This window comes from Camellia sinensis, chromosome 14 (assembly GCF_055761805.1).
Source record: "Camellia sinensis isolate YWXY chromosome 14, ASM5576180v1, whole genome shotgun sequence".
NCBI lineage: Eukaryota > Viridiplantae > Streptophyta > Magnoliopsida > Ericales > Theaceae > Camellia > Camellia sinensis.
The window spans coordinates 25250867-25322955 of record NC_138974.1 but is presented as its reverse complement, the minus strand read 5'-3'; the positions used below and the strand labels follow the sequence as shown (position 1 = coordinate 25322955).

Below are 72089 nucleotides of genomic sequence, written 5' to 3'. Positions count from 1 at the left end.
CGGGTCGGGCCTCGGGGTCAAGAGGGATCTGATGTTGTACAATCTCAGGATCGATTCCAGGCATGTCTTCGTAGGACCACACGAAAACATCTTTGAAATCTTTTAATAAAGCGACTAAGCACTCACACTCCTCCAAAGACAACATGGAGCTGCGTGTAAAGGGCCTTTTGGGCTGTTCGTTCTCATGGTCTTTCAGCCCCTGCTTCATCGCATCCTCAATTTGGACCCCTATTTCGTAGAACTCAACAAATGTAGACAAAGGCAAGACTATCATCTTTTGTAATAACCTCCATTGCAAATTACAGACCACCATTCGGATCTGATCCTTCTCAGATGGCCTAATAGTCATCATAGAGGCCTTGGCCCTCCATCGGGTCACAAAATCCGAGAAGCCCTCCTTCATCTCCTGGCGAGTTGCTTCGAGATCACGAGTAGTGACCTCGGTCTGAGTATTATAGGAGTACTGTGCTATGAAGGCCTTGACCATTTCCTCTCAATTTCTCTTCACAGAGTTTTCAAGCTTGGCATACCAAATGGCCGCTATACTCGACAGGGTTTGGCCAAAAAGCGACAACTTCTACAATCTAGTGACTGTAGGAACCCCATTTTTTACGGCCCTTTAAGAATTGGATGTTCTTGCAAGTACATCCGATGATGAGTTTGTTTGATTGCTAAACGCTCGAAGTCTCTAGCAAAATGCCATAGTAAAGACGTCCCCCGAACGCCCCGGGAGGGTGAGTCCCATTCTGTTCATTTGGGGTCACTACAGCTCAGGACTCTCAAATTGTCACGGTTCTAAGTCTAAACCAAAGAGTCCAAATCCGGCTAATCATTTTGACAAAACAGATTTTGAAAGAAGTGCCAAACATGGACTGCTTTGCCAGATACAGAGTCGCCACCTAAATATTTTATTTTGGGAAATTTAGGAAACCCTGACTCGTTTGCCTAAGGCCACGTGTCCGTCATCACCAAAGTTGCCTCGGCTCGGGAACTTGGGTACGATTGGGGAAGGTCACTTCGTGAGCACCCCCGCTCGCCCAATCAAAGATCGGCCTCTACTAACCATAATATCAAGCTTTGAAAACATTAGGCTCCGTTTGGTGGAGTTTTCAAAATCTAGTTCCACACTCACTTTTGAGTATGATGCTTGTTTACGGTTTTTAAATCATAATTCAATACTCATTTCTCAAAATTCAATTCAAAACATAATCATTACTTTTCAAAACTCATAACCAAACACATAATTCAAAACTCTTTTCAAAACTCCATTCAAATCAATATTTTAAAAATATTTTAATTTTGTTAAGATTTTAAATATTTTAATATTTAAATATGTTACGATTTTTTAAATTTTTAAATTTTTTAAGTATTTTTAAATATTTTAATTTTTAAATATAACGATTTTAATTTTTTTAATTTTAAAATATTTTATAAAAATAAATTCAAACTCTATTTTATAAAAATATTTTTAAATATTTTAATTTTTTTGTTATGTATTTGATTACGATTTAAGTATAGAGTTGTGAAAGTAGTATGGAGTTTCGAGTTATGTGTTTGGTTATGAGTTTTAAAAATAATTTTTTAATTGAGTTTTGTTTTATGTGTTTGGTTGCGATTTGAGTGTAGAGTTGTTTTTAAATTTTTACGATTTAAAATTTTTGAATATTTATTTTAATTTTTTACTTATTAAACTTTTTAGATTATTTAAATTATTTAAATATTTATGATTTAAATTTTTTGAATATTTATTTTGAAAAAAAAATATTTCCTTTGTAGTATTTTCAATTAAAAAATTGATTACTGTTATTTTTTGTTAATAATAAATTTTTTTAATTGAATTTTAAAAAGAGTTTGGTTATGAGTGTTGATCAAAATTTTCAATAATGTGAAAGTAATGTGTTTTGTTATGAGTTATAGCAATTTGAATTAAGTTTTGAAAACTCTTTTCAAAACTCATAACCAAACAAATTTTATTACTTCACATGTCAAATCAAACTTTCAAAACTCAATTCTACACTCAATTCAAAACTCAATTCCACACTCAATTCAACACTTTATTCAAAAACAATAACCAAACAAATTTTCAACACTCAAATCATAATTCTAAAACACACAAACTCAAAATACAACTCATATTCTCAAATCATAGTTACAAAGCTCTACCAAACGGAGCCTTATGTGTTCTTATTCCGGTTATTAGCCTAGTTTTACTATGTGATGCGCACAGCATACAAGTATAGACTGGATCGTCTGAATTGGAACAAAACATTTCATGTTTGTTTTTGAAAGATGGTTTGCTACTCGCAAATAGGCTTAAAGATGCAGATTTTGCCACCCTTAGGTGGGCGTAAGAAAAGATGGTTTTGCCACTATCTAGTGGGCTTAAAACTCACAGTTGATGATTTGTTCCAATCCAAATAACCCAACCTTCACCCACAGGCATTCAGGCAGTTATATCACCTAAGCAAATAGCCTCATGGTAAGCATGCTATTCATGGCAGTCACTCACATGCATGCAAGGATGCTAAAGCATAAAACTCACCGAGTACTCCAAGCCAAAACAAAAGCTGATTAGAAATCCATGTATGATCCTATTTATACAGAAATGCCTAATGTAACACATGCAAAAATGCAACTATAGCAAGCTCGGCTATTCTAAACATGGCATATGAAATGCTACAGCTAACATGTATTCAACTTGGAATTGAAAATACAATGCAGTTAGTATGATGCGCCGAGCCCGGTGCGTGCAAGACAGATGAATGCAAACATGCTATCATACTGTATGCTAATTGAAACATGCCCTAATCTAACCATCATAAGCAGGTAAATAAAAGGGAGAAAGACGTGGGGTTGGAAGACATACATCACACACACCCACACTTATTACAATTATGCCCTCGCACAGAGGGTCCGAATAAATAGTACAGTCCAAATAATATAGTCCAAATAATACAGTCCAAATATATACAAATTCCTAATTAATTTACAAATTAACTAAGAAAATAATAAACTGGCATGCAAGCCAGGGACTGCCTTGACTCTTCTTCAGATGATGGATGATACATGTCTGGGCTGCCTTGCGCGGAAATCCACTGGGATGCCCCAATTAGCCTCTGTTTTACAATTATTCTTGGAAAGCGTACCAAGCTCCGAAAGGTTGCTAATTCTTGATTTGCTGCAACAGAGAGCAGGAAAGGGGCATAGCAATATATTTTCACAAATGTATGCATGCCTCGATCCTCGTGCCACCAATCACGCATCTCGATGCATGATGGCCGAGGAGTCGAATTGTGCAACTCAATATAGAATGAATGCATATGAAAATAAAACCAAAACCTAACTCCATCATGGATAATCCGGAGTGTCGGTGACTGGGAATTGAGACACGTTCCGTCACTCGGAGTACGAAAGGTACCTCGTTTCCCGTGCTCGGGCTAACTCCTATCCCAAGCACAATGCAACATGCATGATATGCATGAAATGCAACTAAGATACAACCTAGCATACACAATGCTATGAAATGGCATACACGATGCACGAGATAACATGGCATACACAATGCGCTAACATACAACCTAGCATACGCAATGCTATGAAATAAAATGGCATACACAATGCACAATGGACTTACACCAACGCAAGTGGACCTCAGCCACACTCACATAGGAGGCCATTAGATGAAAATGAGACAACTCGGAATGCGTGCACACATGCACGCAAACCGAGGACCGATCCTAAGGCACAAAATGCCACTCTAACAAGACATGGAAAAGCATGGAATATGGCATACTAGCATGAAAATTTCAGTACTAAAATATGACCCGAAACAGTCCCGAATCAATGGAAACATGGCTCCCGATGCATGAAATGAAACCGAAATACAAAACTAGGCCTATGCATTGGCCTATAGCTATACAAAACATGCATTATTTGAACATGGAATGTAAAGACAGAGTCAACACAGCCCAAAATAAGCACATTTACAGTTCTAAGCAAGGTCAAACAATAAACACAAATAGGGCAAAACTAGCATGCAAAAATGGCCCTAAATGTGAGATAAAGAAGCAAGTCATGGCTGCTGGCTTCAAACCCAAGAGGGCCCTTCAACAAAGTTGAAGAGGGGCCCAAAACATGATATTTTTCAGTTGGTGGCCAGACCCAAGACAGTGTACAAGAATGCTCAAAATGCTATGAAAAATAAGGCCAAAAAGAGAGTTATAACACAAAGTATAAAAAGGATGCCTCAAAAAATGAAAGACCCTTAAACAAACATGAAAAATAGCTCAAAATAAGCCTAGTTCCAGTTAGGGTCGGAGCCCAAAACAGCAAGCAAGTATGGCTAAGAAAGCATGCAAAATATGGACCAAAAAGGGGGAAATGGAGCTTACCCTTGTAGACCAATCTTTTGGCAACTCTTGGCTTGAGTTTGATGGCTCTTTAGCTTTGGAGAACAACCTCAAGCTGCTGGAATGAAGGATGGAAGGGTGGGGCTATGGGTTGGTGAAGAAATGGTGAAGGGTTTGAGAGGTTTAGTGCTTGGAAGTATAGAGAGAGAGAGATACAACAAGGGAGCTCAAAGGGAAATTTTGTAACCCTTAAAACCAGAGCTGGAGGCTGGTTTATATAGGGAAAAAGGGGGGGGGGAAATGGGGGGAAAAAATAGAGGGAAATGAATCAAGTTTCCCCCCAAAAGGGCCAAACCCTCGGACATGGGTGAAGTGTAAAACAAAATACATGGCTAGAATGTATTTGGGACAAGGATCATGGCCGGCTAGTTTAAATGGGCAAAAAAGATCATCCACCAGAAAAATGTGGCCGGTCGGCTACTTTTTCTGACTTTTTTGGCCGGCCTGCTACATTTTCTGGCATTTCTGGCCGGCCTGCTACTTTTTAGGGAAAAAATTGGGCTGCCGAGAAGAAATGTGGCCGGTGGGTGATTGGGAAGTCCAATGGTGGCCATTCAAGTGTTCAAATTGAAGCCCCAGAAGTTATCTTTCCAATGGAGTGAACCTTGCATTAAAATTATTCTTGTGGAAAAAGTTATGCCTGTTTCCGTGAAGCCGCGCAGATTTGGTCCCAGCCGGAGTGATGCCCTACTTCAATCAACCATATCTCCCCTATCTGGAATTGGATTTAGGAGATTCTTGAGTGAAAAATGAGGCCCCAGGAGTAAGCTTTCCAACGGTGGTGGTCTCATAGCTTGATTCCAAGTATGTGAATGAATAGGCCCGATTCGGCGAGGGCTGTTCAATTCTCTCTTAACGATTCATGCCCATTTTCTTCCCCAACTAGACTTCTTCCCTCTTCTCCTCTTTTCTTCAACTTCAAACCCCTAAGTAAGGTATTTTGAAAGATTTTTCAAAGATTTCATCTCTCCTTCATTCAATTCCACTTTGTCCTTGCTCGGTTTACCGAAAAGCGCAACTTTTAACAAAATGCGAGCGTCAGAACATCGTAGGAACTTTATTTCAAAAATGTTTTTGAGAGAGAGGGTTTTAAGACTAAAATATTTTGATCAAGATTGTTTTGGTCCAGAACAGGGGTATGAAGTTGAGATCTGACTCTCTCTTTGCCGAAGAAATTGCACCTTTCCCCTGCATACCTTTCTCCACCCAGTAAACTATCAGTCACGTCCAAGTCTTAAAGGTAGTCAAAAATGGGGTGTCTACAGTTGCCCCTCTTTGACAGAACTCGGAAGTCAAGAAGTGACGGGAGTGAATGTCAAAGCCCAGAGACGACCCATTTTTGACAAGGCCGAAGACTTGGACAAACAAACAAAATACAAATAAATAAATGGTTGCGCTCGCAGGCTGCCTACGCATCCCTTTGCAAGGAATCAAACCAGCGTAGTTCAGGGGCAGGATGCAAAATGATATGCAAAAATATTTTGATAATTGGACTTATACGCCACGCGAAGCCGGTTTGAAAATTGGACTTACACGCTACGCGAAGCCGGTTTGATAATTGGGCTAATACGCTACGCGAAGTCGGTTTGATAATTGGACTTATACGCTACGCGAAGCCGGTTTGATAATTGGACTTATACGCTACGCGAAGCCGGATTAAAAATTGAGGATTCATGCAATGCACCGTAATGTAGTGGCTAAAATGCAATGTAATAGCTAAGAGGTAAAGGTACCTTATAGGGGCAATTGGCAATGACTTACCTCGGCAATGTCCTACCTCAAGCTGATGTGGGAATCTTCCTCTTCTTCTCAGTTGAACCACAGGTACTACTTTTCTCCCTGACTATGGTTGCAGCTTTCCCTATTCTCCAACAGGGTGACAGACTAGGTTGGATCAGTATCCAGAATTGAGGCGCATACAGATGCTATCTCAATCTATGGGGCTGCCATACAGATTTCAAGCCGAGGATATACCCCTGGGTATTTAAACCAGACTTTAGTCTCGGAAATCCCGAACCTTTGTGTTCTAGGCATGAGCCATTCGAACTCTAGTTTCCACCGTCTCAGTTGGTCTCCTAGGAACTCACCGCAAACATAGGCAGGTGGCTATACCAGACCACGGGAAGTCGTTCGGGCACGACAAACACCAAAGGAATTACACCTTTATAGGATTTAAGGTCTCCTAGACCGGGGAGTGTACAAGACAGTGCGAATAAAGATGCAGGATTTAAGGTCTCCTTAGACCAGAGGATTTAAGGTCTCCTAGACCAGACAGTAAAATAGATACGATGTAATAGATGTGATGCAATAGATGCAAAGGGTGAACACACGCCAACCACGCTGGACTCGCGAGTGGAGAAAGAACAAAGAAAATCAATCAGGAGCGCGCTCCATGCAACCTAACATAAATTCCAAACACGCTGAAATCGTGTGAGGAAAGGGACACTCAAACCACGCTGAAATTGTGAGAAGAGGTCTGAAAACAACCGCTCAAGTGCGCGCACAACGCAACCTGAGATAAATTCCAAACACGCTAAAATCATGTGAGGAAAAGAATACTCTAAGCACGCCGAAATTGTGAGAAGAGGTCTGAAAACAACCGCTCAAGTGCGCGCACAACGTAACCTGAGATAAATTCCAAACACGCTGAAATCGTGTGAGGAAAAGAACACTCTAACTGCGCCGAAATCGTGAGAAGAGGTCTGAAAACAACCGCTCAAGTGCGCGCACAACGCAACCTGAGATAAAATCCAAACACGCTGAAATCGTGTAAGGAACGGGACACTCAAACCACGCTGAAATCGTGAGGGGAGGTCCAAACAACAACCGCCCAGGTGCGCGCACAACGCAACCTGAGATAAATTCCAAACACGCTAAAATCGTGTGAGGAAAAGAACACTCTAACCACGCCGAAATTGTGAGAAGAGGTCTGAAAACAACCGCTCAAGTGCGCGCACAACGCAACCTGAGATAAATTCCAAACACGCTGAAATCGTGTGAGGAAAAGAACACTCTAACCACACCGAAATCGTGAGAAGAGGTCTGAAAACAACTGCTCAAGTGCGCGCACAACGCAACCTGAGATAAAATCCAAACACGCTGAAATCGTGTAAGGAACGGGACACTCAAACCACACTGAAATCGTGAGGGGAGGTCCAAACAACAACCGCCCAGGTGCGCGCACAACGCAACCTGAGATAAATTCCAAACACGCTGAAATCGTGTGAGGAATGGGACACTCAAACTATGCTGAAATCGTGAGAGGAGGTCCAAATAACAACCGCCCAGGTGTGCACACAACGCAACCTAAGATAAATTCCAAACACACTGAAATCATGTGGGGAAAGGGACACTCAAACCACGCTGAAATCGTGAGAGGAGGTCCAAACAACAACCACCCAAGTGTGCGCACAACGCAACCTGAGATAAAATCCAAACACGCTGAAATCGCGTAAGGAACGGGACACTCAAACCACGCTGAAATCGTGAGAGGAGGTCCAGACAACAACCGCCCAGGTGCACACACAATGCAACCTGAGATAAATTCCAAACACGCTGAAATCGCATAAGGAACGGGACACTCAAACCACGCTGAAATCGTGAGAAGAGGTCCGAAAACAACCGCCCAGGTGCATACACAACGCAACCTGAGATGGATTCCAAACACGCTGGAATCGCGTAAGGAATGGGACACTCAAACCACACTGAAATCGTGAGAGGAGGCCCAAAAACAACCGCCCAGGTGCGTACACAACGCAACCTGAGATAAATTCCAAACACGCTGAAATCGTGTGAGGAAAAGAACATTCTAATCACGTTGAAATCGTGAGAAGAGGTCTGAAAACAACCACTCAGGTGCGTACACAACGCAACCTAGGATAAATTCCAAACACGCTGAAATCGCGTAAGGAATGGGACGCTCAAACCACGCTGAAATCGTGAGAGGAGGCCCAAGGACAACCGCCCAAGTACATACACAACGCAACCTAGGATAATTCCAAACACGCTGAAATCGCGTAAGGAATGGGACGCTCAAACCACGCTGAAATCGTGAGAGGAGGCCCAAGAACAACCGCCCAGGTGCGTACACAACGCAACCTGAGATAAATTCCAAACACGCTGAAATCGTGTGAGGAAAAGAACATTCTAATCACGCTGAAATCGTGAGAAGAGGTCTGAAAACAACCGCTCAGGTGCTTACACAACGCAACCTAGGATAAATTCCAAACACGCTGAAATCGCGTAAGGAATGGGACGCTCAAACCACGCTGAAATCGTGAGAGGAGGCCCAAGAACAACCGCCCAGGTACCTACACAATGCAACCTAGGATAAATTCCAAACACGCTGAAATCGCGTAAGGAATAGGACGCACAAACCACGCTGAAATCGTGAGAGGAGGCCCAAGAACAACCGCCCAAGTGCGTACACAACGCAACCTGAGAAAAATTCCAAACGCGCTGAAATCGCGTAAGGAACGGGACACTCAAACCACGCTGAAATCGTGAGAGGAGGCCCAAAAACAACCGCCCAGGTGCGTACACAACGCAACCTAGGATAAATTCCAAACACGCTGAAATCGTGTAAGCAATGGGACACTCAAACCACGCTGAAATCGTGAGAGGAGGCCCAAAAACAACTGCCCAGGTGCGTACACAACGCAACCTGAGATAAATTCCAAACACGCTGAAATCGTGTGAGGAAAAGAACATTCTAATTACGCTGAAATCGTGAGAAGAGGCCCAAAACAACCGCCCAGGTGCGTACACAACGCAACCTGAGATAAATTCCAAACACGCTGAAATCGTGTGAGGAAAAGAATACTCTAACCACGCTAAAATCGTGAGAAGAGGTCCTAAAACAACCGCTCAAGTGCGCGCACAACGCAACCCGAGAAAGTCCCGGAGGACAACGATCCCAAACACTGCTTAGCGTAAAAGGATAAAAAAAGAAGATAACACAAGATGCAAATAAATGGAAGTATGGTGTGTATGACAATACAAGTGGAAAAGTGCATAACAATACAGGTGGAAGGGTGCATAACTTTGAAGCAGGCTTGATCTTGCGCTTGAGGTAGAGGCACACTCATACTTCGGAGCATTGACAAGGCTTTGAAAAGGTACATCCAGAATACAATCACGAAATTTGCTGAAGGTGAAACACGCTCAGATGCTTCCATTTTCCCTCTTTTCTTTTGCTTTACAGTCCGGAACCCATGTAGCTTCAGATAGGTCCTGGTTTTACTGTTCTCACGTGCCCTAGGTTGAACCCTGTGACTTTATGAAAGAACCAATCTTGTTTTGCACAAATGTGGAGAACGGCATGGCACTCGGAGCACAAAACGATTTTATTTTTGGAATTGAGAGATGAGTTTTCGACCAGGTATTGAGCCTACGACTGAACACAGCAAAACGACTCAACAAGGAAATAAAAGGCACACAACCTAGACACGTCAAGTAACACTCGAAACGACTCAAAACAAGAATTGAGATAAAATAAAAAGACACGACACTCAGACGTGCATAGGGAGCCTGTTTCACCGGGTAGTGTTTCCCACCCTTTCTCATTTATGGTTCTCACATCACTCGACCCTCAAGCTCTGTTTTTTTCTAAAAAAAAGCCCTTTTCTCACTTTTCCTCTCATCGCACATCTCTCTATTCTTCAATCTCTCATTTTTCATCCCTCCCCTGGGTGGTTGATGGATAAACAGCAAATTGTGGGCTCGTACCCCTAGCATTCTGCTAGATTCTCTTTCTTCCGCTCACAGCTAGTGAATTCCTCCCACGGAAGGGTTGCGCTACAACTGGGTGTGTAGCAAATCTGCAGCTAACATCAGTTGATGATGCTTTGCTGGGGAGTTTGGACGTGATAAGATCTGTCCAGATGATGGAGTGGAATATCTTGCCCCATTCTAGTTCGTGCTTCGCACTTTGCTTGATACCTCGTTGCTTGGAGGATATGAGAGCTTTCTGCCCTTTGTTGTGCCTTTTTCTGGCGAATACGGTGCCCTTTCCGACAAGTAGAGTGCCCTTTCTGGCAAGTATTTTGACAAAGGGGAAAAGACAGAACACCTGACTCAACTGTGCCCCTAGTTCATCATTTTGACCATTTTTTGTTTTTTGCTTTCTACTAAAACAGTTTTGACCAACATGAGAGTTAGATTAACGCGCTTGTTCGATTTTCTGATTTAAAATCATGCAAGTTAGGCTATGAGCACTGAGAGTTTTCCTTTTTTGGGTCCAAGAAATGGTCCAGTTTTGAAAAATGGAGTACTTTTCGAGAAGATTAGTCAACCTCAGTAAAAATTCTCAAAAACTATTTTTGCAAACGACCACTGCTTAACAAGCACGGAACCTACTATTGAGATGCACAACCTCGGATCCATAGCAATGGAAAATTGCCCCTTGTCTGAAGGACACTGCATGGCAACGGAAAGTTGCCCCTTGTTTGAAATGACACTGCGGCATTTTGAATGGCAACGGAAAGTTGCCCCTTGTTTGGATAGCACTGCAGCGCATTATAGTCAGTCCTCAGAGCGATGAACACAACCAAACTCTCAGATACAGAGAAGACAAAGATGACCAGAACCATCGCATGGACACAGTCGATTTGGAAGTGTTTACGGCTGGACTTCAGAATGAAGTTGCCTACGTATCCCAAACATGGGAATCAAGTCTTACGTAGTTCGGGGTTAAGGTACACTCGGGTATTAACCCCTCCTTTTTAGGCTCTAACTTTTGCCAAGGCGGCCGTTGCGAGTTTTTGACCTTGCAAGCTTTGTTCTTCTTTCTTTCTCTTTTCAATTCTTTTCTTCTTTTTTTTTTTTGATATTCTTTTTTTTTTTTTTTTTTTGCATTTTTTCTTTCTTTTTTTTTTCTTTTCTTTTCTTTTTCTTCTTTTTTTCTTTTTTGTTCTTTTTCTTCTTTTTCTTGCTCTAACTTTTGCCTGGGTCGCCCTTCCGGGTTTTCGGCCCAGCGAGCCTCTCAAGGGTAAAAGTGTAGCTTGGTCCATGCCAAATGGTTATAGGGTTTCGAAGCCATCCATATCCAAGAGAGTGGCTGTTGATTTGCAAGAGGACTCATCTTCAGCTCTTCGAGCATGTCTGATATCTTTGCCCCTAGTTCGAGGGGTACTTCTGTTCTAGCTTTGCAAGCTTCTTCTGATCTTCTGATCTTTTTGATCTGACTTTCCTGGCCTCTTGTTCGAGGGCTGCTTCAGATCCGGCCACACAGGCCTCACATCGTAGTTGACCGTTGAACCTTCTGAATTCAAGTTCAAGGTTTGGAAGTGAAGGGGTTGAGTCTCGAGGCTGAGAGCGATCCTAGGCTGCACAATCTCAAGAGCGATTCCACACAGGTCTTCGCAGGACCGCGCAAAACATTTTGTTTTTGAAAGTTTTTAAGAAAGCGACAAATCGCTCGCGCTAAAGATAGTGTGAAACCAGTCTGGATCAAGCCAGGGTCCTTCTCAGTACTCACGCTAACAAGCATGATTTCATTCATTAAGGGCTTAGCACGCCTCTCTTTCTCTCAAATGATCAAAGTTTGGAAATCCCAAGGAATTCCTTCCTCTTCGTTTTCATCGCAGTGCTCAAAAAAGTTTTGAAAAACTTAGGTCGATACAATGATTTCAAGGCACAGAAAAGACAGAGTTCTTTAGTCAAATACTGCTGTCTCATTCAGAACTTCCGGCATAACTGGCACAAGGCAGAAGCAAATGCGAGAGCGTGAAGATCACCGCTGTTTTATTCAAAAAAACTATTGGCACAACTGGCTCCCTGGCAGAAACAGACTCAAAACAAAATGAAAAGACAAACATAAAACAAAATGGTGACGCCCGAGGTAACACCCCCCGGAATCACCCGACTCCTATACAACAGGACTGACTCGATACAACAAGACAGACCCAAAACAAAAGAGACTGACTCAAAACAAAAAGACAGACTCAAAACAAAACAACAAAACTGACCCAATACCCAAGTCAGAAAGCACAAAAACTGGTATTTGCACATTGCTCAGAACAGTGCGTGCCATTCCCACGTTTGGAGTTAATCGAGCGCCGCCCGCAGGTGGTTCATCCCCCGATCACATGGTCATATTATCCCCCAAGTTCACCGATCCAGTGCCGATAGACTTTGCAGAGCTTGGCGCGGCAATGACCCCGTTGTCAATCAGATCTTGCACTTCGTGGTGAAGACGAGAGCAATTGTCAGTACCATGACCAGTTTGTTGATGGAAGGCACAGTATTGGGCAGCATTATGCGTAGTCGGAAGAGGATTCGGGAGAGGCCGAGGCTCAAGGGGTTTGAGATGGCCTTGTCTTATAAGGATTTGGAAAGCTTTGGACAAAGGCATGTGGAGGGCATGGAAGACCCTTTGACCTCGGGGTTGGTACTTCAAAGTTTGTGGATTTTTACTGGACTCACAGCAAAGGGCTTGGCAGGTGCTGGCCTGGTTTGTTGATCTCTTCTGAGTGCAGGATTATAGCTGAAAGGAACGTTTCTGATACAACGACCCTTCTCCCAGCTTGCCCCTTGATTCAAACTGCCCCCAACTTGAGTGGAAAAAATATCATCCATAATTTTTGCAACCACTGTAAGCACTTGCTATTTGTTTAGTCCTTCGGCCTTCAAAGCCTCAACAGCCAACAGAAGATGTTCATGGGGACCAATGCCTGCGCCTACCTTGTTCTCACCGTCTGCTTCCACTTTGCCAAGGGATTGGCATTCCTCAAATACAGCCCGTTCCAAGACTGGGGAGCCTTTTGACATGAACTCCCTGGTATGTGATGTGGTTGATGACGGAGCCGATGTCCCGGAGGCCAAATCTGTCACAGTTCTTTGAAGATCTTCGATCATCCTCTTCAGCTCAGAAGTAGTGGGCTCACGGGTTTGAGATGATTGGGGTCCAGGTGCATCCATCATGCATAAGGCTATGCTTTCTGGAATAAACACCTCAGGCTTGGGTAGATGGGCTGGGGTGATGTATATGATGGGGTCGAAGGTGGATGGTAGTGTATGGATGAGGTTGAGATGGGGAGGTGATGAATCAGTACTAACCTGAGGTCCTTTTGGTGGAGCTAGGGTCTCTTCGTCAATAAGATCCTGAATCTTATGACGGAGGCGGATGCAACGGTTCGTATCATGACCATGTTGTTGATGATAGGCACAGTATTTAGCTGGGTCATATCTTGGTGGAAGAGGATTTGGAAGGGGTTGGGGTTCTAGGAGTTCTAGGTGTCCTTCTTCTTGTAGCTTTTTCAAAGCTTGGGAGAGACTCATGTAAAGAGGATGGAATTTTCGGGCTTGGGGCCGAGTTGAAGTGGTTAGTTCTTGGTCATTGAGGGAAGTGATGATAGTGTCTACTTCTGAGCATTTCGCAGCTGTGCTACCATCAGTAGTAGCATTGGAACTGCGAGCAACATTTCTCTTTGAAGGCTCATTATCTTCTGCAAAGATCCCTTGTCTGATGGCATCCTCGATTTGAACCCCCATTTCATGAAGGGCTGGAAAGGTAAACAGAGGTAGAACGACCATCTTTTGCAGCAACTTGCCATGCAGATTCCGAACAATCATCCTGATCTGATCTTTGTCGGAAGGCTTTATAGTCATCATTGAGGCCTTTGCTCTCCATCTTGTCACGAACTCTGAGAAACCCTCCTTTGGCTCTTGGCGGGTGACTTCGAGATCACGAGTCGTGACCTCGATCTGTGTGTTATAGGAGTATTGAGCAATAAAGGCCTCAGCCAGCCCTTCCCAGTTCTGTTTCACAGAGTTCTCCAATTTTGCATACCATATTGCAGCTATCCCAGACAGGGTTCGGCCGAATAGTGACAATTTCTGGGCTGTGGTCAAACCCATTGGCCTCAAGATATCAGAAAACAGTTGGAGGTGCACCATTGGGTCTTCAGAGCCATCAAATCGATCGATATGCGGCATTTTAAACCGCTCCGGCAAGGTCACCACTGAGTCGGTATAACCATCCTCTATATCAGGAATAGAGCGGGCCCCCTGAGACTTTTTGAACAATTTCTCAAGCTTGCTCACTTTCAATGCTGTGGGGTCCGTCTCAAACTCAAAGGGGGAGTCTGGTAGGTTGGTGGGTGTTTTAGACAGCTGGGGTACCACCGGGGGCGGAGCTGGCCCACTTGGAATGTCCGTATCATCCTGGACGTGGGTTGCCTCCCCGAGTATGGGAACTCTTGGTGGGGGAGGAGCCTGGTGTGAAGTAGATACTCCAGTTTGCTGCTCTAACCTGGCAATTGTCTCTGCCTGTTGGGCTATGACCACAGACTGTTGCTTGGTGAATTCCGCTTGACGGACAGCATCTTGCTGCATGGCTTTCATACTATCCTGGAGTTGGCGCACCATCTCTTCCAGACCCGACATATTGCCCTGATCTGACTGAGCAACTGGTATACCTGTGTCTGCAGTAGGCTCAGAAATCTCAACCTGGCTGTTCAAAGACCACTGAGCTGGTAGCTGCTGTACTAGTGGTCTGTGCCTGACCGACCTTTTCACCCTGCCTCTGGTAAAGGAACACTGATTGCCCTTGAACTGAATCTCTGACCCAACAAAGTCTATCAACACAAGTTCGGTGTACCCGGGGAATATTGGGGCTTTCTGAAGCTATGGTTCCAAGATTGCCTAGCAAAAGAGAAAACAGACAGCATCTCAGCCTGATTTCACCTGAACAGACATGAGCATAGTTGAATGAGTGTGCTCTCTATTGAATTCTGCCCAAAATTCTGCCGGAAAACTGATACCCTCAGGTAAAACTGATTCTTCCAAATACTGATGCCCGCAGGCCTGATGACCAAACTTGTAGACTGATACATGCATTCCTGTAGAGACGCACTCCAAAAGCACATAACAAGCAAGTGAGAGCCAAAACAACCCTATGTTGGGATAGGGTTTCCCTGTCCTATTTTGCCAGGAGCTAGGGTTTCACTACGCACGCAGCGGTTTCAAACAACCTATATCGGGTAAGCAACCTGTCCTAGTTTGGAATGGTCACTATGGATTCCAAATATGCACTAGGTCGAATGGTCAAAAGGGTGCCCCGGTAAAATCGGGGTTTGTGTTCCCATGCTGGCAGAGCCCACAACCGGTCAGCCTTATGGTCATGCTTTGACAAGACAAGCCTCCGGCAAACCGTTCAGGAATAGCAGATGGCAAACACGGTGTCCTAGGCGCACCAATGCAAATGCAATGCAAAGAAACACACAAGTGTAGTCAAAACGAGATATCATGAGTTCGAGTCAAGTTCTCTAATTCCCCAGCAGAGTCGCTAGAAACTGTAGACGTCCCCCGAACGCCCCGGGCGGGTGAGTCCCGTTCAGTTCATTTGGGGTCACTACAGCTCAGGACTCTCAAATTGTCACGGTTCTAAGTCTGAACCAAAGAGTCCAAATCCGACAAATCATTTTGAGAAAACAGATTTTGAAAGAAGTGTCAAACATGGACTGCTTTTCCAGATACAGAGTCGCCATCTAAATATTTTATTTTGGGAAATTTAGGAAACCCTGACTCGTTTGCCTAAGGCCACGTGTCCGTCATCACCAAAGTTGCCTCGGCTCGGGAACTTGGGTACGATTGGGGAAGGTCACTTCGTGAGCACCCCCGCTCGCCCGATCAAAGATCGGCCTCTACTAACCATGATATCAAGCTTTGAAAACATTATCCGTTCTTATTCCAGTTATTAGCCTAGTTTTACTATGTGATGCGCACAGCATACAAGTATAGACTGGATCGTCTGAATTGGAACAAAACATTTCATGTTTGTTTTTGAAAGATGGTTTGCTACTCGTAAGTAGGCTTAAAGATGCAGATTTTGCCACCCTCAGGTGGGCTTAAGAAAAGATGGTTTTGCCACTATCTAGTGGGCTTGAAACTCACAGTTGATGATTTGTTCCAATCCAAATAACCCAACCTTCACCCACAGGCATTCAGGCAGTTATATCACCTAAGCAAATAGCCTCATGGTAAGCATGCTATTCATGGCAGTCACTCACACGCATGCAAGGATGCTAAAGCATGAAACTCACCGAGTACTCCAAGCCAAAACAAAAGCTGATTAGAAATCCATGCATGATCCTAATTATACAGAAATGCCTAATGCAACACATGCAAAAATGCAACTATAGCAAGCTCGGCTATTCTAAACATGGCATATGAAATGCTACAGCTAACATGTATTCAACTTGGAATTGAAAATACAATGCAGTTAGTATGATGCGCCGAGCCCGGTGCGTGCAAGACAGATGAATGCAAACATGCTATCATACTGTATGCTAATTGAAATAAGCAGGTAAATAAAAGGGAGAAAGACGTGGGGTTGGAAGACATACATCACACACACCCACACTTATTACAATTATGCCCTCGCACAGAGGGTCCGAATAAATAGTACAGTCCAAATATATACAAATTCCTAATTAATTTACAAATTAACTAAGAAAATAATAAACTGGCATGCAAGCCAGGGACTGCCTTGACTCTTCTTCAGATGATGGATGATGCATGTCTGGGCTGCCTTGTGCGGAAATCCACTGGGATGTCCCAATTAGCCTCTGTTTTACAATTATTCTTGGAAAGCGCGCCAAGCTCCGGAAGGTTGCTAATTCTTGATTTGCTGCAACAGAGAGCAGGAAAGGGGCATAGCAATGTATTTTCACAAATGTATGCATGCCTCGATCCTCGTGCCACCAATCACGCATCTCGATGCATGATGGCCGAGGAGTCGAATCGTGCAACTCAATATAGAATGAATGCATATGAAAACAAAACTAAAACCTAACTCCATCATGGATAATCTGGAGTGTCGGTGACTGGGAATTGAGACACGTTCCGTCACTCGGAGTACGAAACGTACCTCGTTTCCCGTGCTCGGGCTAACTCCTATCCCAAGCACAATGCAACATGCATGATATGCATGAAATGCAACTAAGATACAACCTAGCATACACAATGCTATGAAATGGCATACACGATGCACGAGATAACATGACATACACAATGCGCTAACATACAACCTAGCATACGCAATGCTATGAAATAAAATGACATATACAATGCACAATGGACTTACACCAACGCAAGTGGACCTCAGCCACACTCACATAGGAGGCCATTAGATGAAAATGAGACAACTCAGAATGCGTGCACACATGCACGCAAACCGAGAACCGATACTAAGGCACAAAATGCCACTCTAACAAGACATGGAAAAGCATGGAATATGGCATACTAGCATGCAAATTTCAGTACTAAAATATGACCCGAAACAGTCCCAAATCAATGGAAACATGGCTCCCGATGCATGAAATGAAACCGAAATACAAAACTAGGCCTATGCATTGGCCTATAGCTATACAAAACATGCATTATTTGAACATGGAATGTAAAGATAGAGTCAAGAAAGCCCAAAAATAAGCACATTTACAGTTCTAATCAAGGTCAAACAATAAACACAAATAGGGAAAAACTAGCATGCAAAAATGGCCCTAAATGTGAGATAAAGAAGCAAGTCATGGCTGCTGGCCTCAAACCTGAGAGGGCCCTTCAACAAAGTTGAAGAGGGGCTCAAAACATGATATTTTCCAGTTGGTGGCCAGACCCAAAACAGTGTACAAGAATGCTCAAAATGCTATGCAAAATAAGGCCAAAAAGAGAGTTATAACACAAAGTATAAAAAGGATGCCTCAAATAATGAAAGATCCTTAAACAAACATGAAAAATAGCTCAAAATAAGCCTAGTTCCAGTTAGGGTCGGAGCCCAAAACAGCAAGCAAGTATGGCTAAGAAAGCATGCAAAATATGGACCAAAAAGGGAGAAATGGAGCTTACCCTTGTAGACCAATCTTTTGGCAACTCTTGGCTTGAGTTTGATGGCTCTTTAGCTTTGGAGAACAACCTCAAGCTGCTGGAATGAAGGATGGAAGGGTGGGGCTATGGGTTGGTGAAGAAATGGTGAAGGGTTTGAGAGGTTTAGTGCTTGGAAGTATAGAGAGAGAGAGATACAACAAGGGAGCTCAAAGGGAAATTTTGTAACCCTTAAAACCAGAGCTGGAGACTGGTTTATATAGGGAAAAAGGGGGGGGGAAATGGGGGGAAAAAATGGAGGGAAATGAATCAAGTTTCCCCCCAAAAGGGCCAAACCCTCGGACATGGGTGAAGTGTAAAACAAAATACATGGCTAGAATGTATTTGGGACAAGGATCATGGTCAGCTAGTTTAAATGGGCAAAAAAGATCATCCACCAGAAAAATGTGGCCGGCCGGCTACTTTTTATGACTTTTCTGGCCGGCCTGCTACATTTTCTGGCATTTCTGGCCGGCCTACTACTTTTTAGGAAAAAAAATGGGCTGCCGGGAAGAAATGTGGCCAGTGGATGATTGGGAAGTCAAATGGTGGCCATTCAAGTGTCCAAATTGAAGCCCCGAAAGTTATCTTTCCAATGGCGCAAACCTTGCATTAAAATTCTTCCTGTGAAAAAATTTATGCCCGTTTCCGTGAAGCCGCGCAGATTCGGTCCCAGCCGGAGTGATGCCCTACTTCAATCAACCATATCTACCCTATCCGGAATTGGATTTAGGAGATTCTTGAGTAAAAAATGAGGCCCCAAGAGTAAGCTTTCCAACGGTGGTGGCCACATAGCTTGATTCCAAGTATGTGAATGAATAGGCCCGATTCGGCGATGGCTGTTCAATTATCTCTTAACGATTCATGCCCATTTTCTTCCCCAACTGGACTTCTTCCCTCTTCTCCTCTTTTCTTCAACTTCAAACCCCTAAGTAAGGTATTTTGAAAGATTTTTTCAAAGATTTCATCTCTCCTTCATTCAATTCCACTTTGTCCTTGTGTAGATACCCCATTTTTGACCGACCTTGAGACTCAGACATCACCAGTTGAGCGCTTGGTGATACTGCATATCGTGCTCGTCCCGAAGTTTTAGAGTCTCGGCTGCGAGCCTTGCCTCCGGACTTCCGGACTCTTTTGTGCTTTGCCTCGATTTGCGAACCAGGCTTGATTTTCTCTGTTTCTTTTCCTGAGGGGAGGGAGAGGTCCCGTAGACCATCTCTCAGTGGCCGTGGGCTACATTTTGTGGCTGTAGGCCATTTTTCCCATTTTGGAGCCCGGTTCCCGGTTTTCGGAGCCGTCAGGCCGTGTGCCTCGGTTCGGGACCGCTTAACCATCTCCTATTGCTCCGGTTTTTGGCATGCATCTTATTTACTCCCTTTTGAGGGACACTGAGGTCTGAGAGACCCACTTCGTGGTCGAACACCACTCCTGGTGCCTAACAGCCAGTTTTCGGGGCCTCGGGCTGCGCGTTTCGGCCCCCGAACCTTCATTTTGCATCGGTTTTGGCTCATTTTTGGTGGAGACCTTATTTTCACTGTTAGAAAGCTTGTAGGAGGGTGGGAGGCCAGCAATTTTGCTGAAAAGCCAACTTCTTTTTGGTCAAAAGTGGTTCATCATGAATCTGGAAAGGAGAAAAATCTGCGCGGCTTCACCGAAATGGGCGTAACTCTTTGCACAAGAGGAATTAGGATATGAGGCTACCACCATTGGAAAACTTACTTCTGGGGCTTCATTTTTCACTCAAGAATCTCCCAAGTCCAAGTCCCGGGGGGGGAGATGTGGTTGGTTGAAGTCTGGTTGGACCGAACCTGCGCGACTTCACGGAAAAGGGCATAACTTTTTCTACAAGAGGAATTTTAATGCAAGGTTTGCGCCATTGGAAAGCTAACTTCTGGGGCTTCATCCTAGAGGGTGGCCGGCCACTTTTTTTCCCTTTGACCTAGTCGGCCGGCCACTTTTTCTGGCCGGCCGGCCACTTACCTGGTGGATGACTTTTTTCTCCCTTTTAAACTGGCCGGCCATTTTTGCCCCTGTGAGTGCATTCCAACCATGTATTTGTTTTTACACTTCACTCGTGTCCGAGGGTTTGGCACTTTTGGAGGGAAACTTGACTCATTTTTCCCTCCATTTTTCCCCCCTTTTTTCCCCCTCCTTGGCTTATATATCAGCAGCTCCAGCTGTTGGTTTAGGGTTAGAAAATTTCCCTTCAAGCCCTTTGCATTATATCTCTCTCCCTCTCCATCTCCAAGCTTCCATTCTTCAAACCCTACACCATTTTACACTACACCACCAAGCCCTACCCTTCCATCCTCCACTCCAGCAGTTTGAGGGTGTTCTCCAGAGCTTAGGGGTGCTGCAAACTCAAGCCAAGAGTTGCTAAAGACTTGTCTCCAAGGGTAAGTACCAATTCCCTCTTTTTGAGCTTAATCTTGCAACTTTTTTTTAGCTATTTTGCTTGCTGTTTTGAGCTCCGACCAAAACTGAAAGTACCATTTATTTGAGCTCTATTTCATGTTTCATTAAGGGAATTTTGGCATTTGAGGTCCCTATCTTGCACTTGCTTCATTATTCCTCTTGTATGCCACAATCTTGCATGTTATTTTTGGCCTATATGTAATCTGTTTTGGGGCAAGTTTTAAACTGTAAGTGAGCTTATTTTGAGCCCTTCTTCAACATTGAAGAAGGGCTTATCACTGTTTGGGACCTCCATGTGCCACTTGTCATTATATCCCTCTTTGGTCCCCATTTTTGCATGATTTATTAGCCCATTATGCTTCTGTTTTTTGGTCTTTTTACAGAACTGAAAACAGTCTTATTTTGGTCCATTCTTCATGTTTCATTAAGGGCCTTTCATGATTTGAGGCATCTTTTATATACTTTGTGTTATATCTCCCTTTTTGGCCTCATTTTTGCATAGCATCTTGGACATATTTGCATACTGTTTTGGGTCTGGCCATCAACTGTAAAATGCTTTATTTTTGGCCCCTCTTCAACATTGTTGAAGGGCCCCTTTGTGTTTAAGGCCAGAAACCACTACTTGCTTCTTTGGCCATCTTTTGGCCCATTTCTTGCATGAGAGTTTATCCATACCTATGCTGGTTTTTGTGGTTTTCCATAAACTGTAAAAGATCATATTTTGGGCCCCTCTTCAACTTTGTTGAAGGGCCCTAATCTGTTTGGGGTCAGCAGCTGTGAGTTGTTTCATTATCTCACATTTAGGGCCATTTTTGCATGCTATTTTTGCCCTATTTTTGTTTGCTGTTTGGCCATGATTTGAACTGTAAAAATGCTTATCTAGGGGCTGCCTTGCTTCTGCCTTTTCATCTCATGTTCAAATTGTGCATGCATTGCATAGCTATAGGCCATTTCATGCGCCAAAATCCATGTTTCGGGGCTCGTTCCATGCATCGGGTTTCATTTTACCGGGTTTCGGGGCTGTTTTGAATCTCATTTTACCTCTGATTTTTTCATTATAGTGTGCCATATTCCATGTCTTTGCCATGTCTCATTAGAGTGGCATTTCGGTGCCTGAGGGTCGGTCCTCGGTTTGCGTGCACGCGTGCACGCATTTCGAGTTGTCTTATTTTCATCTGATGGCCTCCTATGTGAGTGTGGCTGAGGCTCTCTCATGTTGGTGTAAGCCCATTATTGCATTGCGTATGCCATTTCATCCATGGCATTATGTATGCTCGGTTGTGTATTACCTCGTGCAGCGTGTATGCCATTCCATAACATTGTGTATGTTAGAATTGTATCTTAGTTGCAATTCTTACATGTCATGCATATTACATCGTGTTCGGGATAGGAGTTAGCCCGGGCACGGGAAACGAGGTACGTTTCGTACTCCGAGTGACGGAACGTGTCTCAATTCCAAGTCACCGACACTCCGGATTATCCATGATGGAGTTAGGTGCTTGTTGTGTTTAAACGTGCATTCATTCTATATTGAGTTGCACATTTCGACTCCTCGGCCATCATGCATCGATATGCGTGATTCGTGGCACGAGGATCGAGGCATGCATATATCTGTGAAAATACATTGCTATGCCCCTTTCCTGCTCTCTGTTGCAGCAAATCAAGAATCAGCAGTCTTCCGAGGCTTGGCGCGCATTTCAAGAAAAAGTGTAAACAGAGGCTAATTGGGGCATCGTCATGGATTTCCGCGCAAAGGCAACCCGGGCATGCATCATTCATCATCCGGAATGGAATCAAGGCAGTCCCTGGCTTGCATGCCAGTTTATTTATTTTCTTAGTTAATTTGTTAATTAATTAGGAATTTGTACATTATTTGGACTGTAATATTCTTTTATTCGGGACTGTATTATTTATTCGGACCCTCTGTGCGAGGGCATAATTGTAATAAGTGTGGGTGAGTGTGATGTATGTCTTCCAACCCCACGTCTTTCTTCCCTTTTATTTACCTGCTTATGATGGTTAGATTAGGGCATGTTTCAATTAGCATACAGTATGATAGCATGTTTGCATTCATTCATCTGTTTTGCATGCACCGGGCTCGGCGCATCATACTAACTGCATTGTATTTTCAATTCCAAATTGAATACATGTTAACCGTAGCATTTCATATGCCATGTTTAGAAATAGCCGAGCCTGCTATAGTTGCATTTTGCATGTGTTGTATTAGGCATTTCAGCATATTTAGGATCATGCATGGATTTCTAATAAGCTTCTTTTTTGTCTTGGAGTACTCGATGAGTTTTATGCTTTAGCATCCTTGCATGCGTGTGAGTGACTGCCATGAATAGCATGCTTACCATGAGGCTATTTGCTTATGTGATATAACTGCTTGAATGTCTGTGGGTGAAGGTTGGGTTATTTGGATTAGAACAATTCATCAAATGTTTGTTTTAAGCCCACTAGATAGTGGCAAAACCATTGTTTTCTAAGCCCACCCGAGGGTGGCAAATCCACGTCTTAGCCTACCTGCGGGTAGCACCATCAAACCATTTTCAAACAAACAAACATGAAATGTTTTGTTCCAATTCAGGCGACTCAGTCTATACTTGTATGCTGTGCGCATCACATAGTAATCTAGGCTAATAACCGAAATAAGAACACATAATGTTTTCAAAAATAGATATCATGGTTAGTAGAGGCCGATCTTTGATCGGGCGAGCGGGGGTGCTCACGAAGTGACCTTCCCCAATCGTACCCAAGTTCCCGAGCCAAGGTAACTTTGGTGATGACGGACACGTGGCCTTAGGCAAACGAGTCAGAGTTTCCTAAATTTCCCCAAAATAAAATATTTACGTGGCGACTCTGTATCTGGCAAAGCAGTCCATGTTTGGCACTTCTTTCAAAATTTGTTTTCTCAAAACAATTTGTCGGATTTGGACTCTTTGGTTCAGATTACGAACCGTGACAATTTTAGAGTCCTGAGCTGTAGTGAGCCCAATATCGAACAGAACGGGAGCTCGTTCCTCCCGGGGCGTTCGGGGACGTCTACACCTTGCTCGGTTTACCGAAAAGCACAACTTTTAACAAAATGCGAGCGTCAGAACATCGTAGGAACTTTATTTCAAAAACGTTTTTGAGAGAGAGGGTTAAGACTAAAATCTTTTGATCAAGATTGTTTTGGTCCAGAACAGGGGTATGAAGTTGAGATCTGACTCTCTCTTTGCCGAAGAAATTGCACCTTTCCCCTGCACACCTTTCTCCACCCAGTAAACCATCAGTCACGTCCAGGTCTTAAAGGTAGTCAAAAATGGGGTGTCTACACATAGCTTTGAGCATTTCAAACCCTGTATCCATTTTGTCTCATCTTTGGACCAGGCCTGGGTCTTTTCAGCTTGAAGTTTCTAATAGCCTGCCGACCATCCATGGAGCCTACTGGCCACCACTTCTCCTTTGCCGGCCATTGATGTGCATTGCCTGCCATCAATGAAGCCTTGCTGGCCACCACTGATGGCCGGCCGGCCACCATTGTATGCTGCATATATTTTGTGATATTTTGTGCAAGTTATTTGCATAGATTCATACATCTTCTTACACGTGTGTGGCTGGATGTTTGCGAGGAAAATTTGTGTTTTCTATATATAGAACCCCTTTCTCTCATGTGTGGGGGTTAAAAAAATTTGAGACATATAAATTTTCTCTCTCTCTCTCTCTCTCTCTCTTGCAAAATTGTGTGTGTTTGCCTAGTTTTTCTACACTTTTGCCTACTTATCCTAACCAAATCCTTTCACCTTTGAGCTGAGGTTCCTTGGGGCCTTCTTGGAGCTCTTGAAGATGGTTTTGGCTTGAACTTGTGCCTAAAGTGTTCTTTTCTTCAAGAGGTAGAATACTAGTCTTGTTATCTTGTTTTCAATACTTGTTTTTCTATCTTTTTCAATTGTTTTTGGGGCTGTTTTTGAACTGTAAAAAGCTCTGTTTTTGTGGCTTAAAAATGGTGGTTTGAGCCCTTTTTCAGTTAGGGGGTGGTTCACCCTTCTTGTTTCTTAGTTTATAAAGCTTTTGTGTCTTTAACCATCATTTTCAAACCAACCTTTTTAGGCCTTTTAACCACTGAATTTCAGAGGTTTTTTAGTGGCAAAAATCTCATTTTGAAGTCCAAAATTGGAGGGGTTAACCTCCCCTCCTTGTGTCTTGTTTGCATGCTTAGTTAGTCTTACATGTTAGTATGTTTTTCTAGCTTAACTTAGCTTAAGTCTAGCATGTTTTAGCCTCTGAAATAGCCTGTTTTAGTTCTGTTTTGGACTGTTTGGTTCATTTGAACTTTGTTTTGTGTAGTTGTAGTGTAAATCCTTGCACTAGCTTGTTGTTTTAAGGCTTTAAACATCATTGGTGTAACTTGGCTACATGTTTTTAGTGTTTTTATCACTCAATTTCAGCACCTAAATCTCTACAACCTCCCCATTTATTTCATTCTTTCACTTATTTTTTAGGGTTGTTTCAAACTTGGGATCCTTTAAGCTTGAGATTGAGGTCATGCTCAATGGTTTAATCCTTTTTTAGGGTTCATTATCAAAGGCATGATCTCTCTCTTGCCTTACATTATCCCTTGGTTGACATTTCCTTCATCTTAGAGGATACTCACCAATGGACAAATTGATTAAAGAATGATTTGGTAATTAAAATATGTAAACAAAATTGACAAGTAAAAGTGACAAGATAAGCATGTCTTTCTATTGCATTGTATGTGTTCAAATCGGACATTAATTTGAACACAAAGAAAATAGGACATTTCATACTCAAAAGTGATGAAATGTGCCACTTTCCTAGGTCTCCATTGCCCTTGATCATGCATGATAGGGTGGTGATCTTGTCGATCATATTTGTGCATTTATCGAAATTGTACAACTTGGATCTTTGGCCATCATGCAATGAACTTGTTTGATTGGTGGTTTTTGGATCTAAATGTGTCACTTCTTTGAGATATTGAGATAATAAGGAGGGATACAGTACAAACAAAGCCTTGGAAAAACCTTCTTTTTGCTCTGTTTGTGCTCTGTTGCAGCATGGTGATCCAATGCATCAGTGGCCAGCAGGCCACCATTATGGCCGGCAGTGCATCATTTCTGGCCGACAGGACACCTCCTTGGCCGGCAAATGGCCGGCAACTTCCCTCCATAGCCGGTAGGCCACTGATGTAAATCTCAGCAAAGATTTGATAAGGTGAAGAAGAAAATTTCTAGAAATGCTCAACCCTACAAACAGAGACTTTCAAGAGCAAAACGGAGGTCTTTTCGGGCCAAAACCGAGCATGTGCATCTTCCACTTCCCGAGGCGGAGTAGTGGTAGCATAGTTAGGAATGTTAGTTGCTTTGTTTACTCGTATTTGTGTTGTAAATTAATTACTCCCTCTGTCCCAAAATATTAGTCCCTTATTCCATTTTTTATTATCCCAAAATATTAGTCCCTCTTCAAAAATCAAATACAAAAATAATATAAATTTCCTATTTTGCCGTTCTTTTAAATTAATAAACAATATGAAAAGTACAATTATGACATTGATATTCCCAAAAAATGTACTATCAAAAGGGTAATTTTGGAAAATCAACTTTTTTAAAGTGCAATAATTATACTATCAAAAAAAGTTACATTCCCCAAAAGGGACCATTATTTTGGAGTAAAGGGAGTAGTTAGTTTGCTAGTTAGTTAAAGTGTTGTAATAATTAGTGATTAGCTTAACTAGTTATTCATTTGATTTGTAATAATTAGTCTAATTAGCTTAATTAGATTAGCTTAGCTCTTATTTATTCGGACCCTCATTCGCGAGGGCATAATGTTGTAATAAGTGTGCGTGCGTATGCATATGTTTTCCAACCCCACATCTTTCTCTCTTTTATTTAATCGCTTTCGATAGTTAGATTATGGATATATTTCAATTAGCATACCTTATGCCTTATGCTTGCATCCATTCATTTGTATTGCATGTACCGATGCTCGGTGCATCATTCAAATTGTATTGTCATTTCAATATACTTATTTGAATATATGTTCGATCACATGTTGTTCAAATCAAGTCATATGTCATATTAGTAGCCGAGTCTATTAATTGCATATTGCATATGTTGCATTAGGCATCTTGTATAGTTAGGAATCATGCATATTTCACTAACTTATATTTTATTAGCTTGGAATACTAGGTGAGTTTTACGCTTTAGCATACTCGCATGAATGTCAATGTTGCGATGATTAGCATGCTTACCATGAGGCTATGTGCTTAACTGCTAAACTGCATGAATGCCTGTGGATGAAAGCTTGTTGTTTGAATTGGAACGATTCAACAAATGTGCGTTTTAAGCCTATTTCGTTGAGTAGTAAATCATGTTTTAAGTCCATTATGTTTGGTGGCAAATCTGTAACTTTTAAGCCCACTTAAAGTGACAAATTCAAACTATTTTCACAAACAAATATGAGTTGAATTATTTCAAATTGAACAAACTAGTCTATACTTGCTTGTGCATATCACATAGTAAAGCTAGTCTAATAATCGGAACAAGAGCACGTAATGTACATAAAAATCATATTATGATTAGTAAAGGATGATCTTTTGATCGGGCGAGAAGGGGTGCTCAATTCATGACTTTTCCCCTTCGTGCCCAAGTTCCCGAGTCGAGGCAACTTTGGTGATAACGGACACGTAGCCTTTGGCACAAGTCAAGATTTTCTAAATTTTTCCAAATTAAAAACTATTTAGGTGGTGATTCTGTATCTGGCAAAGCTGTCTAATTTTGGCATTATTTGATTTTAAATAGATTTTCCAAAAAGATTTGCCGGATTTGGACTCTTTACTGTTTATCAGTTTCACATTGCACTTGTGAGACTAGATTCAGAACCGCGGAAGTCCGAACTGTGAGGCATTCTTTTCAAACCTTCCGAAAGGGGGCACGGAAAAAGGCAAGTCTACAGCAAGGTTGCTCAAATTTGTAAAAAAATTATCCCAATAACTTTTAACTCTAAAAATTTGTAATCTAAGCCCAACACTCTTTTAATCTATTCTCAATTTTTTAGAAGTAATCAATAATACAATAAGTAAAACCTTAGCATCACTTGACGGATAATGTCACACATGAAATATTGAATTATTTTATTATTGCATCATCTTCGTTCATGTAATTATTCAATACACGAAATTTTCTTCTTAAATAAATTTTTTTGGATCATAAGAAAATTTCAAACTTAGAAAATCATAAACAAACTAATAGGCAAAACCAAAATGCCTAAGAATGCCAAACTGACCTGTTAGTGCTCCTTAGTTGTTTGGCTTTTTCAAGGAAAGTCATGAGAATGTGACCTTTGAAAATGGCAATCGTGCACGAATCCTTGAAAAAGTGAACAATGGTTTCTCTTGGTCTATCTAGACTGGAGAATATTCTTTATTTTGAAGGCAAATTTGTTTAGTATTAGCTAAATTTGTGATCGTGATCACTATATGCATTCTAATAATAATAGTTGGTCTATTCTTGATAATTTTGGTTTGTGAAATGTAAAAGATTTTTTGATAACTGTTATTGATTTATTTCGGTTACATCTCTTTCTTGCATCACCATTACATTATGTTTAAAAGCATAAACAATGTTGCTAGAGATCATTACAAAGTGTAGAGAAGAATCTAACTTATTTTACTAATACATTTGTAGGATGTAAAATTATTGGAGAATTACATTTTCAATCATATGTCTCCATTTTTTAGAAGATTCTTGAACCATTTGGCTGAAAGTTTGGAATATCTTTTCAAACCATTTTTGTAATCTACATAGTTGATGCCAAAACGAACTGTGTAACCCGAGCTCCATTCAAAATTATCCAACAGTGACCATGCAAAATATCCTTTCACATTAGCACCATCCCTATATGAAAAACAGAATCAACAACAAACTTCATATGTAATAATTTATTTATTTTTTAATTTCTTGAAGTGTAACTTTCGCACTCATATATTTTGTAAATGCAACATTATTTATTAGTCACCTTCAGAACTTACTTGATTGCTTGTAGAAGGAAAGAAAGATGGTGATAATAGTAATGTATCCTCATGTTGTCGGCAAGGGCTTCTTCAAGTGATAATGTAGCATTATTTGCCTCATCAATCCCTGAAATGAATGGGCTAAGAATGATTAGTGTATACTTAATTTGTAATTACAAATTTATTAGATTTATATGTTACTAAATGAAACAATTTTATGTTAATGCAAAATTATTAATGAATTGATTACCATTCTCCGTGATATAAATAAGAGGATTATTATATTTTTTCTTCACGTACAGAAGAATATCATAAATGCCTCTTGGATAAACAAAAAGCCAAGTTGAAGCAGCCTGTAAGATCACGTAAAGTTATAGAGTTGATTATGAATATTTTCTATTCATATGCAAGTTGGTGAATATATTAAATTTAAACAAGCTCCACAAGAAGAATTGCTTAAATTTCTACTTCTTACCATAGCACCGATAGGAACCCCATTCCGCTTAGCTAGCATAACAAAAGAATCATGTCTAGTTATTACATATTAAGTTATAAGAATGTTTTTAATTAATGGTACAAAACTTTGAACTTACTTGTAAGGTTAACCTGAGAATCTGTTAAAAAACTGGCATTTACACTATTGGAGTTTGGTGCATATGCTGCATAATTAGCGGTGTAATAGTTCAGTCCGAGAAAATCAAATGATCCTTTTAACATCTTGGACTGTTCTTTGGAGAACTTAGGAAGTCTTTTTCCCACAAGAGTCCGCATTGTATGTGGATAGTCGCCAGTTGTTAGAGGGTCCATAAACCTCCAATACACAAGGAAAAACATAGTTAGGACATATCATAAATTGATGACCCTACTTATGACAATATTGTTCAGTACCATATGCGTTATCACAAAAAGGACAATTATAAAACACTCACCATCCTAACATAAAATCAAGGGCCCTTAGTGCAGCAGTGCGGTCTTGTCTTACTTCTGAGTAAGGTACCATCCAATGTGATACGAGTGTAATTCCAATCTTTCCCTTTTGTGATGTCTGTTTACATTTCCATCATTTGAGTAACTCAAAACTATCTAATATATTTGTATCAAGAATTTATCATATGTAGCAAATCTATTCTTAAACATAAAATTACTTTAGTTTCCATCGACTATGGTTAGGAAGTAGCATTAAAATTAGCATATACTTGAGAACTCTTTGATAATAATGTGAGTTATATATGTAGTTTCCTTGGGTTTTCAAGTGAGACCTGATACTTTCGCTTGTACAAATTTACTGCAGTTGCATGAGCGAGAAGTTCGTGGTGTGATACAATATATGGCTCAGTGCTTGAATCCCCACCAGTACAATTTAATTGTAGCCATGAAGAGCATCGACCTGGTGCAGAGCTACCAACTGCGTACCCACTTATGCTATATGACCACGGCTCATTCAAGGTGATCCAGTACTTCACCCTATCACCAAATTCTTTGAAGCAAAGTTCTGCAAAGCCTTTGAAATCATCCCTATAAAGTCGATCATCAATGTTGGAATATGACACAAATACATTACAATGTTTTACATATTAACTTCAGGACTTCATGATTAATAATTCAATTCTATGACTACTTCCATTTCTAGGTTACCATCGGATGCTAAAGTCCGACACGGGGTCCTTATTGTGTACTAAGCACAGCAGGATGTGCTGTGGCCTAATACAGCACCGTTTTGCTTTCTTTTCTTTTCTTTTTTTAATCCTATTTTTTGTTTAATTAAAATAACTATGCATTGGTTCCATTTCTCATGAAAGGATCCACATACATAGCCACATTTCAACTTTTTTACACAATAGTAAAAGTTTAAATTTACACCACTTTTTTTGGTGCATAATATTATTGTAAAAAAAAAAAAAAAAAAAGAGTATTTAGAATTCAAAATTTATGAACTATATTCATTTTGAATATACCTTACACCACACTATGTTTAAATTTACACCTACTTTTTTTGTGTAATATTATTAGATATGTAAAAAAAAAAAATGATATATGTAAAAATTGTATTGAAATTTTAAATTTTTTGAGGCTTTCTTTTTCTTATTAAAATTTCTTAAATTGTCATTAATATGACCCTAATTTTTTATACAGTAAGAAAATTAAATTATAAAGAAAGATTACAAATAGATTAAAAGAAATGTAGTGTACTAAGAATAATATTTGAAAAACTATTTGAAATTTATTCAAAATTTGAATATGCAGTGCAACTATTAAAAAAAAAATTGTATGGTGCAGATTTAAATTTAGTGTGCAACATTCAAGATAATATGATTTGTACATTTTTAATTATGCATATCTTTTAGTGTATTAAAAAAATACTATGTACTAAGAAATACATTCATAATTTAAATTTGTAGTGTACAATTAAGGTAAATACACTTTGTCCCTTTAAGTTTGGTCATTTTTTTCACTTTTTTCCTTAAATTTTATCCCCCACTTTGGCTCTTCATATTTCAATTTTTTAAATTTTTTTTAATACTCTAAAAGCTAACTTTTGTCCAAAAATATATATATAATGATATATTAACAGTCATGTGACATAAAAATATTTTATTATATATAACTCACACATTTAATATAAATCCAAACTCAATTATAATAATATATTTTTTATCATGTGTCAATTAACGTAACATTTTTTGTTTAATTTTGAACAAAAACTTAAAGCATGTAGAGCAAAGTGCCCAAAAAAAAAAAAAGGGGGGGGGGGGGGCGGAAATTACACTAACAGCCCCTATAATTTAGGACTCGTGTCACTTTGGTCCCTGACTTTTCAATTATGACACATTTGACTCTGAATTTTGAATCTTGTTCCAAATAAAGACAATTGAAGATACCATTATTTAATTTTAAGGGCAAAATTGTCAATTTAATAAAATATAAACTAATTTGACCAAAATAAATGTCAAAAAAATATTTTAAATTTTTTTAAAATTATTTTTATCCACCAATGATAAAATTATGTAAAATTGATAAAAATTAATAAAAATAATTTTTAAAAATTAATTTTACATGATCATCATTCAAACACATAATAAAAATTAATTTGGAAAAAGAAATAAATGTCCAAAAAATTTATCAATTTTACATAATTTTATTTTTAGTGTGTAGAAATAATTTTTAAAAATTTAAAAATATTTGTTTGACATTTCTTTTTGTCAAATTAGTTTATATTTTATCAAATTAACGATTTTACCCTTGAAAAATCTAATAATATATTCAATTGTCTTTATTTAGAACAAGATTCAAAATTCATGATCAAATGTGTCACAATTAAAAAGTCATGGTTCAAAAAAAAAAATTAAAGGTCAAAAGTGAAAAAAAATGCCATACATAGAGCGCACAAAGAAAACAATTAAAAGGAAAAAAAAAAAAAAAAGAAACAGAGCAAAAACAAAACGGTGCCGTTTTTGGAGTACAGCATCCCGGCGGTGCAGCAGGCATCCCATGTCCGTTGGAGTACAGTAATCTAATTTTTTTTTATCAAATTTTATGATTTTTATTTTTTAATTCTTAAAAAATAAATTGAGCTATCTCATTGCAAGGCTTTGCGATGAAAATAAAGGATTCAACTGCTCACCCTAGTTTGACTTAAATATACCATTTGACAACCATCAAAAACAAAGAAGGTGAAAAACAAAAACTCAACAATTAGGAACATATTTTGATTTTAAATGAAGAGATTAACCATCTCAAAACTATAAGAGAAAAAGCAATTTGCTTTATTCCCTTTATATATATATGTATATATATATATATTCAGTATGAACCAACAATTTAATTTAAAGACAAAACTAGGGAATTTTCATACGCTCTATCTAGTTTCAATATATACAAATATCACAAATTGACTAGCTAAAAAATTGAATCATTAGATGAATATATCTTTACTTACACAATTTTTGGACTTAAGAAACCGCCGTACTCATCTTCCAATGCTTGGGGAAGATCCCAATGGAAAAGGGTCACAAATGGCTTTATACCTACAAATGTCAGCATAAGAAGAAATATTACAAGTATATGAACTTGGTTAGAAATTTATGGAAATTCAAAATTTTCCTTCTGAGGAGAACTCTATATAAATCAAACAAGATAGTTAATGATGACATCATTGAGTTGAATCATAACCTTTTCCCAAGAGGTCATCTATAAGGTTGTTGTAATATTTGATTCCTTCCTTGTTCACTCCACCACTTAGCTTTCCACCTAGAAATATTACAAGTATCATCCAAAAATTATGCAAATATAGGTAAAAAAAAAATAGTATGGTAACCACTGATTGGATCATCCTAGTTCATAACTTCTATTAATTTTTTTTTCCCTTTTTTGTTAAATGCCAAGGATTGCTCAAATCAAATGATTATAATCTCATTTTGGGTCTCACTTTGTTTTTACACCTTCATTTGAGCCCATTTTCCACATGTTCTTTGTCACAATTGTGGTTTCATTTGCTTGTGTTTTTAGATAGGACCCTTATTCCATGTATATATAATGCATATTTGACAATATTTAGAGAAACTGTATAATTGATCATCTTACGTGGTAATACTCTGGACCATGAGATAGAGAATCTGTAAGCATCTAGACCCATTTCTTTCATGATCTTTACATCTCCCTGTAACATCATTAGAGAAAAAATTAACCAATAATTTTTATTTTTATTTTTTTTGCAAAAAATTAATTCAATTGTATAACTAAAATTTACTTATGAAAAAATGTTATATTTTTCTAGTTAAATTTACAACATTTCCAAGTACCATAAGCCAGTGAGATTTTTTTTTTTTTTTTTTTTTTTATCAGCAAAGAGAATTTTATCGATAAAATAAATGAGGAAAGAAAAGATACAATAAAAAAGGAGGTGTGAGATTTATGTAAACAGTATTCATGTAAGTGTATACACTACATTTTAACTAGCTATAATAGTTGAAGTCTATCATTGGATTATTGGCCAATGTTAAAAGCTGGAAACGATCTGCTCAAGGGCTGTGGAGAATGGGATAAAGCAACGGGTGGAAAATCCGGAATGTAATAAAGGTTTTATGTATAGTTCATCTGGGTTGGAGTGCGGCAGGCCCAACATAAGTTTAGAAGTGGTGCTACAAGGAGCCCAAGCTCAGCCTATAATTAATGGGCCAAGATGGGAAGTTAATTCTAATTTAAGTGATTGCATAGCCCAGTCACAGTTTATGGCAGTAGAGGAAGCTGAAGTCCAGAAAGCTAATCACGAGAAGGGGGGCCCATATCAGCAAGCTCAGGCTAGATCAAGAAGGAAGTCTGACCTGAAGAGGAAAGGCGGTGAAAAGGGGAAAGAAAGAATGAAGCAGGGTGGCAAACCAAAACAGAAAGGGATCCTATTCAGCAACTGTCTCAGAGGTGGAGTGATCCTTCGAGCGGCAGCAGCTGCTATGTCTCTACAAGCGTCACAAAGCAGCAGTTCCCAAAGGAGAAGAAAGATACTCAAGGAGGCCCAAGCTACGATTGAGGTCGGGAAGGCATTAGGGCTCAACTGTGAAGGGAAGGAAGAGGAAGTGGTGGCCAAAATAATGGAGCTGGAGGAGAAAGATATGGAAAGAGCTGAAGGAAGGGTAAAGGCAGATTAAGCTGCTGGAAAAATGAAGGAGAATAGAGGCTGCGTTGAAGATTGTTTAATGAAGATCATGTCATGGAATGTTAGGGGTCTTAGAAAACCTGAAAAAAGGAGTAAAATTAAGGCTTTGGTGAGAGCAAAATTAGTAGATGTTTTGATGCTGCAGGAGACTAAGAGAGAAGTTATTGATGGTACTTTTGTCAAGTCCTTATGGCCCGTGGATGATATGGGATTTATGGAGGTGGGTTCAGAAGGAAGTGCAGGTGGCCTCCTTTGCATTTGGAACACCCAAATTTTTCAATTGATAGAATGCTGCAGTTCCAGGAACTTCATTCTTCTCTCAGGTATCTTATCTCAATCATTTCATTGTGTTATTTGCAATATTTATGCCCCGACTGATGCATTGAAGAGGAGGAAACTTTGGGAGAGTCTTGTAAAACTTAAACTCTCTTATCCTAACCCTTGCTGTTTGGGTGGTGATTTTAATGAGATTAGAGTTATGAGTGAGAGGAAAGGTTGCTCAAGAAGGGAAAGGGGTATGAAAGACTTTAACAATTTTATAGAGAGCTTGGAATTAATTGATCTGAATATGCATGGTAGATTATTCACATGGTGTAATGCATTGGATGGGGAGAGGTGGAGTAGGATTGATAGGTTTTTGCTTGATCCTGTTTGGCTGGAGAGGTATAAATTTAAACAATGGGGATTGCCTAGAGTCATTTCAGATCACTGTCCAGTTTTGCTTATGGAGGATGGCAGGGATTGGGGGCCAAAACCTTTTCGGTTTATTAATGCTTGGACATCACATCCTCAGTTTAAGAAGGAAGTGGAGAAGGTCTGGGAGGAGGTACAAATTCAGGGATGGGCTAGTTTTAGAATCATGATTAAGCTCAAAAGACTGAGAGCGTATCTGCGGAGGTGGAATATGGAGGTCTTTGGTAATATTGATGATCTACTTAAACAAGCTGAAGATGAACTTCATGATTGGGACTTGAAGGCGGAATCTAGATCCCTGTTGGAATCAGAGGTGAATAGAAGACGTGAGATCAGAAGTCAAGTTTGGCAGCTAAGTAGAAGTAAGGAGAGGATGTGGCTACAAAAATCTAGAATGTCATGGGCACAACATGGGGATAAAAATACTAGACTGTTTCACTTGATGGCAAGTAACAGGCAGAGGAAAAATTTATTGGACTCCGTTCAGGTAAATGGTGTTGCGGTGGAAGACCCAAGCATAGTGAAGCAAGTAGTGGAGAATGATTTTTCAAGGGTCTTTGCTGAAAGCTGGAAGAGTAGGCCTAAGTTGGCAGGGTCCTTTTTGTCCATTACTGATGTTGATTCAAAGGAAGTGATGGAGGCTAATTTTAGTGAAGCAGAAATCTAGGCAGCCATTCAAGATTGTGATGGGAATAAAGCTCCTGGACCTGATGGCTTCAATCTGCATTGCATTCAAAAGTGCTGGTCTATAATGAAAGGTGAGTTCATGCAGTTGTTCCAAGAGTTTCATCGTAATGGGAAGTTGGCCAAAGGGGTAAACAGCTCTTTCATTACCTTGATTCCTAAAAAGAAGAACCCACTAGACTTGAGTGATTTTAGGCCTATAAGTTTGGTTAGCTCAATTTATAAAGTGTTGGCTAAAGTGTTGTCCAGAAGAATAAGACAAGTGCTCCCAAAACTCATAGGAGAGGTTCAAACTGCTTTTCTTTCGGGTAGATGCATCCTTGATGGGGTCTTAATTGCTAATGAAGTGGTGGATTGGTGGAGAAAGTCCAAGAAAAAAGGAATCATTCTTAAATTGGACTTTGAGAAGGCCTATGATTCAGTTAACTGGGAGTTTTTGTTGTCAATGATGGAAAATTTTGGGTTTGGAGATAAATGGGTGGGTTGGATTAGGTCTTGTATCTCTACGTCAAGGATCTCAGTGCTTGTAAATGGGTCACCCACAGCAGAGTTCTCTCCTCAGAGGGGTTTAAGGCAAGGAGATCCACTATCGCCTTTCCTTTTTACTATAGTTGCAGAAGGTCTAAATATTCTATTAGAGAGAGCCAAAGAAAAGGGGATGATCAGAGGAGCTTCAGTTGGTCATCAAGAATTGATAATCTCTCATTTACAATTTGCAGATGACACTATTATTTTTTGTGAAGCCAATTGGGATGAAATCAGGGTGCTTAAAAGAATTTTGAGGTGTTTTGAAGTCATGTCAGGCCTCAAGATTAATTTTCATAAAAGTATTGTTTGTGGAATTGGAGTGGAAGAGGAGCTAGTTAAGGAGTTTGCTAACAACCTGAATTGCCTCAGCCAGAGACTACCTTTGTCATATCTTGGCTTACCCTTAGGGGCCAACCAAGGAAAATAAGTACTTGGAAACCAGTGGTGGAGAAGTTTAAAAAGAAATTAGCATCTTGGAAGAGGAGATTCTTGTCCTTTGCCGGTAGATTGACCCTAATTAAGTCTGGATTGTCAAATCTTCCAGTGTATTTTCTATCTATTTTCAAATTGCCTATTGGTGTTGCTAAAACAATTGATAGGATTCAATCAAACTTCTTGTGGGGTGGTTCGGAAGTTCAAAGGAAAATTCACTTAGTCCAATGGAAAGAGGTGTGTAAAAGTAAAGCCCAAGGGGGGTTGGGTGTGAGAAGTCTCAGTGATGTTAACATCTGTTTAATGTTAAAATGGTGGTGGAGGTATGGTCATCAACAACAGTCACTATGGAAAATGGTGGTATGTAGCAGATATGGTGGGAATGGGGGCAGGTGGAAACCAGAAACAGTGTCAGCTGCAATGGTATCTACAGTGTGGAAGGACATTGTATCATTACCTTCAGCAAATAGTGTAGCGACAGAGTTTTTCTCACAAAACTTCAGGATTATTTTGGAAAATGGGGAAAGAATTCATTTTTGGACGGATAGATGGTTCAATGATATGAGTCTTAGGAGTGAATTTCCTAGACTATTTAGTTTATCAGTGGAGAAGGAAGGTTCCTTGCAATTTTTTTACCACCGGAAAGGGCCGGGCAGTGATTGGAAGTTGGCATTTAGAAGATCACTTTTAGCTTGGGAGGAGGAGGAAGCTCATAGGCTAAATGTATTACTAGCAGAGGTACCTAATCTAAATCCTCTAACTGAGGATTACTGTTTGTGGAGAGCAAGTAATTCTGGAGTATTCTCTGTGGCATCAGTGTGGAAATGGTTGGAATTAGTTAATGGACCCACAGTTTCCATTTCAAAGCTCCTGTGGAAAAATGCAGCTCCCCCGAAGGCTCAGTTCTTCAGCTGGTTAGCTTGGAAAGGGAGACTTAAAACAGCAGAATTCATGCAAAGGATTGGAGCTATACCTGCCAATGTCAGCCCACTATGTGTATTTTGCAAAGCAGAGGTAGAAACCATAAATCATGTGTTGCTTTTATGCCCATTGGTATGGAAGTTATGGTCTGAGTTGGTAAACTGGTGGGAAGTGCAGTGGGTAACACCAGGATCTGTGGTTATTTTGCTTGACTGGTGGTCTGGTATGAAATTCAGGAAGAAGGAGTTCAACATTTGGAAGGTGGTCCCTTTGGCCATGCTTTGGTCCGTATGGAAATTTAGGAATGAATGCTTATTTAACAATGGTAGTGCAGATTTTGCACAGATAGTAGAGCTAATGAAAGTAAGAATTGCATTATGGATCAAGTCATATGTTAAAGGGGTGAATTACACTGTGCATGATATTGTCGCAAATTTGAAGCAGGTGAGAGGTTGTATCTCGTAGGTTGTGCTTGTTCTGTCATTATGCAGAGTGGTAGCAGTGAGGGAAGTAGCAGATGTGTTTGTAGAAGGCTGGTCTGAAGCTCTCTGTCTGGTTCCAGTGAAGCTCCTGTAAGTGAAACTTATGTCATTATGCAGAATGCTAGCAGATGGGTTTGAAGCAGATTGGTATATATGCAGCTTGGTTGCAGAGTGGTAGGTACCAGCTTCGGGTCTGTCAAGGCAGTGTAGAGGCCTGCTTGGTTCTGGTCTGGGTAGGCAATGCATTTGCCCTCTGGTAGCAAAGGTGTTCTGGGTGTAGGTTTGAATTGTTGTGTTGATGCTGATCTTCCTGCCTCACTGTTGGTCTGATTCTTGTTACTGTGTGTTGTCTGCTGTCTGGATGCTCCAGCAGAGGGAAACATGGTTTGCTTTTGCTGATCTCCCTCAGTCTTTGTTTTGTTTTGTTTTTTGGCTGGTTGTATTTTTTATTTGTTGGCTTTGGTTTGTTTCTCATTTCGGTTGTATTGTGGTTTGGGTTTGTTGTTTGTGGTTGGATACTCACCAACTCACCATCTTTCCCCTTTCCCTTCCCCCTCCCCTTCTTCCTTATTGATGTATTTCCTTACTCGGTTTTCATCAATAAAGCTTCCTTTTCTTCGCTGATCAAAAAAAAAAAAAAAAAGCTGGAAACGATCCAAGCTGCGAGAAATTCTTGAAGTGGTTCAAAATACTACATCTGGATCAAGAGAACCTTCGCAAACATAAAGCCATGGTAAGTCTCTTTACGATTTATTTGAGCCTCATATGAAACTTCTAAACCCAAAGGTGAATTTGGATTTCATAGGCAATTTTACATGGAAACTTCCTAAATTTTTAAATTTACCAAAACCATTTTAAAAATATTTTCAATGATATAAAATTCACTTCATTCCAATTTGAAACCAAGACTAGGTAGTAGTGTCCTTTTAGGACTTCTATTAAGTAATTGGTTACTTATTGAGACTCTTGGATTATTTTTGTTGTATTTATTAAAATTGTAATAATCAAGAGTGGTGATTAGCCTATTATATGAACTATTTCAGAAAATTATTAAATTATCCAGAAAAATGGATTTTTATAGTTAACATCTTAAAATAGTTTTTTTATTTTTTCAAAGAGTTGTCCATTCATAGATTTTCTCAAACATTACCACTTAAATGGATATTTCCTCGAATTATCGCTTTTTTTTTTCTTCCTTTTTTTTTTTTTTTGAATTATTTTCAACTTGGATTTTGGATAAAATCAATCAAACTTTGGGTTGAGTGCCCCCTTGGATGAGTTATTCCAATCAAGGATAAGACCTTATCCTCATCCCAAAATAGTTATCTTGTCCCCATCACAATTTTTTTGGGGGAAAATTTCATACCAGTGTATAACTCAAAAACTAATTACAGTAAAGTTTATAAATATTAATAATTATAATTATAATTTTTTTATTTATAAATATGTAATAATTATTTCAAATTACCATTGATTACTGTAATTTCCCCACACCTTTGTTTTTTTGGAAACTTTGATCTCTTAGTACTCTGTATTATTAGTTATACATGTATTGGAAGAATGATTGATCAATGGGTCATGGTATAGTACACATATACGTATGAATGTTGGAACTTTTCAAAATAAGTGATTAATATTTTGGGATGGAAGGAGTAACTATTTACCATTATTGATTAATTAATCTATAATTACAAGTAAATGTTTGTAGTATAGGTTCAATTTTTTTTTTCTTTTTTATAAAATTTGTTGGATATTTGCGATGGATTTTCTTCTAGTCACAAATCCCTAATTAATTTTGTATAATAAAATTAATTATTTGCTATGACCACACACTACAAGAAATAACAGTTTTACCGACTAAAATATTAGTCGCCAAAGGTCACTTTTTTAGTCGTCGAAACCAATTAGCGACTAAATTTTTTTGTCGCCAACTTCGTCGCCTAAACCCTGTCGGCGAATGTTTTAGCGACTAAACGTGTGTTGCTGAAAGTGAAACATTTGGCTACTATTTTATTTAGTCGGCAAAACCTACCTTTTAGCTACTAAATTTTAGTTAGTCGGCAAAGGGCCAATGTTTGGCTACTAAATTATTGGTGGCCAATAGTCAATTATATTTTTTTTAAATTATACATTTACCGACCAATGTTTTACCAATGTTTGGCTACTAAATTATTGGTGGCCAATAGTCAATTATATTTTTTAAAATTATACATTTACCGACTAATGTTTTAGTCGCCAATACTCAAGGAATCAGCCACCAAACCTTTTAGTCGCCAAAAGTGATTTTGTCGCCAATACTCAAGGAATCAACCACCAAAAGTGATTTTGTGAAAAAAAAAAAAAAAAGAAATTACACTCTGCTCTTGTGGAGATTCAAACCATCAACCTCCCACACCATAAACCTTATACAACACCCTCTTTCCATTATGCCTCCATAACACCATATAATTATATATGCAACATATATTATTTATATAGTATATAGACCCATATTAATATAAAAGTATATATATAAAGATAATTATTTTTTATTGAACATAATTTATGTAAAAATAAATTATTTATTAGAAAAAAAAGAGACTACTTTTGGCGACTAAACATAATTTTAGTCGCCAATTCTATACTTTTGGCGACTAAACTTCTTTTTAGTCGCCGAATGCCTCACTTTTGACTACTAAATTATTTTTAGTCGCCAAAAATCCTCACTTTTAACTACTAAAATTTTTTAGTCGGTAAAGGCCTCCCTTTTGGCTACTAAATTTTTTTTAGTCGCCAAAGGGCCTAACTTTTGGCTACCAAAATTTTTTTGGTCGGTAAAAGCCTCACTTTTGGCGACCAAACATCAATTTAGTCGCCGAATGCCTCACTTTTGATTGCTAATTTTTTTTAATCGCCAAAGGGCCTAACTTTTGGCTACTAAAAATTTTTTAGTAGGTAAAAGTCATATATCGGCGACCAAACAGATTTTTAGTCGCCAATTACTATACTTTTGGCTACTAAATTTTTTTAGTCGCCAAAAGCTATACTTTCAGCGACCAAATTTTTTTTAGTCAAGAAATTTGGTCGCCAAATGTGCTTTTTCCTGTAGTGACAAAAAAGTGGTCACAAAAGTTGCTACGGGATAGTATTTGTGGCTTTTTTTTTTTTTTTTTTTTTGGCGTCGGCAATTTGGTGGTCGCAAATAAACATTGGACTTTTCGTGGCCGGACACTTGCTGACACTAAAGGTATATTTTTCATTGGCATTTGGGTGGTCGTAAATAAAATTTTTCAACTTGTTCAATTTTAATGTTTAGAAAATTCAACTTTTTTATTTTTCGTTTTTTTTTTTTTTTTGGTTTTCAATGATTATTTTTAATATTTTAAGTAATTTTTTTTAATTTTTAGACACACATAATAAAATACATTTAAAAAGTATAATATTTGTGAAAAAAATCTTTAAAAAATTTACTAAATACCAAAAATATAAAAAAATAAGAAATTCAGTACATTTTTCATATTTTTGTGTATTTATTAATTTTTAAAATATTTTTTCACAAATATTTTAAAAGTACATCTAAATAAGGTGCATCTAAAAAAATAAAAATAAATTCTTAAAATTTAAGAAATATTTACTAAAAATAAAAAAACACGAAAAATTTTAATTTTAATTTGCAAAAAATTAAATTCAAAAAATTGAAACCAAACACACTACATATTTTTTAAGAACTTTTTTTGGCTGTAAAGTTGGCGACATGAAAAGTATGCCTTGCGGTATCTAATAATTAGTTACGGCTTAACTCCAGCGACAAATATTTTTGTTTTTTCACCCCATATTCGAGTTCCTTCTATGTTGACACAAAGCGAGTCAAATGTTGCGTTTGCCAAACCTCGCCACTAGCCGATGCAAAAAGGCATTTTCTAGTAGTGTAATGACTTTGACAAACTGTAGAAATTATCTAGTAAGTTAGTGCAACTATATCTTCATGTGTTTAGTCAATGATATATTATAATATGTTCACCTTCTCTTTGTTATTTGGGTCATTTATTCAGTTATCTTCCTACTATTAATTGGACACACAGCTAATATGAAATTCTTGAAAAATAAAATAATTATTTCACAAACTAGCCTTTGTCTCATGGTCATTAGCCTTGTGAGTAATAATATAAATGAATCCAATATGAGCCATGTAATAATTTAGTCCATGGAAAAATTACAAGTGAGTTCTATTGAATGGACTTAAATACTTTTAAGACTTGTACACTTGTTAAATATACTAAAAATTATAAAATACTTATTTTATCCTCATTTTTATTTTGTGAAGGCCAAAAGACAACTCTTTCTCTCTCCACTATCTCTTTAAGAGCCTCAGACCACCGACTAAAAAATAGTTTGGTCGCCGATTACACGTGTTTTACCGACAAAAATAAAATTTGCACTTTTGGCTACTAAAAAAAATTTAGTAGCTAAAAGTCTAAAATTGGTGACTAAAATTCAATTTAGTAACCAAAAGTGGAGGTTTTTGTCGACTAAAAACAAGTTGAGTCGCCAAAAGTGGTTATTTTTAGGCGGAACTTATTTTTTTAACGACTAAAAAATAATTAGTAGCCCAAAATTATAGAATGGGCGACTAAAAAATAGATTTAGTCGCCAAAAGTCACCTCAATTTTTTTTTAGTAAATAATTTATTTTTTACATAAATTATATTGAATAAAAATAATTATATTTATATATATAGTTTTATATTAATACGCGTCAATATACTATATAAATAATATATATTACATATATATTGATGTGGTGTTGTAGTGGCACGGTGGAGGGAGTGTGTTGCTAAAGGTGTAGAAGGTAGAAGGTTCGTGGTTCGAATCTCAAAAAAAGCAGAAAAGTTAGTTTTTTTTTTTCCACCGAACAACCTTTGGCGACTAAATCTATTGGTTGCCAAAAGTGTTTCTTTTGGCAACTAAACAGTTTGGTCGGCATTCATTGACTATTGGCGACTAAAACATTAGTCGCTAAATGTATAATTTTAAAAAGTGGAATTGACTATTGGTCTCTAAAGACCTGTGTTTTTGCCGACTAAAATCTTTTTGGTCGCCAAAACCTCCGGCGACCATGTTTTCGCGACAAAACTGGCAACTAAAAAATTTAGTCGGGAAAACTAAAAACAAGGTTTTTGGCGACTAAAAGTGGACTTTTGGCGACTAAAAATTTAGTCGCCAAAAGTAATTTTTCTTGTAGTGTCCACTTTCACAATCATTAATCTACAATTCATTGTCGCTAATCTACACTATCATCTCTTATCTATACTCTATCATTGTTGATCCACCACTACTGTTCACTAACCACCTCTACCATCACCGATCTACATTTCACCATCCCTAATCTTTAGAGCAACCATTTAAATCTCGCCATTTACAATATCGATCTATGATTTTGGACATTGATTTGATACCGTAACCATCTTTGCTGTCGAGATGTAGCCATTACATGGTATTCAAAGCTCTCTCTCTCTCTCTCTCTCTCTCTCTCACAGTAAAGATCCAATACCAAATTTGTTGTTTGTAAAATCTAAATAAATTTATCAATGAATAAAATTACAATAATAAATTTGTCGGTGTTTCTTTTATTTTTTATTTTTTATTAGTTACAATACAATTGTGTGTGTTTGTATTTTTGTGAATGAATAACTAAGTGGTCGTGGATATGAGAGGAAGATAAAGTAACTAATTAGTGTTATCAATAATAAAATTTTGAAAAATGTTTGAGGGCCACAATTTTTGTGGCTCAAATGGCTCGAAATTGCCAAAACGACATCGTTTTGGCAATTTCGAAGTTGTTTTGTACTGAAAACGACGTCATTTTAGTAATTTTGAGCCATTTGAGCCACAAAAATTGTGACCCTCAACCATTGCTGTAAAATTTTATCACTACCAAATTTTCATTCTTCCCTTTCCTTTCTCTCCATCCATTTCTATTGTCACCACCAGATCTAAGGAGATGGTGAGAGTAGTGACATGGCTAAGGGTACAACTTGGATGGGTTCGGTTAGGTTGAGAAGTTGTCCAAACTCAGTCCAAATTATACCGAGATCTCTCCAGTCTCACCCAGGCCTGAATTATAACCCGAGTTTGTCTTTCTAAGCCCAACCTGAGTTAAATTTGAGTTGTCTAAATTGCACATAAATTCTAGTGTTTTTTTTTGGTGCAACTAAATTAATAATTTATTAAAATTAAACTCTATTTACAATTTTGTTTAGAAAATCATTAATAACATGAAAACAAATAATTTTTATAATGTAAGAGAGGTACCATTATGGTAGTCTTTACAATTTATAAGTGAAAAAAAAAAAAAGATTTTGTGTTGTGTTACTTGTGTATATAATATATTCAATATAATTTAATGATTTAAATTACTTTAATATCATGTAATGACTAATAATTTTATGTATATTTAATATTTTTATATATCTATATATATAATTCGGGTTTCGGGTTTCAGGTTGCTCGGAATGTCTTTGCCCAAACCCATCCAAATTTAATTCGAACTTCTAAATTTTTATTCAAATTTGTATCGAATTCAAAAATATCGTATCCAAACCCTAAAAAAATTAAGACTAAACTCAGATTGCTCAAGTTAAATCCGCCCAAGTTGCAACCCCAGACATGGTAGAGATGGACGTTTTTTTCTAGAAAAATTGTTAGAAAATTGTTGAAAAAATATCTCCAAACATTAGAGGTGGTTGCTGGTGATGTTTTGGAATTGAAAGGCTGTCAAATTCTTTGTAGCCCGTTCACAATAAGCCTAAATTTAAATACAACGAGCTTATCTAAAAAGTATAGCATTGCCTAGGATATATATTTAAATGGACCAACATGTACTTAATGCTTTTGTGAAGTTGAAAACAAATTAATGAAACAACTTGAAAATGCTTAGATGGATGTATACCTTGTAACGATGATAAGAATCAATAGCCACATCTCCATTACTACCATCTTGTATTTTACCTGCCACATCACATCAAAGGTTTATCATAAATGGTTTCTATCAGATTCAACTGTTGGTTGGGTGAAGATGAAGGGTTGTTTATGTCAAGTCGAGTTGTTAACCTAAACTTCCCTTAAATTAATTTGATGATTGTAAGAGAAAAAATGAAATGATTATAACTTTAATATAATATTTTATCTTATTAATTATTTATTTTGTCATTTAGTGGGCTATTTTAGCCCAACTTTCTTTTCAAACACCCCCTTGTATAACAACGGGCAAAATAGTGTGTACTATATTTAAGTTATGATATTTGTGAGGCTGACTAGCACAAATATCATAACTCAATCCTATAATAATAATAATAATAATAATAATAATAATAATAATAATAATAATAATAATACCACATATCTTAGGTCATAATCAAAATAATATCATAATTAACATTATAATAAATCATAATTAATACTACAATATTTATAAGTAAGTCATAACTAAAATTTCAATAGGTTATAATTAAAAATCACAAAAATCATAACTAAACGTACATGACACACAACCCAAAATGAGTGTATACCATAAAATTTATGGTAATACTACATGCATCAATTAATCTATATATTAGTGTATCAACTAGTATTATGTTATTATTACTGGCCCCACCTATTATAAAAAATATAAATATCCAAAATTAGTTTACATCATCTATTAGTATACTAAGGAATTCCATTCTTGTGAATGGTGCTCCAACTAAGGAATTCTCACCACAAAGAGGGCTAAGGCAGGGCGATCCGTTATCACCTTTCTTATTCAATATCGTGGCCGAGGGGTTAAACATTCTTTTGGTCAGAGCAATTAACCTTGGCCTTCTTAGAGGTGTTCATGTCGGATCCAAAGATGTCCTCTTGTCTCACCTACAATTTGCAGATGACTCAATTCTTTTTTCTGAGGCAGATTGGGATCAAATGGTACTTATCAAAAGAATTCTTAGGTGCTTTGAAGTTCTATCTGGGCTTAGAATTAATTACCACAAAAGCGTGGTGTGTGGTGTCGGTGTGTCTGATACTTTATTGCTCTCCTTTGCACATCTTCTTAACTGCAAAGTCCATAGCCTACCTTTGAAATTTCTGGGACTGCCTCTAGGTGCCAATCCTGGTAAAAAATCTACCTGGAAGCCCGTGATTGACAAGATCAGATCTAAACTCTCAGGGTGGAAGAGGAAACTACTATCTTTTGCAGGTAGATTAACCCTAATCAAGTCTACTCTATCTAGTTTACCAGTCTACTTTCTTTCTTTGTTTAAGATGCCAGAAGGTGTGGCAAGAGAATTCGAAAAGATTGAGGCAGCTTTTTTATGGGGCAGTAATGATCTTAAAAGGAAAGTGCATTTAGTGAAATGGGGGGAGGTAACCAAAAGCTTGGACCAAGGGGGCCTGGGTATCAGAAGAATAAGAGATATGAATGCTTGTCTACTGCTCAAATGGTGGTGGAAATTTGGAACTCAAGTAAACTTTCTCTGGAGGAGAGCTATATGTAGCAAATACAATATTGATGAGGCTAGTTGGCATCCACCTTTAAAGTCCTCCTACAAACATTCTAGAGTTTGGAAGGACATATTATCTATTGGGATTCATAGCACAAATATTTACAATCTCTATATAGATAACTGCCAAATCCTAGTGGGGGATGGGAGTAGGATTAAATTTTGGCATGACAGATGGTGTGGCAGCTCTAGTCTCAAGTCTACTTTTCCCCTTCTCTTTAATCTCTCAACAGATAAAGAAGGCTCTCTACAACAATTCATGGCAAGAAAATCTAGCCCAAACAATTGGAATTTTCCCACTAGGAGAGTGCTTTTCAGTTGGGAATTGGAACAAGAAGCTAACTTACTTGGTCTACTATCTTCAGCTCCATCTCTGTCAATCGGCAGAGCTGATCATCTTATCTGGGCTTCTGCACCTGCAAGTCCTGGTGTATTTTCCGCGTCCTTTCTCTACTCTGCCTCTAACTCTAGCCTAGGGCCTCATTTTAACATTTGCAAGCATATTTGGAATGGGGCAGTCCCCCCTAAGGTTTCATTCTTTACTTGGCTGGCCTGGAAAAACAAAATCAAGACAGCAGTGTTTATGCACAGAATTGGCATCTTAGATGCTTCTGCTTCTCTCATCTGCCCATTTTGTCGTTCTGAACCTGAATCTGCTGTCCATACCTTGCTACATTGCCCATTTTCTTGGTTGATTTGGTCATCTATAATTAATGAGTGGGGATTCTCTTGGTGCATTCAAGGATCAGTGGATGATCTCCTCCAATGGTGGATGACTGTCAAGCTCAAAAAATTTGATAGGTTAATTTGGAGAGCCATCCCCCTTATTGTTCTCTGGTCGCTTTGGAAACTTAGGAATGAATGTGTTTTTGCAGAGGCTCAACCTAGTCTCTCTGGCTTTAGTGAAAATATCAAGCTTAGAGCAATACTTTGGCTGAAAGCATCAATTAAAGATCTTCCTTATTCCGTTGATGATTTAATCTTCAATTGGCGTCAAATCAGAGGATGTTCTTAACTGTTCTGAGCTGCTTTGTGTTGAAAGCTGGGTCTTGTATGGATGTCCTATGGAGTCTGTTAGCTTGTAGACAGTCTATAGTCTTCTGGAGCAGTTTAAGCCTGCAGCTGCTAATCTGATTTGCTCTGCTGGGCAGAACAAGGCTGCTGAGAAAGTTGATCTGAGCATCTGCTGGTATGCCCCCTGCTGTGTGTGAGTGTTGGGTACTGGTTTTGGTCTTAAATTTGGACTGCTAGCTTGCTAATTGTGGAAGGCTTCTGATATGTTAAGGTGACTGATTTTCTGAGTTTTTAGAATGTCTAAAGGGCTGCAGTATTGTTCATGGGAATTCAAGGAGTGTAGTTCAAAGGCAATGCAGGTTCAAGGCTGATCTGTGCTGGTTTCTTCTCTGGTTGAAGGCATTGCAGGTTCAAGGCTAATGGATTGTGCTGGGTGCTACTGTCAAATGGATGCTGTGATGCTTGGGCGCTACTGTCAAATGGATATTTTAGTTTTGTGCTGCTGTGTGCATGTCTTAGTTCCTTGGTCTTCAGCCAGAGCATTTCTGTCTGGGGCTGTAGTGGACTGCCACTGTTTTGCTGCTGTTAATTCACAAGGCTATTGCTGATCTAGTTGGGTTTATCACAAGGCTGCTATTGATCTCTTTGGTTTTCTTATAGCAACACACTCAGCTAGTTAGTCCCTATTAGAGTTGCCTGATTGCCTGTCGTATGTTGCTGCTAATGGTTGGGTTGTTCAGGGGGCTGTTCTACCTTGGTTATGTGTTTTTTCTTTTCGTTGGTCCCTCACCAACTATGGGGTGCTAGCAAATGATAGGATGATCTCTTTGGTGCCAACCTAGTTGGGATCAATTTGCTCGTTGTGATGCGTTGCACTCCCATGCCCTTTATTGATGTATTTAACTTGTTTCATTGTGCTTGTTTGTTCATCAATAAAGTTTTATTTTGCCGATCAAAAAAAAAATTAATACATATAGCATTATTCTAAAATTTATCTATAACAAATACCACTATTGGAGCAGGACACCAAAACCACATAATATAAACTTAAGAGTAGAGAGCAGAGACAAATTGCCGACATGGTTGCGTTATGAATATAGAAATTATCACGAGTTTGGAATCCATGTCATTATCTGCTCATTCAATAATATCTTGTAATTTTTTAATAAATATATTAATTTCAGGGTTATGTAATTGTTTAGGCTTTTACTATTAAGAGAAAATTGGTGAAAAGACAATTCTAAAGGAGTACAAAGAATTAGATTTAAAATAATAATAATAATAATAATAATAATAGCGATAAGAACATGTCGAAAAAAGTCGTCAAAAAATTGATCGGAAAAGTCGTTGGCGGCAGTGATCGGCGGCCAGCGACAGTAGGTGGTGGTGGTGAGTAGTGAAATGTGTGGTATTTAATAGATGTGGTGTTAAATGAGTGACATGTGTCACATTTCAACAGATATGTTGTTGAATCAGTGACATGTGTCATATTTTAATAGATAGTTTAGGAGTTGTTTGGAAAGTGCTAGATTAATATACTTTTTGTTTTTTTACGAAAAAACATAAAATATGAGTTTGGTTTGAAGTGATGTGGTAGAGAGATTATGTAATTTAAATAAGATAATTGTGACCTAAATAGACAGAGAGATAGGTTAATTTCAAAAGATAGATAGATTTATGGACAAATTACACTAACGGTCCCTCTAGTTTGGTCTTTGTATCACTTTGGTCCTTGACTTTTCAATTGTGACACATTTGAACTTGAATTTTGAATTTTATTCTAAATGAAGACAATTGAAAATATCATTAATCAATTTTAAGGAAAAAATCGTCAATTTGATAAAATATAAACTAATTTGACAAAAATAAATGTCAAAAAAATATTTCTAAATTTTTTTAAATTATTTTTACCCCTTAAAGATAAAATTATGAAAAATCAATAAATTTTTTAGACATTTATTTATTTATTTTTCACCAAATTAATTTTTATTATGTGTTTGGATGATGATCATGTAATGAGTGGTTTTTTTTTATTTTCATTAAATTAGTTTCTATTTTTTCAAAAGTTAAATATGGCGACAACTTTGATATCATTATTAAACCAATCCATTAAATTAAAAAATCTAAAACTAAAACTATTTCATATATTAAATATATCGATTACATATTAAAAGTCTAACAAATGTTCATTACATGATTATCATCCAACTATATAATAAAAATTAATTTGGTAAAAAAAATAAAATAAATATCTAAAAGATTTATCAATTTTACATAATTTTATCTTTGGTGGGTAGAAATTATTTTTAGAAATTCAAAAAAAATTTAATATTTATTTTTGTCAAATCAGTTTATATTTTATCAAATTGATAACTTTATCCTTCAAATTGAGCAATGGCATCTTCAATTATCCTTATATGGAACAAGATTCAAAATTCAGGATCAATGCGTCACAATTGAAAAATTAAGAACTAAAGTGACACGAATCCCAAACTATAAACACTGTTAGTATAATGAATAATGCTTGGGACCCCCTTTTGGGGGTCACCCCCTCACCCCCCCTTTGCCACGTGGCAGGGAGTGTTTGGTGGAGCAGGAAAAAAAAGAAAAAGAAAAAGAAAAGGTGACCAATGAGAGAGAGAGGGGGTCAAAGGGGGTGGGGGAAAAAGGGGGATGAATCATTACTCTAGTATAATTCACCTTAGATTTATTGATTTCAACATATAGTTATTATTTTCGACAAATTGTGTTCTTTTCGAATTTTTGAATTGCCATTCAAACTCCGGTTAAATTTAGTCTTTAGGCTTCGTTTGGGAACAGGCTAATTTAGTAATTTTTTTGCTATTTGGCTAAAATATGAGCTAAAAAAAACTAGTATGTTTGAGATGATTTTTTGGCTTTTTACGAAAAGATGTGCAAAAAGTAGAGAGAAAAGAGAATCTTTGACTTTTTGGTATGGGTTGTTGGCTTTTTGGCTAATTTAGGCCTCGTTTGGAAATAGGCTAATTTAGTAATTTTTTGGCTATTCGGCTAAAATATAAGCTAAAAAAACTAATATGTTTGGGATGACTTTTTGGCTTTTTACGAAAAGATGTGCAAAAAGTAGAGAAATTTTTTTTTTGACTTTTTGGTATGAGTTGTTTGCTTTTTGACTAATTTAGTAACTTTTTAGCTTTTTGGATAAAAATGAGAGTCCCAAATGAGGCCTTGGTCAAGTTGCACAAGCTCGTCCCAACAATTTATTATGTAAAACAAAACAGTTATTATCAATAGGTCATAATAATTAAATTTAATTTTCATCAAATCCTATTAAAAATAAGTCTTAATAAAATAGTTGCTAAAAATAAATTTTCATGACACTTTTTTGCATGTATTTAAAAATTGACAATTAGCGACTTTTTTTTTCATTATTTTTATAAATTATCGCTGAAACTTACAATTAGTGACTTTTTTGTAAATAATTTTTCAAACTATCGCTGAAAGTTAAAAATTAGTGATTTTTTTTGTGATGTTTTTTTTTTTTGAATTGTCGCTAAAACTTATAATTAGTGACATTGTTTATGGCAAAATTTTTAAACTGTTGCTAAAGATTAACAATTAGTAATAAATTTTAATAATATTTGATAAAAAAATAATATTCAATGTGTTTGGTTTGAGTTTTTTGGATTGAGTTTTTTAAAAATTAAGTTTTTTAGTTTTCGTATTTTTTTGTTTTTAGTGAATATTTTTAAAATTTTAAATATTTTTTTTTTACTTTTTTAGATGCACCTTACTTAGATGTATGTAAAAAGTAAAAAATTTATGAAAATATATTTTAAAAAATTAATAAATACATAGAAATATAAAAAAAAAGTGCTGAATTCTCGTATTTTATTTTGTATTTTTGATATTTAGTGAATTGTTAAAAAGTTTTTTTTCAAATTTTTTTTACTTTTTAAGTATATTTATGTTAGGTATGTCTAAAAAATAAATAAAATTGTTTAAAATATTAAAAAAAATTCAATAAAAACAAAAAAAATACGAAAAATAAAAAATAATTTTTTTTTAAAAAAATGAAACCAATAAAACTTATTAAACAATAAATTCACTTATTAAAATTTACGCTTTATCTCTTCCAAAAATTCAAAATGGGGCTTCGATTTTTGTGACTGTCCGAATTGGACCCTGACCATACTGTTTGACTGTAGCTAAAGGACATAGTTACCGACACTGAGAGGTTTTACAAAGGTAATAAACAGAAAGATTCTAAATTGTTGATTTATTAATTGCACAATAGGACAAATAATGTTTGTCGAAATTGTTAAAATTTTCCCCATGCTTTAGATCTTAAATTTGACCTCCAAACCTGAGGTTCTAAATAAAAAATTTCACTTATGTTGGGTTTAGATCATAAATTTCAGTAGAAATCTAAAAAAAAAAAAAAATACAAGTACAATTTATTCATTTATATTTCACTCTATTTTTCTTTTTTCTTTAAAAATTCATATCGAAATCTATAATTCAAAAGGAATCTTAGGAATTTTAAATCTTATTCAAATCTTAGGAATATTTGGCATGATAAATTCAAATATTGGGTTTGAATTTTAAATTTGTGTGAAATTAATGAAAATAAAAAGAAAAATGAAAAAAAATTAAAAGTAAATACAATTGAAGTTAATTTTTTTTCTTCATTTTTTTCACCCTTTTTTCTTTTTCATTGTATAATTTTATTTTACAAATCCAAGATCTAAACTCCAAAACAAAAAAACAAAAGCAAACAAACAAACAACAAATGTCAATGCTTTGAGCTTATGTCATTATCATTTAATAGGGGGTTTAAAAAAAAAGTATTTAATGTGAATGCTATTTCCAAACTTGAAAATTTGCATTTTTGAAATTCAAAACGAATGAGGCCTATTCCTTGATTTTCTAACAATAATAATAATATGATGGGGACAAAAAAAAAAAAAAAATCACAATAACTAAACCAAAGCTTCAAAATTTGAAACTTGAACTTTACTCAAAATTTTATCCCACTGAGTCAATGAAAACAATCGATTAAAGTTTGATTATCAAACCTGATATTATATACAATAAACAAGATTGCCAGAAATTTTCAATATCTTAAAATATTAGAGTTTTATATTTGTTCGTATGAAGTGAAAATATATGAAATAAAAAATTGAATGAGAGAATGCATAATTTATAAATTTTTCATTTGTCGTCTTCACTGTTTAACAAAAGTGAAGTTTATTACATGGATTATATAATCCTATGAATTGCATACACACACATATATATATTAATGAGCTTGCGATACATATAAAGCTTGATTATTGAGTTTTCTGTCAAGTAAATATTATTTTTTTAATCAAGCTGAGTTAACTTATTTTAGTCAAATTGAGTTGTGAACATTTGTTGAATCTAAATACAGCAAACTAAATTCACTTGAGTAATCCTAAACAAGTCATTCTCAATATTTGTCTAACTCCCACCTAAGAGACTGAAAAACAAAAAATAATAAATAAATTGAAGAAGTAAGATATTGAAATGAAACTTTTTAATTTTTGAAACATTACATAAGTAATGTCACATAATAATCTATGAGTAATTGATAATTATAGGTAAGAGGGGATATGAAATGAGAGAGAGAGAAAAAGAGAGAGAGAGAGAGAGAGAGAGAGAGAGAGAGAGAGAGAGAGAGAGAGGGGGAGGGGGGGAGGGACAGAGACAGAGAGAGAAGAGTATATAGAGGAAATAATTTGACAAGGAGATTAATTAAAGAAGAAAATTTAATGTGAGAAGTGAGACCTGGATATCTATGCGTGAAGGTATCCCATATGCTAGGACCTCTACCACTTTCATTTGCTGCACCTTCGTACTAAAAAAAAAAAAAAGAAAAAGGTATGCATGTTAAAAATATTATTTGTCACTTTGACTGAATTGCTTCAGACACATCTAAATAGTTGATTTGTGTGAGTCCTATATAAATTCCATAAAAATTAATGACTCATGCCTATTTGAAACAACATGTCATTTTCCTATTGATCTTTTTAATTTTGGTGCAAAAACAGTTTACGAAAGTAAAAAAGATAATTTTTTGGTGTTTTGTATAAGATTGTTATTTCAAAACAAAATCCTCCAAAAGTTTTAGGAAACAATTCAGCAAACTTTTTTATTTTTTGTTTTTTTTTCTAAAAATAAAAACAAAAATCAAAAGCTCAAACCAAACAACATAACTTTTTCTTGATGGGCAACCAATCAACATAACAAATAGCACAAATATGAACCGCAATATACCGCTGATTGAGGTAGATAAATAGGAACCTGATACGCAGAAGAGGCTGTGCCAAAGGTAAAACTGGGTGGAAAACTGGTGCGATTCAGAGAGTCACTGCTATAACTACTATGTGTTGAAGCTTCTTCACTGCCATGTGTTGTTGTTGTTCTTGATTGAGCTATTACAAGGAGGAGGGACAAGAGTATATAACCCATAACTGATTTTGGTTACCCTCTTAACTCTTGCATGTTTTGGCTTTAAATATATAGTGCCATGAGAATAGTTTAAAAATTGTTGTCCTTTTAATGAGATTTTTTTTATATGTTAATAGGATAACAAGTGACACTATTTTTTATTAATCATAAATGTATATATACTCTTTATTATTCTCTAAACACTTGAAATAAATGTAGTAGATTTTATTGTCAAAACCAATCACAATAGTAGAAGATACCACATAACAAATACCTTATCCGCATACAAAAATTACGCATATACTTATATGGCGAAACGCAAAATAATAACAATCTTAAAATCCGTTGATTAAAAAAAGAATACCGGAAGTAAGATTTCTCTTTAAACTCATTGATTCACAAAAAATACGGAGAATAAAGACTCAACAATAGTTGATTCACAAAGTATATCCAAAGTTGAAACAATAGAGCCCAAAACTTGAAATATATTAACTTTCAAAACTATCTCCCTTGCCTTAAAGCTTACATCTTTATTTATAATAAATACAATTTTTTGTAAAATATGAAACTAATAAAATAGGAAATAAAATCAAAACTAATAAAGTAAGAAAATTGCATCATATCAAACTAGGAAACTAAATAACTAAATAATTCTATAATATTCTATACTAAATTAGAAAATTCCTAATCAACTATTAATTTCAAAATAATAAAATAAAAATATTTATATTTTAAATTTCGGCTTGCATCATTATGATATTTTTTTAAATTCAGTTGCATCATTATGCAAGCCGAATTTTAAAAAATAAATATTTTTATTTTATTATTTTAAAATTCATAGTTGATTAGGAATTTTTTAATTTAGTATAAAATATTATAGAATTATTTAGTTATTTAATTTCCTAATTTGATATGATGCAATTTTCTTACTTTATTAGTTTTGATTTTATTTCTTATTTTATTAGTTTCTTATTTTAAAAAAAATTGGGTTCATTATAAATAAAGATATAAGCCTTAAGGTAAGGGAGATAGTTTTTGAGAATTAATATACTCGAGGTTTATACTTTTTTGTTCAAACTTTGCATATTCTTTGTGAATCAACCATTGTTCAACCTTTATTCTCAGTATTGTTTGTGAATCAACGAGTCTAGAGAGGAATCTTATTTCCAGTATTCTTGTTTAAATCAACAGATTTTAAGATTGTTAATATTTCGCATTTCGCGCTACATCATATATTCTATCTACATACAAAAATTACTCTTAATAAATTGAGAGATTAGTCAATAATTTATGTAAGAATACAGTTCATTTGATCTTCTTAGTCAAATTCCATCATCTGTGTCTATTTAAAAAAAGAAAAAAAGAAAAAAGAACCATTGTATTATGTCACAAAAATATACATGATCTCCTGTGATGTTAAGTATGTAGAAAAATTATCTACAAAAATTCTCAAAATTAAAATATTTGTCTCAATTTGACTCTGATGTGTTCCACACTAAATGTACATTCAAACTTTGAATATTTTTCTTGATATATTTCTGCTCTCTCTCTCTCTATCTACACATTGAAATCTTGCTTGTGAGCCATTTTATTTTGCTAACTTTACCCTTTTTTGTAGCAATCTTACTCACTTCCACATGCTTTTTCAAAACCACCTGACAGTGAGTAGGATTGTTTATTAGTACTTAGGTGTTATGAATTCAAATATTATAAATAGTTTTTCATATGCTGGGAGATAAAATGTAACGTCCCCAAAAAAATATTAACATCTAATATATCTAGATTAACTCATAGGTATAATCTAAATCTCATTATTTCTCATTATTACATACAAGAACATTGAATAATATAGACATTTCAACAGTCAACATTTATACTAAATCACCATTTTTCTATTAACGATATCCAACATGAGATTTCACAAAAGAGAGATCACTTGCATTAATACATTTATCATCCTTAAGACATGAATTTTTATAGCATGTGATAATAACAAATTAAAGCAACAAAATACAAATTAATGCCTTAATGACTACAAGTTCCAAGGCTTTGCCCGGTTATAACAAAGTGGTTTTCAAACTCATACATAGATAGTCCTTGGCTTGCAAAGAAAACAAACAAATAAATAATTGAGCCTTGTACTCCAAAAGATCCTCAACGCCTTTACTTTGGCGAAGGCACACCACAATCACCTGAAAAATGGTTTCCACTAAGGAATGAGCATAAAGCCCAGCAGAGATAATCTAAATAAAGTGCATGCAGTTTAACGATATCATGAGGTGCAATGCATATGAGATGCCAATGCCAAAAATCATAGGTTTTCTCATTTTGAAACTCTCATACCATGCACTTGTTCAAAAGCATAACCAATTCAATCATCCGTTGCATAGAAGAAGGGGCGGTAAATATAACACTGGTAATCCCTAGGCTGGTGTCTGTAAGTAGACATAACTAGCGCTACCAAAACCCCACTTTACTGGTGACTAACTGGAAAGGACATGGTACCTCCTCCGCGCGTGTTTTTAGTCTTTCACTTCGGACACTCAGGCCAACTTAATCAATTCTAATCTACACCCCTATCCGAACTTACCAAACGTATTTACCCCATAACTCAACACATTTCAAATATTCTCAATGAATCAATTTGAAAATCAACTTCTCAAATCTAATGCATGAATTAAGGCCTCGTTTGGGAACAGGCTAATTTAGTAACTTTTTGACTATTTGGCTAAAAAGGTAGGTAAAAAAAACTTATATGTTTGGGATGACTTTTTGGCTAATTACGAAAAGATGTGCAAAAAGTAAAGAGAAAAGAGAATCTTTGACTTTTTGGTATGGATTGTTGACTTTTTGGCTAATTTAATAACTTTTTGGCTAATTGGCTAAAATAGCCTCTTTCCAAACGAGGCCTAAATCATGAAATTATACAACATTTAATGCCATGCATAAATTTACAAATATTTTAATTTACCTATTACACATGCAATTTCTCCAATAATTAATACAACCCTCCACGATTGCCCAAACAATTATCTCTATACAAAATACAAATTTCAAGAGACAAATATAACTCATAATTTCATATTTTTAATCATTTCAACATAGGAGTAACAATCACATATTCAATCTCCTCTTTCCCAACTCAATCAAGAATCATAATATTCTTTTTTTAAAAAAATAATCAACCTTCCCTTTTTATTCAAACTCGAGAATTTTCATAATGCCAAAAATAACATACTTTCTTTCAACAATTCTCAATACCTCAACATGACAAATATTCTCATCTTTCTCAAAAGTTCAATATTTTCAAATTTAACAATTTTCAAAAGAAACCTTAATGGTTTTCAATATTCTCAACAACATTCTCATCAATCTCATCCCTATAAACATCCACTTTCAGATTCTCGTTTGTTCAAATAAACATATATTTTTAACTCTTGTAAGCTTTTCACAAACTCATCCCAAAAATCTAAATCTTAACATTTAAATTTCTAGATTCTATTAAAATTTGGAGATTTCTCAAAAATAAAATAAAATACATTCCTCAACATCCATGAGTCATACAAAAACCAAACTCAACAAACAATTGATTTTCAAAAAAGTTGAGAACTTCCCCCTTTTTATACTTTTAATATACCATTAATAAAACCCTAATCTTTTCAAATATCACACTATCAAAATAACACATAATAAAGCTAAAACACATACACCATGTTTAGAAAATCCCTACCTCAAAAGCTAGAAGAGGAAACAAGCAAAAACTCCAATTTTTGGTTGTGTTGGATTTCAATCTCCACCGGTCAAAACGTTGCTCTCGCCAAGCTCTTCACTTTGATCTTAAGAATTATGGTCTAAAACCTAATAGATTTTGGTAGATCAAAGATTTTATATGATAGAAGTAACAAAAAAAAAATTGAGAAACAGAGAGAGCCGAGAGAAAGAGGGAGGGAGCTGTGCAATTGAAAAGAAGAATTAAAGAGAGAGAGAGAGAGAGAGAGAGAGAGAGAGAGAGAGAGATGAGAGATAGGAGGGTTTGTTTTGTGTTTCACCGTAGATACCATATATATAAGGGTAATTTGGTCATTGTGTAGAAGTTTGTCCTTATGGACACAAAAACTTTGCCCCTGGATCTTTGAACAAAAGAAAATCAAATTTGGACTTTTGAACCAAGCACCCTAATTTTTTTTTTCTTTTTCTACTTTCTCAATTGCTACCTATCGTCGCCTCTCATTACCACCTGCATCGTCGGTAACTTGTTGAAAAATTGGCCAACACAAAAAAAATCATCGACGGACAAATGGACACGCGTACTAAGCACAAGACGATGCAACCCTTATAACCTATTGTAGACGTCCCCGAACGCCCCGGGAGGAACGAGTCTCCCGTTCCGTTCGATATTGGGCTCACTACAGTTCGGACTCTCAATTTGTCACGGTTCTAAATCTGAACCAAAGAGTCTAAATCCGGCAAATTCGTTTTGAGAAAACAGATTTTGAAAGAAGTGCCAAACATGGACTGCTTTGCCAGATACAGATTCGCCACCTAAATATTTTATTTTGGGGAAATTTAGGAAACCCTGACTCGTTTGCCTAAGGCCACATGTCCGTCATCACCAAAGTTGCCTCGGCTCGGGAACTTGGGTGCGATTGGGGAAGGTCACTTCGTGAGCACCCCCGCTCGCCCGATCAAAGATCGGCCTCTACTAACCACGATATCTATTTTTAAAAACATTATGCGTTCTTATTCCGGTTATTAGCCTAGATTTACTATGTGATGCGCACAGCATACAAGTATAGACTGGGTCGCCTGAATTGGAACAAAACGTTTCATGTTTGTTTGTTTGAAAATGGTTTGATGGTGCTACCCGCAAGTAGGCTGAGACGTGGATTTGCCACCCTCGGGTGGGCTTTAGAAAACATGATTTTGCCACTATCTAATGGGCTTAAAACTCACAGTGAATGAATTGTTCCAATCCAAATAACCCAACCTTCACCCATAAGCATTCAGGCAGTTTATATCACATAAGCAATTAGCCTCATGGTAAACATGCTATCATGGCAGTCACTCACACGCATGCAAGGATGCTAAAGCATAAAACTTACCGAGTACTCCAAGTCAAAACAAAAACTAATTAGAAATCCATGCATAATCCTAATTATACAGAAGTGCCTAATGCAGCACATGCAAAAATGCAACTATAGCAGGCTCGGCTATTTTAAACATGGCATATGAAATGCTACAGCTAACATGTATTCAACTTGGAATTGAAAATACAATGCAGTTAGTATGATGCGCCGAGCCCGGTACATGCAAAACAGATGAATGAATGCAAACATGCTATCATACTGTATGCTAATTGAAACATGCCCTAATCTAACCATCATAAGCGGGTAAATAAAAGGGAGAAAGACGTGGGGTTGGAAGACATACATCACACACACGCACACTTATTACAGTTGTGCCCTCACTCGGAGGGTCCGAATAAATAATATACAGTCCCAAATAATTACAGTCCAAATATGTACAAAACCCTAATTAATTAACAAATTTAACTAAAAAAGCAATAAATTGGCATGCAAGCCAGGGACTGCCTCAAATCTGCTCCAGATGATGAATGATGCATGCTCGGGTTGCCTTGTGCAGAGAATCCACTGTAATGCCCCAATTAGCCTCTGTTTTGCAATAATTTTTTGGAAAGCGTGCCAAGCCCCGGAAGACTGCTGATTCTTGTTTTGCTGCAACAGAGAGCAGGAAAGGGGCATGGCAATGTATTTTCACAAATGTATGCATGCTTCGATCCTCGTGCCACCAATCACGCATCTCGATGCATGATGGCCGAGGAGTCGAATTGCACAACTCAATATGAAATGAATGCACATATAAACACAACAAAACCTAAACTCCATCATGGATAATCCGGAGTGTCGGTGACTGGGAATAGAGACACGTTCCGTCACTCGAAGTACGAAACGTCCCTCGTTTCCCGTGCTCGGGCTAACTCCTATCCCAAGCACAATGCAATATGCATGACATGCATGAATGCAACTAATATACAACCTAGCATGCACAATGCTATGAAATGGCATACACGATGCACGAGGTAACATGGCATACACAATGCGCTAACATACAACCTAGCATACACAATGCTATGAAATGAAATGGCATACACAATGCACAATGGGCTTACACTAACATGAGTGGACCTCAGCCACACTCACATCAGTAGCCATGAGATGAAAAAAGAGACACTCGAAATGCGTGCACACGTGCACGCAAACCGAGGACCGAACCTAAGGCACGAATGCCACTCTACCAAAGCATGGCAAGGCATGGAACATGATATGCAAACATGCAAATTTCAGTACCAAAATATGATGCAAAACAGCCCCGAAACATGGCAATATGGTACCCGATGCATGAAATGAGACCCGAAACGCAAAACTAGGCACACACAATGGCCTATAGCTATACAAAGCATGCATTATTTGAACATGAAGTGTGAAGACAGAATCAAGACAGTCCCAAAACAAGCATATTTACAGTTTTAAGCAAGGCCAAACAATGGACACAAATAGGACTAAGCTAGCATGCAAAAATGGCCCTAAAAGAGAGATAATGAAGTAAGTAGAAGCTGCTGGCCCTAAATGGCCAAGATCCCTTCAACAAAGTTGAAGAGAGGCTCAAAATGAAGCACTTTACAGTTTACAACAAGCCACGGATCTAAACACAAATAGGCCTAAAACATTGTGCAAGAAATGGGCCAAAATGGAGACAAAGAAGCAAGTGATGGTTTCTGGCCTCAAACAGAGGGGGGCCCTTCAATAAAGTTGAAGAGGGGCTCAAAACATGATGTTTCAAAGTTAGTGACCAAACCCAAAACAGTGCACTTGCAAGCTTAAAATACTATGCAAAATGAGGCCTAAAAAGAGGTTTAAACACAAAGAGCAAAAAGGAAGCTCCAAAAAGAAAAGTTCCCTTAATCAAACATGAAGAGAGGGTCAAAATAAGGCTATTTATAGTTTGGACTAGAGCCCAAAAATACAAGAACAAGAGGCTAACAAAACATGCAAAAATAAGGCCAAAAGAGGGATAAAGAGGCAAGTGACAAAAGGAAGCCTCTAACAGTGAAGATCCCTTCAACAATGTTGAATAAGGGCTCAAAATAAGCCACTTTACAGTTTATAACCAAGCTCAAAACAGTTTACAAATAGGCCTAAAATAGTATGCAAGAAATAGGCACACAAGAGAGGTAAAGAAGTAAGTGTAAAAAGGAAGTCTCAAACAGGGAGAGGCCCTTAAACAAACATGAAAAGGAGCTCAAAATAATGCTATTTTCAGTTATGGTCGGAGCCCAAATATGCAAGAAAAAGGATCTAATATATTGAGCAAAATAAAGCACAAAAGAGGGAGAATGAACACTCGCCCTTGTAGACCAAGCTCCAGCAGCTCTTGGCTTGAGGAAAGGTGCTCCTAAGCTCTAGAAAACCAGATCCAAGTGTTGGAAAGGATGGTGGTGGTGTGGTGCTATGTGGTGGTGTAGAAAGGGGTGTGGGATTTGAGGGATTTTGAGGGTTGGAGTGTAGAGAGAGAGAGATATAATGTGGGAGGCTTAGAGCAATTTTGTAACCCTTCAAATGGGAGCTGGAGGGCCTGATATATAGGCAAAAGTGTAGGAAAAAGAGGGGGAAAAAAGGGGGGAAAATGAATTCAAGTTTCCCCCCAAAAGTGCAGCCCCCCGGATACACAATCTGGGGGGAAACAAAATACATATCTGTAATGTACCTGGAGAGAGGATCAAGGCCGGCTGGTTTGCTAGGGTTTAGGTGGCCGGCCGGCTCTCCCCATGGCCGGTCGGCCAAGGGTCAAAAGAGTCAAGCAGTATTAGTGGCCGGCCACCCCAGATTGGTGGCCTCCCATGTGTGTACAACACAACCATGTGGTCAAAAACTGGAGAAAGTAAACCAGGAGAGAGAAAAGCCCACTTTTTTGAGGGGTTCAAAAGAGGCAAACACAATTACTGGCCGACCATGTGATATTGATGGCCTCCCAGGTGTGTACAACACAAATATGTGATTTAGGGCTGGAAAAAGTGGCCTTAGGGTGGTCAACATTTGTCTTTCAAGTGAGAAAAACGGGCGACAGAGGGCGATGGAGGAATAAAACTGGTTGTCAAAAAAATTGCTGGCCTCCCATCCTTCTACGACCTTCCTAACAATGAAACGGAGGTCCCTGCCAAAAATGAACTCAAACCGATGCAAAATGGAGGTTCGGGGGCCGAAACGCGCAGCCCGAGGCCCCGAAAACTGACTGTTAGGCACCGGAAGTGGTGTTCGACCACGAAGTTGGTCTCTCCAGCCACAGTGTCCCTCAAAAGGGAGAAAATAAGATATATGCCAAAAACCGGAGCAAACGGAGGTGGTTAAGCGGTCCCGAACCGAGGTACACGATCAACGGCTCCAAAAAATCGGAAACCGGACTCCAAACGGGCAAAATGGCCTATGACCACGAAACGTAACCTACAGCCACTGAGAGATGATCTACGAGACCTTTCCCTCCCTTCGAGAAGAGAAAACAGAGAAAATAGAGCCTGGTTCGCAAACCGAGGCAAAGCATGAAAGAGTCCGAAAGTCCGGAGGCAAGGCTCGCAGCCGAGACTCTGAAACCTCAAAACGAGCACAATATGCAACATCACCAAGTGCTCAATCGGTGACGTTTGAGTCTTAAGGTCGGTCAAAAATGGGGTGTCTACAGTTGCCCCTCTTTGACAGAACTCGGAAGTCATAAGTGACGGGAATGAATGTCAAAGTCCAGAGACGACCCATTTTTGACAAGGCCGAAGACTTAGACAAACAGGCAAGACAAACAGAGATGTGCCCGCAGGCAGGGGCAAAATGCAACCGACAATGCAAGAAGCCGAAGGTATCTCAATGATCATGCAAATGCAGTAAGCTGTAATGAAGCACATATTCACAATAGATGCAACAGTTTTAAGCAAGAATGCAAAGCAACAACTACATTTCATGTAGTTAAGAATGTGGAGAATTGTTCGATTCTCGCCACGTTCCACACGGAGAAGATACAATACCTGCGCGATTCGTCTGGTTGCACCAGCTTCGAATGAACCGTACATACAATATCGTGCCCGCAAAAGGAAGAAACTCAACAAGAACAACATATCTAACAACATATGTTCAATGTGATATCGAATGCAGACAATCGCGGTGTTGATGGAAAAGTGCATTGCAATGCGGGAAGAAACGCGTGTGACAACGCGAGTTTAAGCACGGAGGCTCGGTGATACCAAAGAGACGTGCATAACAATGCAAGTACGTGCATGAGAATGCAAGTTATGTGCATGATAATGCAGAACAAGCGTAAACCAGGATGTATGTTTGTCCCAAAACAACGAGCAAGGAAATGCGCGTTTTGGCGAAGGCGACTCGATCGCGGCCTCCGGTTCACCTCCCGGAGAGGTTACAACATGTTCAAAAGGATATATCTCACTTTCGATGAGTAATGATGAGACACGCATCGGAAGTTGAAGCTGAGGTTCCAGCGGAGCGATTTCGCGACAGAAAGTGCACTTCTCTTGTACTTTTTCAGGTCCCGGGGACTCCAATCCTCCCCAAAATTTGCAGGGGCCTTGTGGGGCATGTGGGGAACACCACCGGCCATCTTTATTGGGAGAGGGAGGCCACCGGCCAGTTTTTGAAAAGGGAATGGCCGGCCTGCCAGAAAAAGTGGCCAGCCGGCCACTTTGCCAAATTTCGGGGCAATTTTGTACTTTCACCCTCTTTTCTTTAAATACACTCATCCAAACACTTCGTGCTCACAAGTGCAGCTCTGAAATCATCTCCTCTAGCTTCCCAAACCATTTTCTCCCTCAGATCTGTGCTCTATACGCATTTTCCAACGTTCCACGCAAGTTGTTTTCGCGAAATCTTTCAGTTTTAAGCACTTTGAACCGATTAAATTTTGATTTCGGGGCTTCTTTTCTCATTTTCGCCACTTGAGGTGAGTTTGTCTCAATATTTGGAAGATTTTCTCGGGAGTTGACTTTTGTTGACTTTTTTATTTCCTGAGAGTTGACTTTTGTTGACTTTTTCCAATTTTGGCTCATTTTTGCTCATTTTTGCCCCTTTTACAGATTTGCTGAAAATGGCTGGGCATTTCCCCCACGGTGGAGGTCCTCCGGACGCTGGAGGTGATCCCGATGTCATGGCTCTGCCTCCGAGGGTTCGACCCTTCATACCCGAGAGGTACGACCCACCGGCACACATTCTTCCGCGGGCTGTTTTCTATCACTTCACCGATTTCGACGAGCGAGCACCCGGGGATCTCCTTCTGCGGGAGCCAGAGTATCACCTCTCCCATGAGGCACGAGAGGTATTTATTTCATTTTTACCTTTTCTGTAACATGTTATGAATTTTTCATGCATTCTGTTTGCATTCTGAACACACGGTTCAATCATTTGAGTTCCTGAACACTCAGCCCATAAATTGATTGTGAACACACGGCACACACCGGTTGAGGGTTGAACACGCAGCCCACACACTGATTTTCTGAATACATCGTCCGAATTGAAGGTGAACACACAGTACACACTGATTGAGAGTTGAACACGCAACCCAAAATGCTGATTTTCTGAACACACAGCCCAAAACACTAATTTTCTGAACACACAGCCCAAATTGAAGGTGAACACGCAGCACACACTGATTGAGAGTCGAACACGCAGCCCAAAACACTAATTTTCTGAACACGCAGCCCAAATTGAAGGTGAACACGCAGTACACACTGATTGAGAGTCGAACACACAGCCCAAAACACTGATTTTCTGATCACGCAGCCCAAATTGAAGGTGAACACGCAGCATACACACTGATTGAGAGTTGAACACGCAGCCCAAAACACTGATTTTCTGAACACACAGACCAAATTGAAGGTAAACACACAGCACACACTGATTGAGAGTTGAACACGCAGCCCAAAACACTGATTTTCTGAACACACAGCCCAAATTGAAGGTGAACACACAGCACACACTGATTGAGAGTTGAACACGCAGCCCAAAACACTGATTTTCTGAACACACAGCCCAAATTGAAGGTGAACACACAGCACACACTTATTGAAAGTTTGAGCACGCAGCCCAAAACACTGATTTTCTGAACACACAGCCCAAATTGAAGGTGAACACGCAGCACACACTGATCCTGAATACGCGGCTCACTTACTTTACTTTGCACGCAGCCTATTCATTTTATTTGTACGCAGCTTATTCATTTTATGCTGAAACATGTATTTATTCTGAATGCAGGTGACTTCTCGCACTGTGCGGGGATATGGCTCTACCAGGGCGAGAGATTGGTATACCGAGCTCCCAAAGGCGGTTCAGCATTTGGTTGACTTGGCAGGGTTTGGGCCCTTCTGTAATGGGCTATCTCGTTGTCCTGCCAGGAGGACGTTGATGGCCGCCTTGGTGGAGAGATGGTGGGACACCACCAACTCCTTCCATTTTTCTGCCACGAGAGACTTGACTATGACCCCGTTTGACTTTGATGTACTGACTGGCCTTGACGTGGGAGGTTGGCCCATCCCTTACGACGAGGACATGGGCCAGTGGGAGGCTGCTTGGATATATTTGCTGGGGGTTCGCCTGCCTGTTGATAGATCTTCGAGGAGAGTCCGATACACCTGGTTCTCTTCCCATTTCCGGCGGGTGGAGATGGAGCCCAGGACTCCTGAGGAGGCAGCACAGTATGCTCGCGGCTTTCTGATGTTCCTCTTCGGGACCACTTTGTTTGCCAACAGGGGGAACACTGTTGGGCTTTATCTGTTGAGTGCTTTGGTGGACCTGTCACAGGTCAGACAGTATGACTGGGGTGGCGCCGGCTTGGCTACCCTTTATTGCTACATGAGCGCGACCTCCCGCGGACAGGGGGACTTACTTGGCGGCTATTGGAGAGCCTGGGAGGTACTTTCTGCCCTCTTGATTTACATTTCTGCTTCTCATTACTTGCACATTGCACACACGGCGCACTCTATACTCTGTACCGTGTACTTTGCCCTCAGCACTTCGCATTCTGCTTTGTTTTCCACAGTTGTGGGTCTATGTGTATTTCCCGACATTAGCCCCGGAGTTGGTGGTAGAGGGACCTCTCGTGACCCCGTACTCACTTGTATTTGAAGGCCAGCACCGGCCAAGACCTCGGGAGTCTCTCCTTTATCTGCGACAGTATTTCGACACGGTGCGGTCGATGGAGGTATTTCAGAACTCTCAGTTCTTTCTGTTTTCATCTTTGATTTGTCCTGTACATTTTCGATTTCTGTTTGGTTTATGCGTCTTTTATCCGTAGATTACATGGCAGCCCTGGGCACCTTTAGGTGAAGGTCTTCGATTCCAGTTTGCCGAAGGGTGGGGTGCCTCCCGGTACAGGATCCTGTTTGAAGGGCCAGTTGGTAGGGCCTGGTTTTTGGGGGATCACTTCTTGCGTCAGGTCTGGGGGTACACTTCTCAGGACCCTCCCTCAGCACCCCTAGTCGATATGCGGATTGTTGATAGGCTCTCTTCCCGGGATGTTGTTAGTGCTATGCTGGGTACTGATGCTTTGCTACATCTTGAGGAGGGGGATTACGCTACTTACCGTCACATATACCTGATGCCTCCATTGACAGGAGTTCGTACTCTGACGATGAGGCCTGCTGGCATGCCATCTTCGAGCTAGGCCCGGGCTCGGGCTACAGACGCCCCTTCCACCAGCAGAGCTGGTACATCTAGAGCTGGGGGTGGATTGGTTCCCCCGATTCCTCCGACTTATCCTCATCCTGGATGGCCGGACATGCCGACCGAGTTGATGGGGTGGCAATATGGGACTACCTCTCCGATTCCGATCCCGATAGAGCCTCCGATGCCCGGCCATCGATATGTCAGAGACCCCGACTCACCACCGGTATGTTTTACGGCTTTGATTCATTACTCAGATACTTGGACGTTCATTCCTTTACTGATACTCTTGCCTTTGCATCTGCAGCCCCCTGTTGAGTACATGGATCAGGTGCTCGAGATGGTAGCCTCACTTGAGGGGATGGTCCTGCGGAGGGAGGCGCAGTTGTCCATCATGGGCTTCCAGGTACCCTTTAATTTTCTAGCATTTATTATACTTCTGATGATATACTGATTCCTACTGCATTGATAGGCTACTTGTGTGGAGCACATCTGACACACACCTCACTTATACACTGTGTTTACATGTTCCCACTTCATGTAGTTTTCTTGTATCTGCATCTGATGTACATACTTGGACTGATGTATTTAAATTGAACTCTTCATTCTCAGATGCCCCCGATATATGCTCAGCCGCAGGCCGGGCCACCTGGGCCTTCTCGGGGAGGTGGACCATCCGGGCCTTTTCGAGGAGCTGGGCCATCTGGGCCTTTTCGAGGAGCTGGGCCATCCAGGCCTTTTCGAGGAGCTGGAGGGGGTGGTCGTCTCGTAGACGCAGAGCACACATTGTAGAGGAGGAGCTCGGTGAGGATGAGGAGGAGGAGGTTGCAGATCGTCAGTCAGAGACATCTACTGACAGAGAGGACGGCTCCGGTCTTGGTTCCAGGAGTGGAGGCGAGGCTGAGGGGGATCCCGAGGATGACGACTCCGATTCAGATGATGATGATGGCGATGGTGGCGGAGAGTCTATTTCGCAGAAGAGGGCGAAGATGGCCTCTTATTCCTGCTCTTGAGAGCACAGATGTGGCTGTTTCCTGTTTTATTTATCTTTTTGCCAGTAGTTGTAGCACATTGCACATTATCGGGCAATTTTATTCTTTATAAAACTTGTGCCTTAGCCTGTAAAATGTTGTAACAAGCGAGGCATGATGGAATGAAACAGCTTTTGAAAAAAGTGTTGTATTTTAAACTCTTAGCATCATATCGCATCATTTTGCACCATAATGAGATTGAATGGAAATGTGCATTGTGCATTTTGCCCAGTCAGGTAGTGAACCGACGCAACAACTTAACTTTCTAAGATATAACAAAACCTTAGCAAGTTTACAACTCGATAAGCTAAACACAATAGTGTTGACAACTCAATAAACAAGACTCAAACAAAAATTGCTTAAACGAAGAGTAACAACTCAAAAACACGAAACACGACAACTCGACAAACAACTCGATAAGCAAAACGACAACTCGATAAACAAAACAACAACTCGATAAACAAAACTTAACAAAACAAAGTGTACTTCGGATGATCTGGGCAACGGAACGCATCCAAAACAGAGAGAAATAGAGGCCTTCGACACACCCGTTGCATGGAAATGCTTGAAACTTTCTCTTGGAGGGTAAAACAGGGCTAAAGACACACATTGGAGCATGGCCGACTACTTTTGGGAGCCGGCTGGCCAGATTTATTGCAAAGGGGAGGCCACCAGCCAGGTTTTTTTTTAAAAAAAAGAAATGGCCGGCCTGCCAGAAAAGGTGGCCGGCCGGCCACTCAGCTCAGCAACCGTCAAATTTTTGACACTTGTCCCCCGAATAGTGTCTTTTCCTCTTTAAAAGCCTTAGCTCCATGGTTCATTCAATTCATCTTAGTTTTGCACAAAAATGGAGGCGTTTCTCGTTGAAAATCTCACAGCTTGGATCGCTTCTCTAGATGGTTCGGAAAAGTTGAACTCCTGGGGTTTCGGCTTGAATGCACTGTTCACGTTGAGTCGCACTCCGCTACACCTTCCTTTCCTCCATGCCGCAGCGAGGTTTTAGAACCCGGTGACGCATGTCTTTAGCTTTGGCGGGCAAGAGGTATGTCCAACTTTTGAAGATTTTCAAGTTTTGATGGAATCTAAATGTCATGAAGAGATCTTGCCCCAGTTCCGCTTTGGCCACGCCCAAGCTTTAGGGCGGATGTGTGGACTCACTGCGCATGACGCTCGATCTCTGATCTGTAATGCGGAACTGGATATCCTCGGTTTGATTCATCGCTTTTCTGACGCTGGTGACCGCAGTAACCATTATTGGCAAGGTTTCCGGCAACACGCCCTTTGCTTGTGCCTGCTGTCTCACTTTCTGCTTTCCCCGGGCTTTGGCAGATTTAGCATTCGTCTGATTGAAGTTGCTCAAGGCTTGAAAGAAGGGAAGAGCTGCATCGCCATGACCCTGGCCGAGACACTGATGGGCTTGGATGCTATCTATCGCCAGGAGACGACTAGATTTGCTGGGAGTCCACTGCTGCTGCAGGTAATGTTTCCCACCCAATCTTACATATGTATTTGCTCACATCACTCGGCCCTCAGGCTCGGTTTTTCTCACAAAAACCTTTTTTTCACTTTTCTCTCACCGTACATTTCTCTATTCTTTATTCTCTCATTTTTCATCCCTCCCCAGGTATGGTTGATGGACAAATTGCAGGTTGTGGACTCTTGCCTAGCCTACTCAGCTCGAGGCTATTTCTTTCGGCAGCGCCTAGTCAATGCCCCTGATGAAAGGTGGTGGTTTGACTGGATGTGCAATTTGTCTGCAGGTCGCATTGCTTGGCGTTGTCCTTGGCTCAATCTCCCGGCAATGAGCTATAGCATGTCCCGGCTGATCGGGATCCAGTTGATTGGTCTGACCCACTGTGTGTTTTACTTTTCGTTCCGGTTCCTGCGCCAGTTCGGTCATGATTAGATTTGCCTGCCAGAGGGGATTGAGTACCCGGCTGCTTTCCCGGTCCGAGGTGCACAGCTTGCCCGATATGCCACAGCATGGAGGACTAGAGAGCTCTTAGCCCCTGCTCCCACTTTTAGTTGCACTTTGTCTGACGAGTGTTGGGACTGGCTTAATGAGGAGGCACAGGTCGGGCCCAGCTTGGTATCAAAGGCTTCGACTAGCTCTAGGAGGGGGCGCAGGGATACTTGACTTGACTATGCCCCGGATTTATTGCTTTATTAGTGCTTTCAAGTTTTCTTTATGAATGTAATAAAAAGCAACTTCGATTGTATGCAAGAGTAGGAGAACTCTGTTTTGAAATCAATGAAATTGAAGGTTGTGGTACTGAAAATTTTTCGCTTCAGTCCAAAAATGGTCTTAGTTGTAAAGAGATTAATTTGAACAGAGTCAACTTTTATTAAAACTTTTCAAAACCATTTTCGATATGGATCAGAACTGGACAAGCCTAAGATCTGTCACTGAGATGCACAACCCGGATCCCTGCAACTGGAAAGTTGCCCCTAGTCTGAAGAGTACCGTGGCACTGCATGGCAACGGAAAGTTGCCCTTAGTCTGAATAGCACTGCACCGGAGATTCCGATAAATGCTGATGGATAAAGATTACTGAGATGGTCAAAATGGACAAAGTTGATCGGGGAAACGTTTATGGCTGAACTTCAGGTTGAAGTTGCCTACGTATCCCAAAGATGGGAATCAAGCCTTACGTAGTTCAGGCTTAGGTTCACTCGAGTATTTTCACTCTCCTTTTACGCTCTAACTTTTGCCAAGGTCGCCCTTTGCGGGTTTTCAACCTTGCGAGCTCAGTTTTTATATTTTCCAATTTTTTTGTGCTCTAACTTTTGCCTAGGTCGCCCTTTCGGATTTTCGGCCTAGCGAGCCTCTCAGGTGTAATATTTCTTCAACTTGTCCATGTTGATCGGTTGGGAAAATTCTAGGCCATCTAGGTCTATCAGAACCACAGCTCCACCTGACCAGATAGCTTTGATGATATAGGGACCAGTCCAATTAGGTCTGAACTTGCCCCTTGGGTCGTGGATGGGAGCTCGGTTGTCCTTGAGCACCAAATCTCCTTCCTTTAGATTCCTGGACGTAACTTTCTTGTTGAAAGCCCAGGCAATTTTGCGTTGATAACCTTGAACATGGTACAGTGCTTTCAGTCTTCTCTCATCAAAGAACATGAGTTCCTCAAACCTGCTCTGCTGCCAATCCGCTTCGGCTATTTGACACTCAGCTAATACTCGTAATGACGGAACTTCAATCTCAATAGGTAGAACGGCCTCCATCCCATAAACCAATGAATACGGAGTTGCTCTGGTAGAAGTTCTAATTGAAGTCCTGTAGCCCCACAGAGCAAATGGCAGCTTATCTAGCCAATCCCGGTAGGTTTCCACCATCTTCTGCAGTATGGGTTTAATATTCTTGTTGGTGGCCTCGACCGCTCCGTTAGTTTGCGGCCGGTATGTGGATGACTTATGGAAAGCCACGTTGTATTTCTCCAACAAGTCAATCACTTCTTTCTTAAAGTGGGAACCATTACCTGAAATGACCTCGTTTGGGACCCCATAGCGACAGATGATGTTGTTTTTGATAAACTTTGCAACGTGCGACGCCTTCAACACCGCGTACGATTGGGCCTCGACCCACTTTGTGAAATAATCTATCGCGACCAGGATGAACTCATGCCCATTCGACCCCTTCGGAGTGACAGCCTCGATCACATCGATTCCCCAAACTGAAAATAGCCATGGCGAAGTCATGTTGTACAGCTTCGACGGCGGGATATTCATGCGGTTTGCATGAATCTGACACTTGTGGCATCGCCGAACAAAACCGATACAATCCTCCTCCATGGTGGACTAGTAGTAACCCTGTCTGAGGATCTTCCATGCTAGCATTACTCCGTTCATATGCGCACCGCATTCTCCTCCATGGATGGCCTCCATCAGGCGCTTCGATTCCTCGGTTTCAACACATAGCTTATGCATTCCCAGATGACCTCTCTTATACAGCTTACCCCCACAGATGATGAACTGAACGACCATTCTTCTGATCGCCCTTTTATCCTTGGCGTTTACCCCTGGCGGGTATGCTTCCTTCTCCAAGAAATTCCAAATGTCATAATACCAGGGGTTTTCGTCTTGAACCTCATTTATAGCAGCGATCGACTCGTAGGCTGGCGCAAATTTCTGGTCAATGACAATTGGACGCATCCGGATTCCAAACGGGATGTCTATCATGGAACATAAAGTTGCTAAAGAATCTGCGAACCTGTTGTTCTCTCTTGGAAGATGAGCAAAGTTTAGCTTTTCAAA

At 38.8% G+C, this 72089-nt stretch overlaps 1 protein-coding gene and 1 long non-coding RNA gene across 2 annotated transcripts; one reads left to right on the top strand and one right to left on the bottom strand.

Moving 5' to 3' along the window:
• Positions 1–28211: 28211 nt before the first annotated feature.
• On the bottom strand, positions 28212–54148 carry LOC145807722 (beta-glucosidase 12-like). The gene is made up of 13 exons (XM_082906428.1): positions 53921–54148; positions 53405–53474; positions 45016–45074; positions 33280–33355; positions 32869–32946; positions 32636–32723; positions 29958–30213; positions 29628–29743; positions 29292–29509; positions 29174–29205; positions 28949–29051; positions 28717–28825; positions 28212–28582 (listed from the first exon to the last, which is right to left on the bottom strand). The coding sequence occupies exons 1-13, from the start codon at positions 54086–54088 to the stop codon at positions 28405–28407; spliced, it is 1551 nt and encodes a 516-aa protein (XP_082762554.1). The 5' UTR covers positions 54089–54148; the 3' UTR covers positions 28212–28404.
• Positions 47072–48578, top strand: LOC145807459 (uncharacterized). The gene is made up of 2 exons (XR_014350574.1): positions 47072–47789; positions 47910–48578. It is a non-coding gene; the product is annotated as an uncharacterized LOC145807459 (long non-coding RNA).
• Positions 54149–72089: the final 17941 nt, after the last annotated feature.

Coding starts and splice junctions, on each gene's coding strand:
- LOC145807722 (XM_082906428.1), bottom strand. CDS start 54,088: ATGGGTTATATACTCTTGTCCCTCCTCCTTGTAATAGCTCAATCAAGA. Junction 29,052..29,173: donor GGGTTCCTATCGGTGCTATG/GTAAGAAGTAGA, acceptor GTGATCTTACAG/GCTGCTTCAACTTGGCTTTT. Junction 28,583..28,716: donor TTCCTTCTACAAGCAATCAA/GTAAGTTCTGAA, acceptor TTTTTCATATAG/GGATGGTGCTAATGTGAAAG.